Raw genomic sequence first — 72,089 nt, forward strand, 5'->3', positions numbered from 1 at the left:
GGCAATCCATAGGCCAAGCAAATTACTGGCTTCCCACTACTACCAAACTCGACGTTCCTCCATTGGCCATATCTAGAACGTCTCGATTACTGCTTCCAGGTAACATTCTTTCCTAGTGGTCCAAGAAGGTAAATAATAGAGTTACCAAGGGCAATGATTGCAGCCCTACATAAAAGGCATTGAACAGAATGGAGATGTTGCTTCCATCTACTTGACGGATCCTAGGAGTTTTTCTTATCCTTCCTCATTTTTGATGTCTTTGTAGATCTCGTTTGTCTGGTTGAAGACGTTAAACTTAGCGCTAATGGGAGGCAACCCACTTTACTAACACTTCTCCTGTTGATTTTCTTGATGGTTATTATACAGCTGGAGTATTGCTTTGTTTTTCAGGACAGGCATTCTTTCGTTGAAGTTTAGGGGAGTACAACCAGCCTCATTTTTTTTTCCTCCCGCCCGGTATTGTATCTCTATCTATACATTGGAGACAATGTATCGTTTAAGTTTGGGGGTGGGAAAAACATTTTGTTGTCCTATTACAGATATTGTGACTGCCTGATCATGTTATTTCTAAGAATTTGGTTGAACTTTAATTCTGATTTGTATTTCATTGGTGAGCTTAACATGATGAACACATGATCACTTGACTAGGGAATTAAGAAGTTTTGTTATTTTCTTTGGCAGCATGAGATATTACTTGTTTCAATTTGATTCTCACAAGTACACTAGCACGTAGTCTATGGGGTATGAAATTTGAAATCAATTATATCTGTTATCAATATCTTAGATGCAGCTAGGTAACTTATTGAAGGAATAACCTTGCCATAAAAAAAAATTAAAAAAAAAAGAAAGAAAAAAAAAAGAGAATAATATTGATCACTTTGAGCTTTTCACTGAGTAACCGGACCTCTTGCCTCATTAAGCATTGAGTGTTCGCATCAAAAAATTGAAGTTTTCTTTGATTGATAAAATGGTTAAGTTTAGCTTCGTAACCTTTTTTACTAGAGTTAGTAAGTTTTTAGGGTGTTTTACACCTATTGCCTTTCTAGTTTGGGAGTCATTGACCTAACACTCGTTACATGGGTCAATTAGAAAGCCTAAGGGAGCTAAGCATTGCACATACTGCATATATAAAAAAAAATAAAAAAAAATAATAATAATAATAAGAAAATAAGAAAATATGCCTTGGTTGTTTTATCTAATGGGGAGTCTAACAAATTTTGAGTATTGAACCATTCATGATTGAGATTAGTTTTTGAAACCCCATGACTATGTGTTAAGTTCACTTTACACTAGTTGAATCTTGTGATATCTCATAATGCCATGTTTGTAGCTTAATTTTTAATTCCCTGAAATTGTGAAGATGAAGTTTGTTTTGTTAAGCTTGCTAATGAATGAGAACCATGGTTTTTGTGCTACTTCAATCTTATGAATAACATGGCAGGAACAATGTTTGTGGGTATCATTCCTGGCAAACCCTCACGAGACTTCACTCGTCCACTAGGGAGTCTTATGGGTTTAAAAGGCTTGTTGCATACGCTAAATACAATCGTACATCCCACGAAAGAAGGATTTATCTTGTTGTTTTTAAGTTTTATTTCTTGTTTTGTATTGCTAAGGGACTAGCAATATGTAAGATTGGAGGTGTGATAAGCGCCGAATGTTACACATTCAAACCCCTTAACTTGCATATGTTAATTCCTTAGCATTGTTATTTATTTGATTTTATGTAGTTTTATTGTTTTCAGGTCTTAAATAAAGATTTAATTAATTCTATTGATTTTGGGCTCAAAGCACACTTTGAGAAGACCTAGAAGATATGTTTAAGCTTAACCAATCATAATAGAAGACTTATATGATGTGGTTAAGTTTAAACAAATCAAGGGAATGATTAAATCGGAATTTCTCTAATAAGAGTCAAAATCGGATTGGATTCAAATTTGGATTCTGCACATGTCTCAGTGTTTTGATCATAACTTTCTGGTCAGATCTAGGATTGTGATGAAATTTGTGGCATTGGAAAGCTAATAAAAAATGAAACAAATATATCTGAAAAATTGTTTTCCTAATTCGGACGTTTACTATGCCAAAATTACCTCGCAATAAAAGACCACAAATCTGGACGAATTAGGAATCCTTTTCCTACTTGGATTGAATTTTCAAACTTCTACTTGGACTAGGAGACTAAGTTTCGATTTTTCTTGAATTCCTAGGGCTTTTAGGTCTCTCCTAATCTCTATAAATAGGTCTCTAAACATTGAAGAAATACACACTGCTACCTAGAGCAAATTCAGATAAAAACTTCTTGAAGGCTTGAAAAGTTGAAGAGAAGTAATCATGGCAAGAAGCCATTGCAGCAGCGTCATGAGCGGCTAAAAACCTTTGTAGGTTATTGATGTAGCCCTATCCAAACACAATGGTTTGATTGTATTTTAATTTAGAGAACTTTAGTTTATGCATGTTGGTTGTATAATTATGAGAATTACTACAATTTGATATTGTTCTTCATCTTTTAATGCAATTGTTATTCAATTCATAATCAATATTGGTAGAATTCTTCTCTTGTCTTAGAAAGTTTTTTGCCTTTATTTGAACTCAAATCATTCTTATTTTCTGTGATTATAAGAATGATGATTAGATAATAGGTTTAATTAACATATGATTAAGAGGATTAGATAGGCCATGCCTACGGAAGACGGATCGTACTACACCTTAGTTTAGTGTAATTTAGGTAGACTATCCGTGTCAACCAAAGATGGGTTAGACTATTCCATTGATTGTATGTATCCTATTGAAGACATAGCTAATCCATACCTAGGAAAGAAGGGTTGTACCGCATCTTAGTGGTTAGATGGACGATCCGTGCCAACCGAAGATGGATTATACTTATTCTTTAATATGGTAATTTCTTTTTTATTTATAGCATGCATAGAATGAATTTCTCTAATTAAATATGATTAACCATTGATATGCGGATAGCCATGAAGTCAATACTCTATTTTTTTTCTCTCTCATATTTCAATTCTCTTTTACATTTATTTTATGCACTTTAGTTAATCACAAATTTAACAATCTTTTCTTTAGTTATTTTTAATCTTGACAAACTTAATAGCAATTCATATGCAATCCTTGAGGTTCAACACCCTCAATATAGCCCTATCCTACAAGGATTCATACTATTGCGAGTGGTAATTTTTATTATTGATATATTTTGGTAAACAAAAGACCACATCAGTACTTCCGCAACATCACATTTCTTCAATCTTTTTATGCGCATCTGCCACTTTGATAGACTGCTCCAAATCACCATTCACTGGCTCACTGCCCAAGCTGTGAAGAAACTTATAATACAATGAAAAATAAAGAAGATAGCAGAAGAAATAAAAAATATAGAGACAAATTTTACGGGTAGTTTGGTATTAGACACCTATGTCTACCACTAAGTTAGAGCCCTCTAGGGCTACATTGTACTCTTATTAATTGAATATGATTATGTACAAGCTTCTATTTATAGAGCTTAGAAATGATTTGAATTTATTCAAATCTAATCTAATCATAATCAATTCCCTTCATTTAGGGTAATCTATTCCTCTTTTAATCCTAATAAAATCCCTTCAATTAGGATAATCCATTCCTCTTTTATGATAAGGATTCTATTCTTATCAGATAATCTAACAAGCTAATGATTGTCTTTCTTCCATTCCTTTCTTTTCTTATATATTCGGCCCAAAGGCTGAGGCCCCTAACTTTAGTCACATGGATGTGGGTAGACTTTATCTAACCATGCAAGCTCATCAAACAAGCGTTTGTAACATTTTTTTTTGCTTTTTAAGTAGGGTTTGTAACACTTGATTTGCTGGAATAAGATTATCTTCATTTCAAATTAAATGGATAGTACTCAAGATTTAAAGTTTGTACATTTAACGATATATATGGAGTCAATGTTGATATGCCTTTTAAAAAAATAAATAATATTAAATTATTTATATCATAAGATGTATGAACTTTAAATCTTGACTATTGATACTATCTATTTCAAATAAAATGGAGAGGATCACATTTTTTATTTGCTTGGTACATAAAAAACCATCATGATAAATATTCATTCTAATGTTGTCCACTCAGTGTTGTCCCCCATTGATGCAGGAGAAAATCAGGCATAAGATTTGAAGATTATTTCTTGAATACGATCAGCCCCAAAATAGAAAAAATCATACAAAAATATTATTTTTAGAATAATATATTTTACTTTATGAACAAAAATTTTACCTTGTCTCTAAGTTTACGGTTATGTTTTGTATTTTTATTTCTTTCTTTTTCTCGAAGTATTTTACTTGAAAATACTCAAACTTTGCCTATATAAATGCATGTCTGTATTATTTTGTAATCAATTTTTGAAGTATCATATAATTTTTAGGGTAAATGTCTAATAAATCCCTGCATCAACGCGTGAATTGTAATAAGTTTCTCACTATTTAAAAATCAATTTTTGCACCTTAAGTTTGTCGCGGATTTGAAATCAGTCCTTCCTTGAGTTTTTCTTCCAATTTTTTGACTTCCATTAATGCCACATCAGCCTTTTCACCACATCATCTTAAAATATTATATTTTATTATATTATAGATGTAAAACTTTAAATTTATTTTTTATTTAAAAAAATTGAAAAGGAGGGCGGGGGGGGGGGGGGGGGGGGGGGGGGCTGCAACGGGGGTGGCTACGCACCACCCCTGTCCCCATCTGGGGTGGTTCTTGGGTCACCCTAAAGCAAGGGATTGGTGGCGAGCCACCCTTGGCCTATGGGGTGGCCGCGCGGCCACCCACAACTTACTCTGTGGTGGCCACCCCAGATGGGGCTGGGGGTGCCACGTGTTCATCCGCGGCCCATGGGGGAGGTGGCAAGCCACCCCAGAAGTGGCGTCGGCCACCTCTGGGGGTGGCTCGCAGACCCCCTTCCCCAAGGGGGCAGCCACCCCTCAAAACACCCCTTTTTCAATTTCTTTTTTTTATAAAAATAAAAATAAAATTTAAAGTTTTTAAATTTATAATATAATAAAAAATAATATTTTAAAATGATGTGGCGAAAAGGCTAACGTGGCACAAGAGGAAGTCAAAAAATTGGACGAAAAACTCACGGAATGACTGGTTTCAAATCTGCGACAAACTTAATGTGCAAAAATTGATTTTTAAACAGTGATGACTGATTTCAAATCGCGCGTTGACTCAGGGATTTTTTAGATATTTACCCTAAATTTTAAGTCTTTCAGAGTTATTTCTTTATTTGCTTATTTGGAGAAAGAAGGGTTTTCTCTTCCTTATTTGTTATTTTCTGTCTTCCTGAATTGCCTTTTCTATTTTTAATTGATAGTGTTTGCTGCTATCATACGTTGTCAGAACAATCTTAGTTTTGTCTCGCGTCAATTAGTATCAGAGTTTAAGTGTCTTCTTAGGGTGAATTTTCTTAAGTTTTCATGACTGGTGGTCGTGGTCGTGGTTGGTGTAGACAGGTTCCGAATGAGGAAGTCTCCTACCATGAACGCAGTTTACAAGATGTGATCATTGAAGACTTGCAGAGGCAGGTTGCGAAGTTAACCTAGCGTCTAGTGGCGCAAACCATGGAGATGTATCGCGATTTAGAATCCAATTTCGAGAACCCATATCACAATCATGTTCTGGTTCGGGAACATTGTGGTCGGGATGAAGAGTTTTTCAACATGAAGAAGACGTTGAAGATCATTCTCATGTTTTGTATATTAGAATTCTCCACCAATTTATGATACATATATCAATGATGAAGATCTTATAGAGGTAAGTTTTTTGTCATATGGTCAAGAGGTTGAACAAAAGGTAGATAATCACATGTTTAATGAAAGTCTAGAGAGTGAAATATCACAATGGAGTCTTCTAAAAGTTAATTGTGTTGATTCCCTTGGGATTGAAAATTTTCTGTCAAATTTTCCTAAAGAAAATCTTGACATTTGTTTTAGCATGTTGGAAGAAATTTTGATTTTTCGTGGTCAAGAAAGAATTGAAAATTTTTGAGAAAAATTTACGGATAGTGAATTTATGACTATCAATCAAAACCTTGTGAAGATTATTTCACCTCAAGTTGGTGCGAGTAACTTCAGATATAATATTCAAAGTCATATTGTGATGGGTTTTACGTTGTCTTTCTTCTGGCATCAAGTTGCTTTGGTGTTGAGAAGTATAGAATGGAATGAATTGATTGAACATCCAAAAGATCGAGGCAAAGATGATTCAAATTCGAGGACGATTCTTTCCAATCTGATGAGATTGATGCAAGAGAAAATCAGGCATAAGATTTGAAGATTATTTCTTGAATAAGATCAGCCTAAGAATATAAAGAATCACACAAAATATTTGAAGATTATTTTTAGAATTCTATATTTTACTTTCTGTACAAGAATTTTACTTTGTCTCCAAGTTTACGGTTATGTTTATATTTTTATTTCTTTTGTTTCCTTGAAGTATTCTGCTTGAAAATACTCAAACTTTGCCTATATAAAGGCATGTCTATATTATATTGTTACTTTTGTAATCAAGTTTTGAAGATATCATCAAAGTACACAACAACGAACTTCCCCATACAAAATGTCCTGGTCATTGCCATCATAAAAAACAGGATCTCCAATGTTGAATTATTCTACTGTTTCATCATCAAATAAGAGATTCTTACCTGTTTTGCTCACCGGCTTTCGACAATCTGTCGCTCGATGACCGAGCTCCCCACATCTAAAACAGCGGATGTTGGAGTTGGAACTTTGGCCTTGCATAGGTTGAGGATTAGGACGAGGTTCCTAAGGACGAACCCCTCATGTATTTTGATCTCCTCTTGGTGTAGATCTGGTATTACTTATATTTTGTTGCTTTTCTACAGTCAAGGCACACTGGTAGGTTTCAGAAACCGTCCAGAGGGAGTGGAGACTAAGGACGTCTTGTAGGGACTTTCCCAAACTGCCCAAGTATTGCGCCACCAACTACCCCTGGGTCTTTGACAAGTCATTTCGAGCAACCAATTGGTAGAACTCTTCGGTGTAATCATCAACAGATTTTGCACCTTGTCTCAGCATAAGTCGTTGACACAATGTTTGCGTGTATCCAAAGGGTAAAAAGTGCCCCTTCATCTTTTTTTATCCCAATCACAGATCTCTGGCTTTCCTTGTCTATCCCGTGATCACTTCAATTGCTTCCACCAAGTGGATGCACAATCCTTTAGCTTGATGGCTACAAGCTTCACCTTCATGCGATCTGGAACCTCCTTATAATCAAATATCCGCTCTTCTTCGTGTAGCCAATCAATGAAGCCTTCGGCTTGTAGAGTGCCAGCAAATTCTGAAAGCTCAACTTTGAAGCGTAAGTCTCCATATCGGTGTTCCTGACCATGCTGTTCCCGACCTAGAACAGGATTGTGATAGGGGTTCTCAATGCTAGAATCTGAATCACGATCATCCATCTCGCAATCCCTTTCCAAGTTTTGCGCTGCTAGATGCTGGGTTAAATCTGTAACTTGCCTCTGCAAGTCTTCAATTGTCACATCTTGTACATCGCGTCTATAGTAGGGGACTTCCTCATTCGAAACTTGTCCATGCCGACCACGACCACCAGCCATGAAAGCTGATGAAAAATTTACCCCAAGAAGACGTTTAAGCTCTAATACCAATTGATGCCAGGCAGAACTAAGACTGTTTTGACAGCGTATGATAGCAGTAGAAATTATGAATTGAAGATAGAAAGGGGAATCCATGAAGAGATAAAATAACAAATAGGGAAGAGATAACCCCTAATTGCCCCAAGTAAGCAAACAGAGAAATAACTTTGAAAGACTTAAAATTTAATTGATATTCTAAAGCTTGATTGAAAAATAACAAAGACTAGATGCATTTATATAGGCTAGGTACATCCTAATTTAACAAGGAAAAGGAAAGCAAATCCTAATTGGAAAAGAAATACATGATCCGAATGGAAAAGTAAAATTGAATCCTTATTTGAAAATGAAAACTAAAACACACATGCATCAAATAAATCCACCCTAAAGTCAATCTTTTCTTACATTAGTTAAAAATAATCTTCAAATATTTTGTATGATTCTTTCCATTCTTTGGCTGGTCTTATTCAAAAAATAATCTTCAAATCTTATGCCTGATTTTTTTCAAGCATCACCCATTGATTACCCATTTCATGAAAGCTGCATGAGCTGGTCATGTCTTAAAAGTCTGGGATAAATATATTTTAGCCCCCCAAACTACCGCCCTTTCTCCGGATGGCCCCCCAAACTACCAATACTTAGATTTTGGCCCCCCAAACTACAACTTTCTGATTTTTTGGCTCTATCCGTCCATTTATATCGTCAATTCTAAACAGAAATCCGAAAATACCCCTCCTACACTTTGAAATTCCCATGGTTAAAGGAGGGGTATTTTCGGGTTTTTGGCCAATTTCTGTTAGAATTGACGGCATAAATAGACGGATGTGGCCAAAAATTCAGAAAGTGGTAGTTTAGGGGGCCAGAATCTAAGCATTGGTAGTTTCGGGGGCCATCCGGAAAAAGGGTGATAGTTTGGGGAGCTAAAATATATTTAACCCTAAAAGTCTTGAACTATCAAACAACAAAGTGTTGGCGCAAAACCTGAGCACCGCTAACATCAATCCAAGTTCATGCATTAAAAAGAAACTTTTATTAATATGGATATTTTCAATTTTTTTTTTTTTTTTTTTTTAAAAAAAAAAGTTCACATACCCCTTTTCAAACTACCACCTAATTGACAATATCTCTCCCAAACTTTAGATTGGGACAATATCCCCTATCAAACCCCCAAAAAGTTGTCAATGTCCCTCTAAGACTAGCAAAAAGACTAAAATAACTCTAAAAATTCCCAAAAAGATAAAAATACTCCTATAAATTAAAGAAAAAAAAAATAGACGATGGTTGAACCATCCCCAATGCCATATCTAGGGGTTATCAAACTACCCCTATATTGAGGTTGGTTAGGCTACCTCTCATTTAGCCAAAAGGGGTGGCCGAGCCACTCCCATTTGCATAAGTGGTCTTTTTTTAATTTTGGGTTAAATATCTTCACGTCAAACCAATCAAAACATGACACGTGTAATATAACTTATTAAAAAAATAATAAAATCATAAAATTTTAAAAACTAAAATGTAAAAATAACAAAATAACAAAAAAAAAATAAAGGGTTGGCTCGACCACCTCCAAAATGACAAAATGGGGGTGGGCCTTGGGGATGGCGACACCCCCCCCCCCCCACAAACAAACCCCTACAATTTTTTGCCTTTTGGAGGTGACCGAACCACCCACATGGCCTCTATAGGTGGCTCAACCGCCCCTATAGTTCAAAATTGGATTGGCCAACCACATCCATTGGCTAAAATGGGGTTGACCGGCCACCACCATTGGCTAAAATGGGGGTGGCCGGATACCCCCATTGGTTCGAGCCACCCGTTTGGGTTTTTTTTTTTTTTTTTTTCAGTTTTTTCTTGATTTTTATATTTAAGATTTTGAAATTTTATTGTTATTATTATTTTAATAAGGTATATGACATGTGTGAAGTTTTGATTGGTTTAACGTGGAAATCCATTAGTTTTCTTGACAGTAGATTGACGGATGTACTATTTGGGTATATGTCCATAAGCAAGGTACCACATGTAATCGAAAGTGAAACCAAAGGGATAAAAAATTAAGTTGTTAAAAACCAAGGTCAAAAAGGTATTTAACTCTTTAAGTTTTAAGTTTTTTTTTTTAAAAAAAAAAATATATATATATTTTTTTAACAAAAAAAATGTTTATTAAATGTTTTTTTTTTTTTTTTTTTTTTTTTAATCATTGAGGACACATTGACAACTTTTTGGTAGTTTTATAACATTGTCCCTGTCTTTGGGGGGGGGGAGGGAGGACATTGTCAACTTGTTGGTAGTTTAAGGAGGGTACATAGACTTTTTCTTCTTCTTCTACTTTTTTTTTTGTTTTTTTCTTCAATACTTGTTAAAGGCCTGGGTTAGCTAATGTGTGAAATTTTCCGGTGGGAAATGTTCATAATGTGGTTGGACTAGCTAGGATTCTAGGTTGTGGGATTGTGTCCATGCACTTGAAGTATCTTGGTTTTCCGTTGGGGGTATCCTATAAGTCCAAGCATAAATGGGACAGTGTTACTAAGAAGATAGAATGTTGGTTGGCTTGTTGAAAAATGTTGTATTTGTCTAAGGTCGATAGGATTACCCTTATCAAGAGCACCCTATCCAACTTACCTAAGTATTTCTTGTCCCTCTTTTCCTCTTCTTACGAGTATTGCAAACCGTATTGAAAAGCTCCAACGGGATTTCTTACAGGGTGGGCTAGGTGAAGAGTTCAAATATCACCTAGTAAGTTGTCCCAAAGTGTGCACGCTTATCTCTGAGGGAGGCTTGGGGATTGAGAACTTGATAAGGTTCAATCATGTTCTCTTAGGTAAATGACTTTGATGCTATGGGCTTGAGAGAGAGAGGCTTGGTAGAGAATGGGATGGACTCAAAATATGGAAGTTCATGGGGATTGAGGTGATGTTCTAGTGAGCCTATTGGGACGTATGAAATGGGTTTATGGAAGAATATTAGGAAGAGATGAGAGAAGTTTCATAGTTACACCATATTTGAGGTGGGACATGGCTTCAAGGGTTGCAACTCACGTTAATTTTTTTTGGAGGTTCCATTCAATGGAATGTGATCTTTGTTAGAGTTGCTCAAGATTAAGTGGTGGATGCCTTTGCCTCGTCCTTCAAAATGTTGTATTTAGTCAGAATGAGGCGGGAATGAAAGACAAGTTGTGGTAGGTCCCTTCAAAAAGAGGATTGTTTGGTTTTAAAACCTTCTATAGGGCCATGAGTTGTCATGATGGCTTTTGTTTCACTTAGAAAAGCATTTGGATGACTAAGGTTCCGTTAAGGGTGGCCTTTTTTGTGTAGTCAACGGCCTTAGGAAAAATCCTTACCATGGACATCTCTAGAAGCAACACGTTATTGTGGTTAATAGATGTTGTTTGTGCAAAAAGAACAGAGAGTTGACTATCTTCTTTATTGTTACGTTGCTTCTGCCGTTTGGAATATTTTCTTCAATCAATTTGGGTTGTCTAGGGTTATGCCTAGACACATAGTCGAATTGTATGCTTATTGATGGACTGCCTACAACACTCGGAGTACTACTATGTAGAAGATGTTGCCTTCATGCTTTTTGTGGTGTTTATGGAAAGAAATGAACAATAAGGGTTTTAGAGATCACGAGAGAACTTAAGAAGAGATTAAGTCTTTATTTTTCAACACCTTGTATTTTTTTAACAGCTGTTTATGTTTCTCCCTTAGTAATCATTAATCTTTATTTTCTTGTTCTCTTGGCCCTTACTAGCTAGATAGCATATTTTGTATACTTCATGTGTACCTTGAGACGCCTTATGCTTTAATGATATCTCGATTGCTTATAAAAAAATAATAATAAAAAAAAAAATACTTGTTAAAGGCCAAGATTCCCTATTAAGCCAGTTTGATGGTATTTGCTCAATCTTTCATTTCTCATTACATTCCTTCGTAAATATCTAGAGAAAATCTTTCTTCATTCATTACTTATCACAAAAAATCAAAGCTCAAATCTGTGTTATAAACTTTTCCATCACTATGTACTTATGAGAGAGAGTATTTCATTTCAACAGGGGGTAAGAGACAGCAAAATCTATATTACCCCATTTGATACAACACCAAGCAAAACCTCAAAACCAATAGCAAAGAGAACTAATAATTTTTTGATTAAAAATGATAAGAGTAACAAGCAATGCAATTTCCTTGTATTTGATCCAAGTGAAAACCATGTCAGCGTGAGAACAATTTCATCATTCCCACATCTCAACTTTAAAAAAACTGGCATTTGGGGGATTTTCAGTGAACTCTTCTACTTTTCTGACATGTATCTCCGCTATGATCAAAGAAAGGCCTGGGATGAAAGATAAAACAAGTTGAAGAACCCTCACCCACCTTGCCCTTTTTGTCCCTTCAAAGGTAGAATAGAATTCAACCACTTCTTCCAAGGAGCATCCTGTTGTTGCTCGACCCATGAAAGGAAACAGCTATCCAGCAAGCAGAATAAGTTGACGTAAAGAAGCTGATACCTCACAGGTATATATCGGAAATTTGCAACTTGAACTATTGGCCATATGCCTCCTTCCAAAATCAAGGCCGGGAGAAAATCCCTCTTCACATCTTCCTTGATTTGAGGGACACTCTTTCCAGTTGAAAAACCCATGTAAGTGAAAAAAACAAGTAAATCCAAAGGGCCAAAGATGAACCCATCAATAGCAACTTTAGTAGCAACAAACCGAAAGGAATTGGGTTGCAATTGAAGTCGCAACCTTATAAAGCGATCCAAGCCTTCGTACCTACAAACAAATAATAAGAAATAGATAGATAAACTAGTATACAGCTTCTTCTTCTTCCTTTTTTTTTTTTCTTTCTTTCTTTCTTCTTTTTTTTTTTTTTTTTTTTTTTATACATATGTGAAAAAAATCTCAGGCACACCCCTCCCTCTTCCTCTCCCTCTCTCTCTCTTAATGGTACTAAAAGTTTTGTTTCCCTTTTCCATTTTTTCTTTTCTTCTTGTTGGGGCGGGGAGGTTTACAGCTTTAACACAATCTAATCTTCAGGACCACCAAATTCCATTGAGAAATATGCAGTAATTAAAATTAGGCAATTAGAACATGGCCTCAGATGCCTGTGGTGAGTTCGCCTCTAACTGAAAATTCCAAGCAATTAATGCTCTGATGTGGTCAACCACATGTTGAACTCACCAACAAACTTCCAACTTTAAATGTTTTTGGGTTTGCTTACATAGAAAAGGCAAAGTGAAAGAGGTAGGAATCAAAAACTTCACCAAAAGAGAGAACACAAAAACGACACACGTTTGACTGAATGAATTAAACAGAGGTTTTGAAGGGTAACTAAAATTTCACTCTAGAAACGGGCAAGGCACATGTCAAGAGAAGTATCAAAGAACATATGGTTGAAGGAGACCTTCCATTCGTGCATAGGGGTGCACTCTTCATGATGGGCCTCATGGTAGATCGAATCTTAAAGATCCCTTGCAAGTTCCAGATGGGCCAATCACAAGGTCAAGAGTGAAGAAGATCTAGGAAGCAATACAAGAATTGGTGCAATCCACTTGGGCCGAGTTTGCAAATTTATCGAGCAATACTCCAACATTCAATATGGGCTTGAAAGAAGAAGAACCAGCTTTAATCCATGTGATACAAGTGACAGATAGGGGCAGCATAGCCTAGTAGTTTAGTGCAGACTCCTTATTTCATTAAGTATAGGCGTGTGGGCCTATTTTTATGTTGCTATGGTTGTAGGCTTTTGGGCCTATTTATTTCATTAAGAGGACTTCTTTTATTAGCTATAGAAGTGTAGTTTAGGATGTTTTGGGCTTGAAGATGTCCAGCCCATGTCTTTTAATTGATGTAAGCCTTAATAGGTTTAAGGTTTCATGGAGAGGTTTTAAAAAGGCTTCTAGCCGCATTTTGCTAGAGAAGTTGAATTTGAATGAAGTTTTTTCGTCATAGAAAACTGAAAAGTTTTCTCTACTTGTTCTTGATTGAACTAAGAACTTATCAAAGGCAAACCCTTTATGGAGTTCTAACCAAGTCTAGGTTCTTGAAACAAGATTTCAACGAGTCTAGACCTTCTTGACTTGATTCTTGGCTTTCTTGGGTAGGTTTCAATTTGATTGTGGGTTCAAGGGAGTTCGATCCCACGGGTTCACATCACTTCATGTCCTTACTCTAATCCGCAGAAGCACAACAAATGGCAAAATTTGTTGAACTTACGATATATGCTTTAGGCTTGATTTTTAGCAAGTTTCTTTTAGATTTCCCCAAGGGTAAGATATTTGTCACAAGTATTTCAACAAGCACTAACATACCCATTTTATTTCAATCAACAGCAAACCCAATCTACTGCTGAAAGAGTAAAAAATGCTTACCAGAAATGGCCAACTGGCCCAACAAATCCAAACCCAAACAAACTGGTCGTAGCCACTCGTTTCCAATTGATTTTCAGTTCCTTATCTTTATCCTGATGAATAAAAGATAGATTGGTCATCCTAACAAAACAGATAAGTATTGCTTAAAAGTTTCTTGACATGCAATTAGGCCAAAGATACCAATCACATCACACGACATGAAATAGTAAAATCGCTAAGAAATGTAAAATGCCTGTGTTTACATAATATTAGTAATATATTTAAACAAACAAACAAATAAATAAGAAACTGTAATGCATAAATAAACTAAAAATGAGAAGTGCAGAAAGGGTGTGCCAATTGGCTCCACAATATTCTGCAAAATCGCTGGTATTAAACAGTAACCATGGCTGTCATTCCACAGAGAAAATAAGGGATAATACTTCGGTCATATTCTTGTCTTGAATTGTGGTAAAATGAAATCGGTGCCCTTTGTAATTTGGTGACCAATAGGCCTGTGATGGCAGTGATTAATTAGAAGCTTTGCCCATGCAAAAGGAGTATCAGACTTATTTGTACAACCAGAGAATATTTTTCTTTTATAAATAAATTGGACAAACAAGAAGTGACTGATTTATAGTTCTTTCTTTTTTTTTCCTTCTCTTTCTATTCTATGGGTAGAATCAAATTCCTGATTTTGATAAACCTGTATGCAGTCCAAAAGAAGCTGAAACGTGTTCAAACTGTGAACATATATCATGAGGATGATGTTGCCCATTCTAATTTTCATCACTTCCCATTACTTTTCATGGCAGCAGCAATTAGAACTATCCTCTCCAAACATCAATTTACAGATATAAACACTATAACCATTGTAAACGTGTCAAATGGCAGAAACACCAACCATTATAAGCACAAAGAAGCCTGGACATGACCTACATCAACCAAATTCATGATGAACATTATCCACACAAAAGAAAAAGTGGTTTAGAAAATTTGAGCTGGTCTTCAACCAAAAGAGAAAGATTAATCTAGAAGTTCGTGTTCAATGAGAGAGCCAAACCCACAGGCACCAGCGTAAAATTACATAATGATGACTACAAACTCTCAGCAATCAAGTAAAAAGCTACACAGGCACTGAAGATCCGAGTGATCTCAAGAGTCTTGAGTTTATGAACAACAAGCCAAAGTACTTTCTTCAAATTCTTGGAAGACTTCCTATCTGTAAGTTTCAAATAATCACTTCACAAAGTGGATAATCAAGCATGTGAGAAAGTACTCAAATATCTATAAGTTTCAAATAGCATGTGCTTCTCACATGCTAAGGGACACATGTCACTTTTTTAAGCTGGTTTGTCGGAAATTTCCTATAACCCAATTTGCAAGAATTTTGTGTCCATCAAGGAATACTCAAATAACATCCATCCAGTGATTATTCTAAAAACAGTCTACTCTTAAATCTCTTCAAGTGCAGTTTAATACAACAGAACCTCTATGGTCACTGCAAGTTGGTGCTCGAGTTAGGCAGCAAGCGATGCTACCTAGTTGGATGTTCAAGACTCCTCCACTAACGGATTGCTTGAGTGGAGCCTTGGCAGGCTGCAGGCCTGCACATGAGATGGACTATGCTTGCAGCTTGGCTGTGTGGGTATGATGTTGCTCTGGGCTTAAAGCTTAAAGATGGCATAGGTTTGGGCCAAGCTCCCCCTCACTAGTTCGAGCCAAGAGCAACAACAAAAATAAGTATGGGCTGATCACGCACTAGCTAGACATCATCGATCATATGGAAGGTTCAACTTGCTGGGAAGCAAGAGTTAGTGGGCTAGCAGGCAGAGCACAAGTGGCAACACCACCCCTGCCCAGCATGCTGCAAGATCATCATGGAAGCATTCAAGTTACTTGCTGCCAAGGACCAGCTGTGATCATGAGCATGCATTCCTTCTGCATAGGCTGGAGGCGCAATAGGGGTACTTGAATACAGCAGTGACTCATCAAGGTTGCTGTAAGATGCTAATGATGCCTGACTACCAGATGTCTCTTCACAACAAAACATACTATTTGCCAAGGGTCACCATCTAAAGAAAAAAGGGCATGTTATAAACGAAAATCTATCCTAGAAACTCTCTTCTATTAGATATAAAAGAAGAAGAAACATCCTATCTGCTGAAAGTTACCATCTAAAGGAAAAACGGCATCTTATGAAGTTGATTATAAAGAAATGTTAAATTTTATCTCTAGAAACTCCTTTCTAGAAGAAGAAGAAGAAGAAGATGAAGGAATACTAAACCTTAATGAAAGTTTGTGTTTTGGAACGACATTGGTGCCGAATTTCCCTCTCTCTCCTCTTCTCCGTCTTCTCCTTCCTCTTCCTCTAGACAGGTTACCACTGACAGTCCCCTAACTTGCCCTTCTTGCCCCTTTGCAACTCTAACTAAAGCACACCCTTCTCTTACACCCTTTTAAACCCAAATTCTAAAATTTTCCCTGAGCTTTACCCACCAATCAATTCATCCATTTTCAACCTTAAACTATATAATACTAGCAATCAATTCTTTTAAGGCTAAGCCTCTTTGCCCTTACACTTTAAGCCTATTCAATCCTTCATAATCTACAAAGCCTAAGTCTTTTGTTTCATAATCCCAAAAGAAAAAACCATAATCTCAAGTGAACCCTATACCATTGATTAAGCACTTGTAGAAGGTTACCTTATCTCTCTAGCATAACAAAGACTCACAAGTGTTCATTAATTAATGGCATAGAATATTCGGCACCTAAGCAAGTGCCACATATTGGAGAAGATGCACCTAAGAAGAGTACCTATGTGGAGAGTCAAAGACTTTAATTACACTGTTGGATTTGTTCACTTTTAATTATATTTGTCTAGGGAAAGAATCCGCCACCATGTAAACTTCTCTTCCAATGCCATGCCTGCACTATCTTACTACAGTGGCTTTGGCATTAAGAATTTGACTCTCATTCCAAGACACTTTATCTTGATCTAGTGAAGCACACAAGATTTTTCAGAAATCTAAAGTCAAATCCAATAACATATAGCTAAAGATAAACCTATACTGCAAGCCAAAGAAATAGAAATTATTTTACTACCATATGGTATTCATCCTAGAATCTTAATGAGAAAAATCCTCCAAAAACTTGATATCTTAAAGCCAAAATTTAGTAGGTTTGTAGGGTACATGCAAAAAGGTCAATTCATTGCCTTTTGCAATCTACAAATTTAGGCTTCCGCATTAGAACCTCACAATACACTACATCTTAAAGTGAATAAAATGAACAACGATAGAAACAACAACAAGCCCTTTCCAAAACATTGTTGCACAGATAAGAACAATAAATCCCAGAACAAATGAAATTAAGCAGATAGTAAGAAAATGAAAGATACCTAATTGCCCAAACAGGGATTACACACATAAAGATACAAATAAAAGGAAAAAAAAAAAAACGGAAATAGAGGGAGAATGGCAGAGACCCATTTGCGGAAACAGAGAAAATGAGCAAAGAAACCTTTGAATCATTTTACAGAAATGAGATAATATAGGGTTCTGTTGATGGGTCCTAACCTGAACTTGATGATGCTTCTTGGCATTATAGTTGGTGATGGTCTGGGCAGCTATATCTCCAAAACCCCATATCAGACCTGAACTGATGACCTGTGTCTTAACTGGGTGGACAGCCAAGCAATTCTGGTACCATTTCCACAACTTCAACATTTCCCAGTTGCACAGAGAGAAATTCTCGACAGAGACACAGAGAGAGAGAGAGAGAGAGTGAGAGAGAGGGGATTATGGACCGTGGAAGATCATGCCCTTTTGCAATTCGATTTTAGCATTCGGCCTGAATATTCAGATGTATCTTTTATCTAAACTTTAATTACGGTGCTCTTTTGGAGGAAGGAAAAAGAAAAAGAAAAATATGGTGCCATTTGACTTTGTAGCTTACTTAAATTACAAATAACTCTACGTGATATAAAAAATAATTGTGAAATCTTTGTGGTAAGTGAAAATTATAAATTGTTCCCCGAAGTCGTTTTATATTCATAAACTTAATAAAAACCGACCTATGTCACTCTTAATAAAAATATTTAATATATTAAAAATTAAAAACCCTAAAAATTGAAAAGGGGGATTTAGGAAGTGACAACCACCCCCTTGGGGAGGAAGGTGGCCTACGAGCTACCCACTGAGGTGGCTGGAACCACCTTTGGGGGTGGCTCACTGGCCACCTTAGAGCACGGGTTGGCGATGAGCCAGCGCCACCTCTAGAGTGGCTCACAAGACACCCCCCTCCCTAAGGGGGTGGTAGCTACCCCCAAACCCCCTTTTTTGTCAATTTTTTTAAAAAAATAAAATAAAATAAAATAAAAATTAAAGTTTTTAATTGTTAATATATTTTTTATTAAAAGTGATACGTGTCGTATTTTTATTGGACCGACATAACAAATTAACGGTTTCTATTAAGTTTGTGGATGGAAAATGGCTTCAAGGAGTAATTAGTAATTTTTACCTAACACAAGAACCTTACAATTAATTTTTATACCACATGGATTGATTTACAATTTAGGCAAATTACATAAACCAATGGTACAATTTTTTTTCAAAAATAAACCACTTTTATTTAAATTCCCGGAATTCCCTTTCCATGAGAAACGCATTTCCCAGGAAATACTTCCCATTGACCAAATAAAGAGTAAATTCACTTCCTTTTCATACCTACTACATAATCGGTAATATCCTTATGAACTATAATTTACGATAATATTTTAAAAAAATTATAAAAAATAAATAAATGTTAATATTTCCAAGATTAAGAAAAACCAAAAATAAACCTAAAAAGTTTTCGATGATATAAAAATATTCTTATAAATTCAAGAAAAAAAAATTTAAAAACTAATTTTTGTTTTTATTTTGATTTTTAAAAAAAGGGCAAATTCACTTAACTCCTTGAATTTCGATCACTTTTTGCAATATCCTCCCAAAGTAAAAAAATAAAAAAATTAAATTAAATTAAATTAAATTAAATTAAAAGAAAAGAAAAAAACTTAATTTAGTGTATCAAACTTTCAAGCTACCATCCAATTGACAATATATCTTCTCCCAAACTTTCAATTGGAACAATATCCCCCCAAACTACCAAAAAATTGTCAATGTCCCCCCTAAGGCCAGCAAAAAGACAAAAATGACCTTACAATTTTTTAAATAAGACAAAATTATATACCTATAAATTCAAAAAACAAATTCATTTTTTGAAAAATAAACAAAAATTTAATTCTTTTTTTTTTAGGGAAAAATACATGTAACCCCTTATACTATCATTATATTGTTAATGTGTCACCCAAACTACCAATTATGTCATTGTCCTCCCTAAACTACCAAACAATGTCAATGTGCCCCCACAATGACAAAAATACCCTTCATAAAATTATATAAAAACAAAACAAAAAAAAATATTTTTTTTTTTAAAAAAAATTAATTTTCTAAAAAAAATAAAGAAAAATAAAAACCAAGGTTTTTAATTTTTATTTTTTTTTTAGATTTTGTTTTATATAATTTTCAGTTTGAGCCACCCCTTGGATTTTCATTTTTCTCTTCTTTTTTTCAATCTTTCAAAAAAAAAAAAAAAAATCTTTTTTAAAAAAAGAAAAAAATTCTTGTTAGTTTTAAATTTATTTTTCTTTTTTCGAACTCATAAGGATATATTTGTCTTATTGAAACTTTTTTAGGATTACTTTTGTCTTTTTGTTGAATTTTTTTGGAGACATTGACATTTTTTGGTAGTTTAGGAGGGACATTAACACAATTGATAATGAGATAGGCACATTGACAATAAAATGATAGTTTAACAAAAATATGTATACTTTTCATTTAAAAAATAATAATAATAATTTAGAAAATAACAAAAAAAAGAAATTAAATTTTTACTTTTTTATATTTGTCCACCCTGGTCTTTATGTATTCATTTTTTATTTTAGTTTTTTAGTTTTAGTTTTTTTTTTTTAAAAAAAAAAAAACAAAATAGTATTTTCTTGTTTGTTTTATTGAGGGTATTTTCATCATTGGGGTAAACATTAACAGTTTTTATATTTGAGAGAAATATTATCAATTAAATAGTAGTTTAAGGGGTACAAACAATTTGCCTTAAAAACAAAATAAAACAAAAATAAAAAACAAAGGGTGTCCGAAGCGCTACATGGAAAAAAGATCATATATAATATTGGTACAGTTTTCGATATGGTGACGTGTCGCCTAGTGATTCGCTGTCTGGTTCTGACCTTTGACCTTGATTCCTGCAAAATAACAAACAACTCGTCGAGGGTGCCGACTACGTCCACATCGATGTCTACGTCAGTTCAAATCAATTTTCTGAGAGTGTCTATAACTTCACGAGTTCAAAGAATGTGTGTCTTCATACTGGTGCGATGGCCTTATTTATAGGCCGGTAGTTGCAGTCTTACTAGAATCCTTGAAGCCCAGTTGAATTAGGAGTTTGAGTCCTAGTCTGGTTGAATTAGGAGTTTGAGTCCTAATTTGGTTGAACCCTAACCTTATCTTCAGGGAATTCGAATGAGACTTCAGAGTTCAAGTTGAATTGCATTCGTACCTCTTTAATCTTAATTTCGTGTCATTAACTACCTTATCCCATTAATTATGGAATTGAGGCCTATCCCTGATCTTCTGGGATACTAGCCTTATCACATTCTAAGACAACTGCGGCGCACTTCGACCAATTCTCGAGGTGATAATATCCGAGACATGTTCTCTCCGACAAGACTAGGAGATCTCGGGATATTGCTGCACCATAACAGGGTTGTGGAAGATTCGAGATGTCATTATACCGAGATGATATTATCCGGGGTGTTATCACTCCGAGGCAATCTTCTAAACCGGGTTGTAACTCAAACTTCAAGTATGATCTTGTAGTTTCTGTCAAATCTCCGAGGCATAAATATCCGAGATATGTTCGCTCCGATTATACTTGGAGGTCTCGGTATATTCCTTGCCGTAACTGGGTTCTATAAGACCGAGACGTCATTATACCTAAACAACCTTTTCTACTGTTCATAACAAATCTCCGAGAAAATAACACCGAGATGTTTCAAGATCAGAATCCACGTGTTTTCGGGGTTAATTTTATCCCCATCACATAACATTTTGAGACATGCTGTTCTAAAATGTGACGTGTGAGTAAGGGTCTAGAAGTCGCTGTTTCTGTGTAGTCCCATAACATTTTGGTAGATAAGACAACAAAAGAGAAGGAAATAAACTGGAGAAAATTCTGTTCTTTGTTTTGAATGGTAGTTTTAAGAATTATTTCCCCAACCTAGTTTCAGTCAACTGGTCAAGAGGGTGGTCCCCTTTTCTTTTTTCCTTTTTATGGTGACAAAGACAATTTTTAGCAGTTTAGGAGGAACATGGTCGCAATCTAAAATTTAAAAAATACATTATCAATTAAGTGATAGTTTGAAATGAGACAAACTTTTTCCCAAAATAAATGATTTAGTTTAAATTTGCATGGTAGAGTGTCAATTTTTTTTTTTTTTTTTTTTTTTTTTTTGCTTTTAATAAAATTAAATTTAGTTGTATTTTTTTGCACTAATTTCAATTTAATGCTTGGAATTTCTAATTTGGACTTTGAGTTCTCCTTAGGTTTCAAATAAATCTTTCCATTTACCATCAAATTTAATGATTTTCTATCTGCCACGAGTCACATTTGACACATCATGCATACGCTATCAGTGCCATGTAGATATGAAAGTATGCGTACATATCCGTGTACCAGTGTTGTATTACAAGTCCCTCGGGACAGCACCAATCCTGTCGAGAATGGGTTAATATCCTGAGTAGACCATATGAGACGAAATATAAAATATATGTATACAAAATATATTTTTGCATGATTTCTCCTGTATTAAACTCTAGGTGTTGTCACTGGAACTATGTCTCCGTAAATATTTCAAAACAAACCCCGACCTTTTAATGAGATCATAATAACTGAAGCAATACTGGTCATTTTTGCAAATATTCATGTTTATGTTCCTGCAGTTCAAAGTCGGTTCTTAAGGCTAATTTCATATCCAATCTTGTAATTACTAAGTTATAGACTTACTCAATGCTCTTTATGTCTAGAAACCCTCTAAATGTCGATATTATTAGGATGATCTTGGTTAGAGTTGGGAAGTTTGCAAGGATGAAAATGCCAAGTGAACGATCCCTTAGTATTAGGTTTTTTTAGGTTAAAATCAGTTTTTGGATAACTCTCGATATATATTTGATGATAGCATTATTTAAGGTTTAATCACTTTTAGATTCTCAAATTTCATATTCTTCCATTTTCTACTTTCCTTTCACTCTAATTAGTTTATGGAGTGTGGTCCCACTAGGCAATTACCAGTTAATTGTTTTAGAAGTACTGAGAGTAACTCTCCAAGTTAAGTAGAACTCATTACCTAATTTTGAGGGCATTACAGTGTGGTATCAGAGCATTCGATCCTACCAACCATAGTTGTTGATCTGAGAATAGGACATGATTCTTTTAGGTTTAATAAAAAGATCGGAGAATAGGACAGATTCATTATTCTTTTCACTATTGATAGAGGTGAAGGCTAAAGTAATAGCCTATGATTGTTTCATAACAATAGACTAGTTGAATCTTTCGCCTCAGCTTATGATCTCTACCTTACAGACACATGATTCGACTGTACGAGCAGATGCGTGATTGGTGCAAGAACAAGTTAATTTGTCGCGATTGGCCAAAAGAGTATGGACCATACACCTCGAATTACTTACCTTTTTCCATGAAAGGAGAATATGATGCACCACCCATCGACCCAGAAATCAAGAAAGGTAATGGTGATGGAAATGCTAAGACAGAATGCCCTAACGACAACCCTGCTCCAGCAAAGTGGAAACGACGTAGCATATTTACAGTAAAAGACTTTCCCCCAATTCTAGGCAAAAGCAACCCTTGCCCTAGTTTGAAGAAGAAACGTGAGGAAACCGAAATATAGTTACCAAAGTCAGGAGCTCTCAAGAAAGGAACGCGCCGTTAAAGGTCAGCTTTTATGCTAAGCATCAAGAAGGATTTTATCACCCTTGTTAAGGAGGAAGAAGACCTGTCTAAAGAATCAGCTTACGATGATTCCGATAAGGACCACAATTGCTGAGATCTACGTGATATTAATAGAGTAGCTAGATCACACACATGCAATGATAGCCAGATCTTGTGGGTAGTTGGTTAGATGTGTCATTTTGAAAAGAGCAATCAATTTTGTTTTTGCATTTTTGAATTTAAAGGTATTTCCCAAAATGAAGTTCCCAAAGTTTAAAGCATGTTTCTTCTTCACGAACGTTCTCCGCAATTCTTGAACGTTCGCCATTACCCAAAATGCGCTAAGTTTGAATTTCAAACAACATAAACCCATTTTCTCTCAAGATTTTCTCCAAGAACTTTCTCCCTTTATGATTTTCGGCCGAATCTCTTCCCAAATCTTCAAGTTTTCAAAGGTTCTAGCTTCTTACAAGGATTTAACGAAGGTAAACTCACTTTTAACCGATTATTTCAAGGAAAATTTGATTGAAAGTTTTGAAACTTTTTTGCATCTCGATTTAGTTTCTTGCTTAGATTTTAGTGTATAGATGGACTAGGATTGTTGATTGGATAGTTTTGTAAATGGGTGGACTAGAATCAACACATTTAGCCTTTGAAATCGAACCCTATGGATTTGGGTATAGTTTAAAAATCCGAAAATTCCATTTGTTCTAGACAATATTCAGATGCGCATGCAATAAGTAGTACCCCCATTGTAGCGTTAAAATTGAACTCGTGCTTCAACCACTCTATTTTGAGATTTTTTTAAAATTACCAAAATGCCCCTACCAATCCAAATTTTACAATTATACACCTTATGTGTGTAGTTGCCTATTGAAAATTTTTCACGAACCTTGAAGAGTTCAGTGAAATGCCCTGACCACTATATTGACCTAATTCATTTAATACCTAGGGAAAAGCCCACAAGGGCAATTCCGTCATTTTACCACCAATGAAATTTCATCTCAAGATATTTTCACACCCAAATTCTAAGCGGGCAAACCAAAAACGAACCCTCTTGTGTTGATTAAGGGTAGGACACTTAAGAGTAGAGTTTGATTTTTGTTTATTCTGTAACAGGCAGTTATAACGAGCGTTAGGAAGAGGCAGCACACATCAGTCAAGGACTCTACCTCCCAGAGCACTCAGGACTCTCAGGCTCGTTATGACTTGCATGCTACAAAGTCTGAGTCCGGCTCGACTCCACCTATGTGACTTCACTAGCACCGGTGACTTCACCAACACTAGCGCCTACGCCAGTCGAGCAGCCTCAGCCAGAGCCGTTGTTTGACCGCACCAAGTTCTGCACCCCACGAGCATCCCACGTTTTCTTCAAGCTGTACTTGGGGAGGAACGTGATTCTGGAGAGGAGCATGAGGTTTGATGACCTCATGGAGTCCAGTTCACAAGTGGTAGATGTCTTCACCACCCAGAAATGGGTGGAGATGCTCTCCACAGCAAAGGAGGTGTCCCCCACACTCGTTCATGAGTTCTACGCGAACATGCACGATTACAAGGATGGCACCTTCCAGTCTATGATTCGAGGAAAGCAGATCCTAGTATCTCCCGCCCTGATCCACGAGCTCACCAGCACTCCTCTGGTCAATGATTCGCCCTATCCTTCGATTCCTGAGTGAGCCTTGTCCCACATAGTGGCAGCATGCATCTACCCCATCTCCAACACTAACCCAATCACACGTGAGAGGGCGTATTTTCTACATGCACTGCTACAGGACACCATATCGACTTTGCCACCCACGTCCCACGCCATCAGGACGATGTGGAATGTCCATAGGATTGGGGCCAGCACAACCTTGCCATTTGGAGGGCTGATTATGAAGATAGTAGGGACAGTAGGGGTACAGGCCTCGTATGGGGGAGATACTCAGAAGCCCCAATAGCTCTTCAACAAGCACTTCATAGGCATGAGCAAGGGTCACGTGACCAAGACGGCAGCACAGCAGCAAGGGGAGGAGGACCCAGCAGCTGCAGTACAGCAGCCATCTAATGGGGCGACGGAACCCCAACCACCGCCTCAGGACCAGGTCATGCCTCCTTGGGCAGCCCAGCTTTTCAGTGAGATGCGTTCACTGCCGGCAGTCATGGATGACCACATTGCCATCTTCAAGGAGGAGCGAGGTAGATGGGATGCTAACCAGTCGATGTTGGCACACCTCACCACGATGATCAACCTCATCCAGGAAGGGATGGCAATCAGGGAAAAGACCTTGGATGAGATTCTTCTAGAGCTTTGGTTTTGTTATTTTACTTGTTTTATTTGGTTTTCTATGGCATTTGTCTTTTAAACTTGGTTAATTTATTTTTGAACGTGTTTTATTCAGTGATATGAATAATTTGAGATAATTTGTGTTTGCATGCATATTTATTTGAACCTTAAATGCTCATGTCCTTATGAAATTTCGAGCATGGAATTTTTATAAGAAGGGGAGAATGTGATGCTCTATACAAAAATCAATATTTTTATAAAAGATTAATCCAGACGCACGACCATCAAATTTTTTTTTTACAAAATAAATAGAATGCTTTTAATCCATTTATCTTCTTCAATGAACGTTATCCATTTTTCCTAGAATGTTCGTTGTACCTTTGACAAACTTTTGTCACCCTTCCACGAATGATTGTGAGAAATCCTAGCTGACGTGGGCAGCCAATCCTTATTCTTTCACGAAAGACCGTTGACATATTGTATAGTGTGGCAAAAAGTACATCCCACGCCTTTAGCGTATGTGTCAGACTGTACCACAAACGATTGCGACGATACGCCAAACAATCGTCTAATCCTAAATTTTATACGAACATTCGTCACTTACTTGAGGAATGTTTGCCAAATGACCAAATCAGTTGATCCTTATCCTCTGCATTCCTTGCTTGTAAATAGCCCTTACCCTACACCTCTCAGCATCATTTCTACTGAAATACATCTATTCTATCATATTTCTTGGTTAGAGGAAAGTTCTAGAATGAAAAAGAGTTTTGTTGAAAATCCACCTTCATTGAAGTAACCCTTGTTACCTAACTTTTCTTTCACAATTATTAATGTTCTATCCTTGTTAGTTATTTATTCGTTTTACACTTTACTTTAAATGCAAGATTTATGAATTAATTTCTCTTTTCAAAAGAAAATGAACTTTTCAAAATATAAGCTTTCAACCACTCTGGATTTCATAAATGGTCACAGTGACATGTTTTATTATACGCTGGTTATGCTATTAGGAGCTTTGTTTAAGAGTTAGCATGTTAGGTTTAGATTATCTTTAGATTTGCATGCATTCTGGTAATGTCGAACGTTCCCCAAGCCTTGCATGAACCTTCGTCATTCATGAGACGATTGATCGTCCTTGTTGCCGAACGATCGCGGTATGCAAGAAATGATGAAAATAGGCTCTAGCCATAGATTAAGGAGTGTTATTAATCTTGGGTTATGTTTCACAGTAGCAGGAATCCAATATGCTCGAGTTTATAGATGAACAAATGAGGTAAGTAAATACTTACAAAACTGAGTTCATAATGGATGTGATATGTCAGCTGATTGAGCATGAATTACTTTTCTTAAACGATATGTTATAAGCGTGTTAAATTTTTGTAAGTATTTTATAACTATTCTAAAGCAAGTATTACTATTTTAATGATAAATGAACTATATGTATTATAAGACATGGTACACTGGTACGTGCAGTAGAACGACCACAGGCTTACTATTATATGGATTGTTCTTTATGGTCAAAAATTTATAATGTGTTATGATGGGCCTTGGATCCAATGGTTGTTTTGTGACCGGCGCACCATGTGACGTCTCACATCGCCTGGGGATGGGAATGTGCTTATATGTATATTCGCACTCTTCTTGACAAAACACGTTTTAAAGTTGTGATGGCCATGAACCTATCAGAACTTCTCAGTTAAGCATATTTAAGCGAGAGTAGTACCAGGATGGGTGACCTCCTGAGAAGTTTGGTCCAAGGGAAGCCAAAAGCAAACAATATTGTGTCGTCGGAGGTTGGTCGTTACAAAGTGGTATCAGAGCCATTGCCCAGCTTGAGATGGGGGAAGCATGCACAAGCCCATGAGGGTCGCCAGAGGGGATGCTAGGTCCCAAGAGGAGGTGATTGTGACGTCCCACATAGCCTAGGGATAGGGATGTGTTTATATGTATATTCGCACCCTTCTTGACATAACGCGTTTTAAAGTCGTGATGGCCATAAACCTATCAGAACTCTGCAACTAAGCATGCTTACGCAAGAGTAGTACCAGGATGGGTGACCTCATGGAAGTCTGGTTTGAGTGAGCCAAAAGCGGACAATATAGTATCGTCGGGGGTGAGTTGTTACACACTATGCTTGAATAGGGGTTACGGTTACGACTTAGATTGTAGCATGGGCCACCCTAGGTCAGACTCATTCGGATGCTAGTATATGACAATATGCATGCATATCCAGACACCAGTGTTGTATTACAGGTCCCTCGGGACAGCGATAACCCTGTCGAGAAAGGGGTTAATATTCTAGGTAGACCATATGAGACGAACTATGACATATATGTATACAAAATATATTTTTGCATGATTTCACCTACATTAAACTCTAAGTATTGTCAATGTAACTATGTTCCGTAAATATTTCAAAACAAACCCTGCCTTTTTAATGAGAACATAGCAACAGAGGCAATACTTGTCATTTTGCAAAATATTGATGTTTATTTTCCCTCAATTCAAAGTCGATTCTTAAGGCTAATTTCATATCCGGTCTTGTAATGATTTATTTATTAAGTCATAGACTTACTCAGTGCTCTCCTACGTCTCGAAACCTTCTAAATGTCAATATTATCAGGATGACCCTTGTTAGAGTTAGGAAGTTTGCAAGGATGAATAAGCAATCAGTTTTTGGATAACTCTCTATCTATATTTGATAATAGCATTATTTAAGGTTTAATCACTTTTAGAGTCTTAGATTACATATTCTTCCGTTTTTCGCTTTTCTTTCACTCTCATTAGTTTATGGAAGATGGTTTCACTAGGCAATTACCAGTTAATTATTTTAGAGGTACTGTCAATAACTCTCCAAGTTAAGTAAAACCCATTACCTAATTTTGGGGGCGTTACACCTGATTCTCTTGTTACATCATATATTATATCTATATTGCATTTATGACCATTTGTGAAATGAAGAATTATAACTGTATATTTCTGCATGTGATTTATATCTTAAACATCTGAGTTCACTTCTTGATAACATGTGCATCATGTGTATTATTGTTCACTAAGTCGTGGACTTACGCTTGTATATTTTCCACCTATAAAACATGCATTGTTATTACTCATTTTCACAAAATAGACTTCACGGTAATTGAAAATATATTTCATGTGAGTTATAAACATGCATATTTTGATATACAAAATAATCATGCTATGCCAAAAAAGTAATAACAAGTATCCATGTGAGTTTTCACTCACTTGAGTCCCAAGTTTCCATTGGGTAATCCTCCGGATATTCACCAACCTCCAAATCTGTAGGAATATCTGTCATTAGCCTCTAATCCTGAGCTAAATAGACTTACAACTGAAAATAGGTTTTTCACCCGAGGGTCGAATGTCCGTACAGGGGGGTCGAACTTTTGTCCAGTGCAGGGTCAAATGTTCGTTTCTGGGGAAAAATCTCATTTCCAAACCCAAAAGCCACCAAACTACTTCTAAGCAATATAATCTCTAACAAAGTCCTAAACTTCAAGAACATCTTCATGCAGCATTGGTACATTAAACTATCGACACAACACTAAACTGGTGCTAAACAATTAATAAGGTCAAGACTAAGCAAAGAGGTATAACTATCTAGAGATAAAGGCCTAAATAGTAAGCAAATAACATGATATTTCTATAAAAAACAAACAAGGTCAAGAAGATTACCTTCTTGGTCTTAAAAAAGATCATTACTCATCTAAAACTGTAACGACTCACCCCAAACAACACAATATTGTCTGTTTTTGGCTCCCCCGAACCAGACTTCCCAGGAGGTCACCCATCCTGGTACTGCTCTCACAGAAGCACGCTTATCTGCGGAGTTCTGATAGGTTCATGGCCATCACGGCTTTAAAACGCGTTGTGTCAAGAATGATGCGTTTATACATATAAGCACATTTCATTCCCAGGCGATGTGGGATGTCACAATCACCCCCTCTTGGGACCCAGCGTCCTCGCTGGCGACCCTCATTGGCTTGTGCACACTCCCCCCATCTCAGGTTGGGCAATGGCTCTGATACCATTTGTAACGACTCACCCCAAACGACACAATATTGTCCGCTTTTGGCTCCCCTGAACCAAACTTCCCAGAAGGTCACCCATCCTGGTACTGCTTTCGCAGAAGCACACTTAACCGCGGAGTTCTGATAGGTTCATGGTCATCACGGCTTTAAAACGCGTTGTGTCAAAAATGATGCGTTTATACATATAAGCACATTTCATTCCCAAGCGATGTGGGATGTCACAAAAACACTTCCCACACACATACAATGGATATTCTGAGCAAAAAGGCATGTAAGTGGGTTGAAAGAGCGTAGGGGTGGGTATTTATAGAGATAGATCGTCTAAAGATAAGAATAAGTTGGTTATAACACTCTTCAACCGATCATTGAACGCTCGGTGTATTTTATTACCAGCGGTCTTGGATCGTATCGAAAGTTTGATCGTCCCTTTCGACACAAAGCTGATGCTTGAATAGTAAATTTTGTCAGGTCTTTGAACATTCGTTGATTGAATATCCAAAATTTTGGTATATCACGGTATCAAACATTCGATAACCCTATTCGAACTTTCGGTTAAGGACAGAAAATGAGAATTTAACTCTTATCCAACCATAAACCCTTATAGACACTGATTAAGGCTTACTTAACCCTAATTAATGTTCGTGGTATTACACTTAGACACCCAAAACCCATATTGAAAACCCAAAAACATGCTTCCAAAGCAATTAGGATCGATCCTAAAGGTTCTAGGATCAATTCTAGATGTTTGGGATCGATCCTAGGGGACCAGGAATTAATCCTACAGGGTTGGGATCGATCTTGAAGGGCTAGAATCAATCTTGTAAAGGCTGGGATTGATCTTGCCCTTGCTAGGATTGATCTTGCCAATGAAGGGATCGATTATGTTGCTTTCTAGCACCAATTTCGAGCCTTTTCGAGCCCATAAACCCACATCCAAATAATCTCGAACGTCTTTAGGGTGCCTACAACACCTGGAAACATCCAAGAATAATTTTGAGGTGTCAAGGTTATGCTCTTGATATGACAATCATCAAGAGTTTTTCCTTGATTACCTTAACACATCAAAATTGTCATGAAATAAATTGATGTGTGTGATTGTATTCATTTAATACAGTAATTGAGTATATAAAACTTTAAGAACGTCAACCAAAATCATTATCATTGTTTTGAAATCATTGATCGATGAGAAACATGGAATATCAATTTTCTTTATTAAAACCATTGTATAAATCACATATTTATTTAAGAATAACACATCCTGCCATGATCAAACAACATGGATACGACAGAGATAAAACAAGGAGCCAAAGGATTAAAGGTTGTTGAAGGAAACATTGAGATTAAAGGCTTTACCATGTGAAAACGGATAGAAAAAAAAATCGAATTTGACTTAGGAACTAACAAGAAATGTCAATTTCAAGCTTCTTCCACGCCTCACCTTCTTCCCCACGCTTTAGGAGACTAGGTTTTCTGGCAAATAGGTATCCGTAGGCATAAGGATGATTAAATAGGTTTAAGTGTCGAGTTTCTAGGGTCTTGGACGCTCAAAATCGGATTTCAATCACATGAGGATCGATCCTACTAAGGGGAGGACTGATCCTCTCCTTTTTCTTTTTTCTTTTTCTTAGAAAACACCAATTTTTTTTTCTTTTTTTTTCTCAGAAAACACCAAATCATTGTCAAACTTACTTTTTTCAAAATTATGTGTATTTTTTAAAAGGAGTTATATTTTTAAAAATGAATTTTATTTTTTTGGGTATTACAATATTATTGCAAAAGTTTTGAAATATCAGTGGGGTAAGTGAAGTTTCAAAAATAAAAATAAAAAGCCTACAATGAGTTACAAAATAGGAAAAACTATATTTACCCCTCAAACTACCACTCTATTTGCATGTCCCCCAATGTTTCAATTTTTGCAATGTCACCCCCTAATCTACAATTAGGGTTTGGGGCTACAATATCTCTCTTCCGTTAGGATTTTTCGTTAAATTCTAATGAAGGGGTATAATGGTCATTTCATGCGACTCTCAATGAACAATTAAGACTATAATTGTGTTTTTATAAATTTCGCAGGGTGTAACAAACATTTTACATCATGTATGGGTCATGTAATTGCGCTTGACATTTGACTTTACAAAATTTCCTAACGGAGGGGGGCAATGCAACCCCAATGGACAGGCAATGGTAGCTTAGGGCGACATTGCAAAATTGAAAGATTTAGGAGACATTACAAATTTGGTGGTAAATTAAAGGGGGAAATGTAGTTTTCCTAAAAAAAAGAATGTCATGCATTGAAGCCCAAACACAAAAAGAGGTCCTCTACGTGTAAATACCTGAACACATTGTTACGGCGTTTCTCAAACAAAACAAAAAAAATCCTAGTCGCGTCTCTCACCTTCAACCCCAATACAATTGCTTTACTAGCCTTACGTGTAGAGATTTGGACACAGTTGTCGTGACATCTCTCAAACACAATAAAAGAAAAATTAATAAAATAAAAAACCTAGTCTTGCTATCTCCTTCAAAACCAACACAATTGTTGCAGCATCTACAGTTCAACACCAACATAGCACCTACATCTGCACATCCACACCAACACAATTGTTGTAGTGCATGCACTTCAAAATCAATAGTTGTTGCGTCTACACTTCAACTGTAACGTCCCAAATCATTTAATAAGTCGTAAGCGGAAAATATTTCATTTTCCACATAATGCCACTAATACAATACATTACATCAAAAATTTTGCTGCAGAATAATTCTTCTTTTTCTTTTTGACAATACAATTTATATGAGCTTAAAGGACATATATCACTAATTAGGTATTCTATCCTTCCTAGAGCCCTAGCGCCGCCTACGCTTCCCTCCTCCCCAGTTGTTTTGTTCTCAAGATTTGGCTTTAAGTAAATGTTCTCCCAACCTTTAGGGTTGTGGGAGTTTTCGTTCCTCCCGGGCTAGATCCGGTGGAGGTTGTGTGTCTTCAAGCCTTAGGCTTGTGGAGTTATTTTTTGTGTTTTTCTTGGTGTTCTCTGGCAGGAAGGCAGCATGAGTCGTCCCTTAGGAGTTTCGGTGCCCGGAGATCTCTGGTCGTTTCTTAAATGCATCTTTAAAGCCAGATATGTGATGATCATCTGGTCCTCCCGCTTCAAACCATGGCCTCATCGGAGTTTTGGTGCCCGGCGTGTGGCTAGCACGCGCCAATGAGTTTTATCTCCTTGGCTGGCGCGTGAGGGCCATGCCCTATCTTCCAGGTCGTGGTGGCTAGAGTCCAGTGGTCCTTGGAGGTCGCCTGATGCAAAGGGGTCTCTGGGGCTGGTGCGTGTTCTACACGTGCCGTCTCCAGCGACGGGATCTACCTTCTGACGGTGGCTTTGTGTGTGGTTTCCTGTTATGTTGCTTTCTTTTTGTTGTTTAGCTTTTAGAAAGTCTGTCAGTGATTTTTCCTTTATTACTAGACTGTTTATGGCTTGTTAGCTCGGATCAGCCCTCTTTTCTTTGTTAGAGGAGCGTTATTGTCAGAGTGGCTCCAATGTCTATCCCTATAATATTTGTGATTTGTTGGCAGCACCCAAGTCAGTTTTATGGCTTAGTGTGTAGGGTGTCGTTGTGCCTATATTCACTGCATTTGCCTTCGGGCCTTTCAAATTAATATATGTAGCTCCGGTTACCTTATTCAAAAAAAAAATACAATCTATATGAATAGTCATACAAGAGCTACTATGTGAACTATAAGTGAAATAATAATCAACATTGTGTTGTTACAACCTTAAATACACACATATCATTGTTAGCCAAAAGTGCCATAGGCAACATGTCAAATATATACAACTAAATAGACTAAGTAAGAGTTAGTCTGTGACAAAATCGAGGCTACTACCAACTTGGTCCATAGTAACCAAGGCAGGTGTATGGATCCTCGTCTAGTGCCTTATCACCTGCATCAACTTTGAAATTGTAGAATTACCACAATTTCATAGGCGGATGCATCCCTAACTTGTGTCTATAATAACAGCTTATATAAAGTTTCCCAAATAAGAGTTTTACCATTGAAAATCACAACTAATAATATAAGCATTGTAGATAAGTTTATATGAATATATACAAAATCATCTTATATATATTTTCTTTGGCATTTTCTTTATAATTTATAACTCCACATCCCACAACATGGAGCAATAAAAATGTTCATAAGGCAAGTAAAACAAAACTAAATATAAAGTGCATTAAGTCTGTTGTTCCACTTGTATATTTGTTCTTATAATTCTTGGGACTTGAACCCTCTGTTATGGGAATTGAAACATCTGTTCTGAGGACTTGAACCCTCTTTTATGACATGATGAAGGCTAGAATAAAACCTGATGCACATGCCTACATTATTGCTAAAGGATATGCACGTGCACAAGAACCAAAGAAAGCTGAAGAATTGTTGGCAAGAATGACACAATCAGGAGTTCATCCAAACGTTGTGATTTTCACAACTGTCATCAGTGGATGGTGCAACGCCGGCAGAATGGAGCGCGCTATCAAGGTTTTTGACAAGATGTGTGAATACAAGGTTTCTGTTACGTGCTTACGTAACGTAGGATGAGGACCAACAAGAACGATAGATATGGTAGGATTTTCAAGGAATCCTACACCTCCTATTATAGGATTTTCGAGGAATCCTAGAGCTCCTTGGTTGAGCAATTAGAGGTGCTCGGAACTCACAAACATAAAGTTTGAATAATTTCTTTGTTAATTTTATTCTATAGCAATGCAACTTATTTAAAGAAAATGAATACAATAGACTTCTACTTAGAATAGGACACTAAGACTCGACTAACAAAGAGATAGAGATAACAAGCTAGAGATAACCTAATAACCTACTAACAAGCCAAATAGAATTGAATTACTAACAAAGATAGAGATAAACTAACAACAACCTACATAGATAATACTTCCTAACAGACCCAATACCTAATAACTACTGAATTGCTCCTAAACTCTACGTGCACATAACACTCCCTCCCCCTTAATATTGTCCTTGTCCTCAAGGACAAAAGATGATTTGGCCTTTTCATTCGCTTCCTAGGCGGGCGTTCACTTAGTGAATTCAATCTCTCCTCCACGAACGACTTCTATGTAAACGACATTACATGGTGATAGCTGGGTGAACGGATTTGTAGCCAAAGTTGCTTCACGATCGGTGTGGCTCCATGATGATGTAATCTTCATTTCCATGAATAATTGACCACCCAAGGTGGCGATAGGAGCAATTCGATTTTGAGTGTTTGTCGTGCTGATGGGTTGATCTTTGATGGTGGAAATTCTGGTGATGTGATGGGATCGGTTTTGGGTGATGGTTGTGTTATTGAGTTTTCCGAACTAACGGGTTTTGTAGTCGTTGGATCATGCGGGTGCAAGTTGATCTGTGGTGGTTACAAGGAATACGGTGCTAGTTGTTTTTACTCACGCTGGAATTCATATTTATACTCCGCAAAACAACTCTCAACTCTAGCAAACGCCTCATCCAATTTTTTTTGAAATTTTTGCAAGATATCGTGAACACGTTGATGTAGACAATGATCATCCATAACTTGAAGCTGTGGGTTATGGAAAGTTGGCTCTGATACCACTTTGTTATGTGCTTACATAACGTAGGATGAAGACCAACAAGAACGATAGATATGGTAGGATTTTCGAGGAATCCTAGACCTCCTATTGTAGGATTTTTGAGAAATCCTAGACCTCCTTGGTTGAGCAATTAGAGGTGCTCGGAACTCACAAACATAAAGTTTGAATAATTTCTTTTTTCATTTTTATTCCATAGCAATGCAACTTATTTAAAGAAAATGAATACAAGAGACTTCTACTTAGAATAGGACGCTAAGACTCGACTAACAAAGAAATAGAGATAACAAGCTAAAGAAAACCTAATAACCTACTAACAAGCCAAATAGAATTGAATTACTAACAAAGATATAGATAAACTAACAACAACCTATATAGATAATACTTCCTAACAGACCTAATGCCTAACAAAGACTACACACGTAACAGTTTCTCCCAATTTGAAGACATTTGAGACCCTAATTTGGGGATATGGAGAAGCAAAGTAGCCATGGAAAGTGGAAGAAATGCTCCCAATTATGGAAGAATTTAACATTCAGCCCGAGAAATCCACCATCATGCTTGTTGTAGAAGCTTAGCATGCCACCGGATTAACAAAATAGGCAAATAGGATGCTGAATAGTTTGAAAGGTAATGGAATGACACAACAGATAAGGACAGAAAAAGAGATACCGGTGGAGAGCTTAGGGAAAATTGAGCAAAAGCAGCCTATTGGTGCCTCTTTTTCCAATTTGTTACCGATACCAGCAGTTGTTACAGGCGTTCAAAAAGGATTAGCCACAACAGCTAAGAGAAGCCGAATGGTTTTAAGAGATGTTGATTCTTCCTTGGACAGCTCTTACCTTCCCACAAAATCAATGTATCTTTCTCATGCTTGTAAATTTTGGGAGAGATCACCAATCATATACCGGAAGCAGTCACAAAGGCAGCGAGGAGTGTATGCTCAGCTTGCACTCTCATCTACAGTTGTATTCTTGAACCGAAGGATTATTGAAAAGGTAAATGTATAATAACTCCCTGAGTCGGAGCGTGATTTGAAAATGGTCCATCACTTTTTAATTTTCAACATTGACTTCTTAACTTTTTCACGATTTTGAATTGGGTCCTTCCATCACTTTTCAATCTAATTTCGCAAATTCCTTTAGTGCTACATCAGCCTTTTTTCCATGTTAGCTTAAATATTATTTTTTAAAATAATTTTATTTAAAAAGAAAAGGAGGTTGGGGGTGGCGGAGGGGATGGCATGCAAGCCACCCCCAAAGGTGGCCGGCGCCACCTCTGGGTGGCTCGATGCTAGCGATTTCCAAGATGAACTCAAGCAAACCCTGTTTGGAATCGTGCGAGATTCTCTTAACTGTAGCTTGGGTCTTCGAATTTTGAAAAGTCCCTTTGTAAACTCGACCGAATCCTCCATGCCTGAGTAGCTCTTTGTCTTTGAAACCATTGGTTGCTTTCTTCAATTCCGGGTAAGAGTACCAATGTGGGCCTAGTTCAAGCTCCCAATCTTCGATTATGTCAGCGTTTTTTATCTTTCTGAAGAGGTAAAAGGCAACAGAGATTGCAGCTAGTGCAAGAATAATAGCTGCAACAGAAACTCCTACTGTAAGAGCTGAGTGGTTCTTCTTGGGTCCTGGTAGAGAAGGCAGAGAAGGGAGATCAAAGGCTGGAGCTTGCCCGTTAATCTTGAAGCTCCAGCCCAAGAGGTGGTGTGAGCTAGTGAGCAAACCCGTTGACCTCTGGCCTACGAGAAAAGAAAAATGGACATTAACGTCTGTGAAATCCCTTTTGTTACGTGTTTACGTAATGTAGGATGAGGATCAACAAAAAAAGAAAGATACGTTAGAATTTTCGAGGAATTCTAGACCTCCTATTGTAGGATTTTCGAAGAATCCTAGACCTCCTTGGTTGAGCAATTAGAGGTGCTCGGAACTCACAAACACAATGTTTGATAATTTACTTGATTCCTTTCTTATTCAATAACAAAGCAGTATTTAAAAGAACGGAATACAATAGAAAATAAAGTTCCACATGATATAGAACTTCTCTTTGACTCCTAACTCAACAACCTAACCTACTGTCAACAAGACTCCTAAAAGATAAAGATAAAAGAGATAAACATGAGACCTCTAACCAAATACAAATACTAAAGACTCGTCTATAACTAAAGCAACAATTGAAATAATACTAATAATAATAAAATACTAACAGATAATTCTAACGGACCCAATGCCTAACAAAGACTACGACTACACATGTAACACCTTTATAATCCAACCCCTTCCACCTTCAATTTCCACCTTTCTCTCTTTGTAACAGCTCTTGTGGGCAGATCTTCCATGAAGCTATAAGAACCTATTTCTTTGTTTTCATAATTCCCTGATGATGGAGTTTGAGAGACATTTCTTCCTTCTCTTTGTTCTCTATTCTAGTTTCCTATGCTCTTCCTAGGCCTAATAAATTCTACGTCAGTAAAGATGGGTGGGTCTTGAATTCCTCCGAGAGCTACAACCACTAGGCTGTGAGAAACAGGTTCCAAGTCAACGATGCTCTTGGTAATTAATTAATTTTTTTTACATTTTTAAAATTTTTCATTTTGACTTGGGATTATTGGTTGATTTATCTTGTACGTGGGTGTTTGTGTTTATTTATTCTGTATTTTTCAAGTATAAGAAAGGGTCGGATTCTGTGTTGGTGGTGAACCAAGACGATTACAACACTTGCAACAAAAAGAACCCGATCAAGAAGTTGGAGGACGGTGATTCTGAGTTCAATTTTGATAAATGCGGACCCTTCTTTTTCATCACTAGGAAGGATCAAAACTGTGAGAAGGGGCAGAAACTGACTGTTGTTGTTTTGGCTGTGAGGCATTACCGCCAAAACCCTCCTCTTTCATCCATGGCCTCCGAGCTTTGTGAAAGCCTTGTCCATTTTTCTTGGAGGATACGATTGTGAAAGCAAATTAGCCATGGCCTCCAAGCTTTGGATACTCTAAGACTAAAGCAAAAGCAAAGGAGGTGGAGAAAGAGAAAGCTTTACCATCGATGGAGTTCTTGAACTGAAAAGGAGAGGCATAGAAAGCATGGCCCATTAATCGACTAGTCTCGTTGGTTAACTCAAGAATCCCGATTTCTTGGATATTAGCATTGCCGTTTAAGGTTATGTTGGTGGCAGCAGCTTTGAATCCAGGAAAGAAGAGCTGGTTAAGCTGGGATGAAACTGGGATTATTAGGAAGATAAGAGCAGAGAAAATCCAAAGAAATTTGGCCATGATCGTAGAAACAATGGGACCAATCTGAAGTTCACCTCCTCCATCTTCACATTTTCCTACAGCAGATTGAGCACTCATGCATCTTCGGTTTGTTCCCTAAACTCATGCATTTTCCTGCAGCAGCTTGATATGCACTAAGCTCTGTCTTTTCTTCTGTAGAATCTGCCTTGGACATTTTTGATAACTCTTCTTGCTTCTTATCCTTTAGTTTCTGCAACTCTGCGTGCAAATCCTGGATTGAAGTCTGGAACTTTTTTATCTGATGAATTGAAGTGCTAAACCTCAGCCAGAACTCCAGATTTTCTTTCATACATGTTATCAAATACTAGAAGAGCCGCATCAAAACCTGAGCATGATTAATAAATCTTTTATCACTGCCACCCATCTCCGTCCCTGAACTCGTTTTCCCATTTTGTGAATCAATTATTGTTCGTCTACGTCCATCCTCATCAAAAGCAGATTTATTTGATGGATCTTAAGACACACTAAGTTCCTCAATTTCTCAGTATAAAACCAAGAACTTGGGAAACTAAGAAAGTAAGTTCCTTAATTTCTCAGTATAAAACCAAGAAACTAAGTTCCTCAATTTCACCTAGTTCCTCCGACGGCCCTAGAGGGTGGCTTGCGAACCACCCCAAAGATGATCGGCGCCACCTTTGGGGGTGGCTCGCAGGCCATCCCCCCCCCCCCCCCCCCCCCCCCTTTTCTTTTCTTTTTTTTAACTTTTTTCTTTCTTTAATTTATCTTTTTAAATAAAATTATTAAAAAAATAATATTTTAAGGTGACGTGGTAAAAAGGCTAAGATGGCACTAACAGAATTTGCAAAATTGGACAGAAAAGTGACGGAATGACCCAATTCAAAATCGTGAAAAAGTTAAGGAGTCAATGTTGAAAATTAAAAAGTAAGGGACCATTTTCAAATCGTGCTCCGACTCAGGGAGTTATTATACATTTACCCTTATTGAAATTACAATATTTGATGTAATCCCATCCATATAGTCATCCCTCAAGAAATTCACCTAATATATTTGTAGATAGCTGCTTCATTTCGATGACTCCTCTTTTTTTTTTAGGTCAATGATTACCATATACTTGCTATTTTACATGGGAAGACAAGCTGCTTATATTGTCATTGAACTAACTTATGCTCTCTCTGTAATGTCTAAGACATTAATTAAGTGCTAAAAATGTTAATTAGACTAATTAAATAAGAAATTAGGGAGAAACACACTTAGAAAACACTTGGGACGAATTTCTGTGAAGTGTGTCCGAACAGGTTGATCAGAAAGTCAGTAGTGACTTTCTGTGAATCGTGTCCTGACAGGACTTCCAGTAAGTCCCGATCGTCACGAGTGTCCGAAGGGACAAAGGCTGTGTCCAGACGGGCCTTACAGTGAGTCCCAGGCTGCGAATCATCAGACGCGTGTCCCACATGGCACTTTTGTGTCTGGACAGACGTGTATTGAAATTTGCCGAGAGAGTTTCTCAGCTCATTTCTCTCCGGTTTTCTCTCTCTCTCGCTCTCTCACGCCATTCTCACTCTCTCTCTTAGGGTTTTCCATAAAACCCTAGATCCCGGTAGATTCAAGCCTCCAATCTCAAATCTGACTCCCAATACGTGATCCTCAAAGCAAGATCTACTTTTTTACCGGGTTGGTTTGAGGTAAATCCAAAAACCCATGTCTCTCTAGATTTTGGGTTGATTCTTGAGAGTTTGAGTTTGACTTTCCATTTTCCTTTAGATTTTTTGCACTTTGGAGTACTCTAAACGATCTCCAAGCTTCGGGTTACATTTTGGTGAATTTAAGGTAAAAACCTTCAAAACCCTAGTTTTGTTTAAAGTAGTTTAAGTTGTGATTTTAAGTGTCTAACCCTAAGATAATCTTATGGGTTAGTATTATTTGTGTTGGATTGTCAAACGGAACCCTAGAGATTTTATGGGTTTTCCATGGGTATAGCACTCAAGCAGTTCAAGAGCTAGTTGGGAAATTAGAGTTAGAAATACTAATGTGTCATGAAATGTGGTGATGCAGCAGCACATTGTGAAGCTTTGGTTGAGGATTCATCTATAAGCCATCAACCGAGCAGACGAATTGAGCATTTTACTTACTGAGAACTTTATGAAGTTTTATGCGAGAAATGTTATGATTTGTTAAATCTCGAGCCAATGTTATTTTAGAAGACTATATATGCTTGTGGATGTTTTCAATATGTTTAATTATGATGAGAAATTTTTTGAAGTCGAATTATGTGGTTTGAGATGAGATTTGAGAATGATTTATACAGTGATGTTTTGAGATATGTTTTCATGAGTTTTATGAGAAGTTAAGTTTTCATGATATGCTTGAAAGAATATGTGAAGAATATGATGCTAAATGATGCTTGAGTATGTGAAAGCATGGACACAGTGATTATATGGCACGAAAGCACAAGCATGTACATGGAAAGAAACGCTAAACGAAAGACCACTGGGCTGCGTACCCTTTGTCACCATGAAACGAAAGACCCTTGGGCTACGTACCCATGGGCACTATGAAACGAAAAACCACTAGGCTGCATACCCTTTGTGATGGCCCCATGGTAGGCCGAATCTTAAAGATCCCTTACAAGTTCCAGATGGGCCAATCACAAAGTCAAGGGAGAAGAAGATCAAGGAGGCAATGCAAGGATTGGTACAATCCACTTGGGCCGAGTTTGCAAATTTATCGAGCAAGACTCCAACATTCAAGATGTGCTTGAAAGAAGAAGAACCAACTTTAATTCATGTGATACAAGCAACAGATGGGGGCGGCATAGCCTAGTGGTTTCTTGCAAACTCTTTATTTCACTAAGTATAAGCATGTGGGCCTATTTTTATGTTTCTATGGTTGTAGGCCTTTAGGCCTATTTGTTTTATTAAGTGGACTTCTTTTATTAGCTATAGAAGTGTAGTTTAGGATTTTTTGGGCTTGAAGATGTTCAGCCCATGTCTTTTAATTGATGTAGGCCTTAGTAGGGTTAGGGTTTCATGGAGAGGTTTTAAAAGACTTGTAGCCGCATATGCTAGACAAGTTGATTGTGAATGAAGTTTTGTTCTTCATAGAAAAAAATTTCAGTTTTCTCTACTTGTTCTTGATTGAACTAAGAACTTATCAAAGGCAAACCCTTTGTGGCGTTCTAACCAAATTTAGGTTCTTGGAACAAGATTTCAATAGGTCTAGATTCTTTGGACTTGATGCTTGGCTTTCTTGGGTAGATTTCAATTTGTTTGTGGGTTCAAAGGGGATTTCATCCTGCGGGTTCACATCACTTTGGCACCAAGATGACGAAAACATATAATGAGCATACATGGCATAATGATAATGTGTAACATGTTTTAAGATGTTTTCATGACTAGACGTATTAATATGCCTATGAGTCTTAATGGGAGAGAACATATTTATATTTCTATTCGACTAGTTTGCATGTGTTTTAAATGATGTTAGGTTTGGATGTGCCAGTATACTTATATTCTCTGAAGTTGTAAAATATCTGTATACTTTTATGGCTAGGATTGATGTCAAAGAGTTGCATGCTTAGAGATGCTCGTATGCTTGTGTTTCCCCGAAGTTGTGGAATGCTTGTATACGAGTATAGTTGAGTCACTTGATATATATGTGTATGTGTGTATAATGTAGTAATATTCCACTAGATTATGTGTACCTGTGTTTACCCTTACAGCAACAAAACATTTTCAAAATAGAAGCATCAGGTTAATAGTAGCTGTTATTATAAACATATGGTAGAATAGAAATGGTTGGCTCATTGTGAAAATCAGTATGTATTATAGTTCTGAGTTGGTGAACTCATACTTTCACCTATGCGGACGTGGCTAACACCACGACCGTGTAGATGCTAATGCTTTGGCTACAAGTACCACAGATGTCGATGAGGACCCTGTGGCGCGATACTTAGGATACTATGATTGAAGCTCTTCGCATTAATTGTAAATGTGTCAGGCTTTGATAGTCCATTTTTGTAGACATTTTATTTATGGCTTGTGTCATTGTGACACGTATTTTGAACAACCATTCTTTTGTGTAACTAATATTTTAATTAAACTTTAAACAAATAGACAATGTGTTGGCTCTGTTGATATAATCTAGACTTGCCCGTGACGATGGCAGCAGTGCTACTCTTTTCTGTTTGATTTTCTGTTAGGGAATAAACCAGTCTTTTATGATTGGTCTTTTATTATTTACGTGAACTTTAGTATGAGGTTTTATTCTAATAATGGGCTTTAGCCCGTTAGTTTGCACTCTAGGTTTAGGCTTACTTTGGAGTATTGACTTCATGTGGGAGCAGATGTTTGACAAGCCGGAAGTATTGGCTGGTCGTGGGAAGGCTGTGAAAGGTAAAGGTGAGGCCAAGAAGCCTACTGATGGTTCCGAGACCTACCAAGCTAGGACAGAGCAATCCCTCAATCCCATACCACACCATTCAGCCTGACATAACCCCCATACACATGTGTGGGATTATCACCCTCCACCACGAGTTGCACATGCACCTTTCCTCGGGCATCATCCAACCCATGATTATCATAGCGACGATATTACCAAGCGAGTCCAAGTTGATGTGTCGGATTTCCATGGCAAGTTAGACCCCTATGCATTCCAAGATTGTCTCACTGCCTTGGAAGATTACTTTGACGGGTTTGGTCTCTCCCCAAATCGCAAGGTACGTTTCGTGAAGATGAAACTCAAAGGGCAAGCCCATGTATGGTGGCATAGCATGGAGGAGTATTTGCATCGCCTTCGGTTACCACCCATAACCAATTGGGAAGAGATGAAGCTCAAGCTACAGGAAAAGTATCTACCTTTGGACTATGAAGACTCGATCTTTGCTGAGTTGCTGGCGCACAAACAAGGGAATACAACAGTGAATGAATACACCCATCGCTTTCACGAGTTGAGTGTCCGTAGCCGTCTTACCGAAATAGAGTGCCAATCTCTTACCCATTACAAAGCTGGCCTGCGGGAAGACATTAACAGAAAATTGATTCCTGTTCGAGTCACAAGCCTTGATGAAGTGTATCAATTGGCATTACGGCCGGAATAGCAAGCCAAACTCATGAGTGCACAACACTCATCGTCTAGTTGGAATTATGTCTCTGTTCGTGGGAACTTCTCTGCACCCAAGAGGCCACCTCAAGGAGAGAGAGCTTCCTATAAGGCTCTTATATCGGCCAAGCGCGTCCCTACTGATCGAGGGGAATGGCGTGGTCGACCCATGGGCAAAGGTAGGAAAGATAAGAGGAGTGGGGAATGTTACAATTGTGGTGGTCGTGGTCTCTATGTTTTATGTGTCCCACTCATGAGCCACGCCCGAATCTATATTGCAAGGAACATCCTCCAGAAGAAGAAGCTGAATCACAGTCCTTTGGACCCAATGCTGCCACCGAAACAGAAGTTGCTGAAGAAACCTTAGAGTTTTCTGATTTACCATTATGTGTTATAAGAAAAATCCTCACAGGCAAGCGAATGGAAGAAGATGAAGGTGATGATTGGTTAAGGACGAATATTTTTCATACTCGAGTTGGGCACAATGGCAAAGCTTTGAATATGATCATCGACAATGGAAGTGGTATGACTGTCATCCGAAGCCTTACCGTGTCAGTTGGGTGGACGACACTTCTATCCCTGTGAAGCAGTGGTGCTTGGTGAATTTCTCGCTTGGGAATACCTACAAAGAGGCCGTGTGGTGTGATATTATTCCCATGCACGCATGCCATATTCTTCTCGGTCGCCCGTGGCTTTTTGATCGCAAGGTGCAATATGATGGCTATGGGAATACATACTCCTTTTTTTTATCAAGGGAAGAAGCTAGTATTGAAACCTATGAAGGTGCAAGAGTTTAAGTAACCAACAGGGGAAAAGAACACTGTCGAAGGTAGAGTGTTGACCCTCCGCAAATTCACAACAGCTTGTATGGAACAAGGACTGTTTAGTGCCTTAGTAGCACGATCAGGTGCTCCAGCCCCTACATGACACTCATACCCCACTAAAATTGAGGCCCTTTTGTAGGAATTTCAGGATGTAAATAATTGTAACACTCAAAATTACTCGAATAAACAATGATTGTAAATCACAAGATTCTAAGTGCGCATGAACGTCTATCTATTTTATTCTTATTCTAACTCATGATATTCAAATTAACATCTAGCATATACATATATATATACAAGCAAAAATACTTTTGTGTCCCTATAGCTCTGTGCGCCTAGGTCCTATACTAAGGTTAAACCTAAGGTCCTCAGAGCAAACTGCTCTGATACCAAAATGTAACACCCCGCTTTTGCAAAAAGCGTAGGTGAAAATTTTCGAATTTTCACAAGACATTACTAACTTATCAGAGGTAATTATTGGCAACGGAATAAATATAATATAAATTGGAAATAGGTTGACACTTCAGAGCTACTACTGAGAATACCTCAAATATATATAAAATAAGTCAGTCAGCATAATTATACAGACAGCAATACTAGTCATGCCACTCAGGGCTAAATAATTATACAAGCCAAAGTATATATATATAACTGGGGAATTATAAATATTGTTTTAAGATAGGCTAATGGACTATAACAGGGTAGTCCCAAAACTTAGGCTTTCCAGCCTTACAAAACTGAACCAGGGACCATCTACGTGTCGGGATAGTCCTGATAATCCTCTTCTTCTTCATAGCCTGAACCATTACAAGTACCATACAAGGAGAAGAAAACAACATAAAGACTAAAGTAAGTCCACTGTTTCCAATAATAATATGAGAGCTGATTTATTTAGTAAATGCAACATAATGCAATGGCCAAATAATCACATGTATATACAAAATATAATCCATGATCGCGAGTTATAGACATAAAGTGAACATAAATGTAATCATAAAGCAATGACAGTCTTAAATATAGAGTTTTGGGCATTTCCTTTTTTTCCACTACTCTGTTGGCCTTGGCACGGTTAGCGTGTTATTTGAAACCTTGGTTTCCTCACTTAACTTTTAATTGTAATCTTTGGGAGCCTTGGCTCCTGGAAACCTTGGTTTCCCTGGTGACCTTGGTACACCAGTTTTGTATTTATTAATCTTTTCAGGTATCTCCTCATTCACTGAGAACCTTGGAACTCATGTGAAGCCTCGCATACCCACCGTGGATCTTGATCCAACAGCTTGTTATTAGACAAGTTATTAGAAATAATAAAATATGCAAAATCACATGCACAACCAAGTGAATAAAACAGTAAACATAATATTATAGGAAAATCAACCAGCTTCGTCCTCAGTAAGTATAGAGATACTTACTAGTTTCTGCTCCAAAAGTCTTTCTCTTTAACTGCATAATTCCAATCATATAGTAATACTAGATTAGTGAAATGATGCTACAAATATGTTTACTATATTTATCCTTAAAGTACCATTTTAACCGTTGTCCTAATACTTCCGTTTTTGGTTCTCTTAATCAAGGTATTGAATGCCATCTTAGGTTATTGAATAATGAAACTAGAACATCCCTTTTTACTAGCCATTAACTCCACTAGTATGTTGATGTATATATATATATATATACAACTCTCTCTCATACCTTGATGTAGTTAAAATAATACTTTCCACACACACAAGCATTAACCATATACCATTTACACTTACCTACTAGTTCATACTTTAATGTTCTGATTCATGCAGGGAATTCCAACACACACACACACACACACATATATATACACACACCTTCCTTTTCATAAATCAGTACACCCATACTTCAACAGCTCACTTCCACAAAAGTATTAAAGCAAAGCTATTATCTTGCTTGTTTAAAGCTTCATGAGTGTAATTCTTTCAAGAGGAGAAATTACCCATGATTCTTAGGATCACATACTGAATTTTAGAGAGTAGAAAGGGAGATTTACTTACCAAGATTCGCACCCAACAGATTGGATGAAAGAAGGAGGTCCAACTTCAAAGCAAGGTGCTTGAAATGAGTTGGGAGCTGCTGGCTTTTGAGCTAGAATTTGAGAGAGGTTTCTGATGTTGGTTATTGGTGTTTTGTTGAGAAACAAGAGGGGATTCAGGGCTTTATTTCTATCACTAGGTGCTGGCTTCCACAGAAGAATGAGAGAGATTTTTCCATGGGAGATTCAATACCAAAACAGTGAAGGGGAGGGGAGCTTACGTGAGTGGCATGGGGGGAGTTTAGGCTGATTTTTAGTATCCCATGCAAGCTATATATAATAGTCACGAAGGGCTGAGATCAATCCAGCACAAATCCTTCCAAGGGTCGGATCTTTGGCAGCAAGAGAGAGAAATATCCATGCAAGATCATCTAATATCCAAGATTAGATTTTCTTCCATATCTTGAGTCATGATTAGATTGTACCACCATATCTAGTTCAATTTCAACCAAACTAAGCTAACTTAGGCTAACTAAATAAGTTTCAATCATCTGGAACCGTCCATGAGCAATGGGTTTAAAATCAAAGGTAAAAATCACTTTTCTGCTGTTCACCCGTAAGCTGCGTCGCACTGGATAAAATCGCTCGATCGAAACTAAGTCGATCGATCGACATCGACCCATAATCGCTCGATCGACCAGAAAGTCGCTCGATCGACTTCGCTTTACTGATCCAACTTTCTACATGCATAGCTACATAATTCTATTAGACTAAGAGCATTTCTTAAATCTTATATTTATGCACATAATTTGATAACTTAAGTGAGGTGTCCTTCTCGGGTATTACACTGTCATTAGGAGCTCCTCTTCCCCTTCCGTTGAAGAGACAGTCTTTTGGAAGCGGTTTTGGATCTCTTGGGAGAAGAATTACTCCTGTGAGTCAGAGCAGCTTCAGCATTATTACGTGTAGCAAGTGTGGGAAGACACACCCAGGCAAGTGTCATTGGGGAACAACTAGAGCATGCTTCCAGTGTGGCCAAGTGGGCCATTATGCCAAGGATTGTCGCCAAGACAACCTACTCAAGCAAAGGTGTGCTCACTCACACCGGGCAATGTCGAAGTTGATGTTGTAGCGCCCCAGATTTTAAACCCTAGAATTAAGCGTCTTAAATTAGAATTTAAGACTAAATATAATAACTCCGAAAGTTATGAATATTTATGAAAATAAATATTCATTAGTTTTATGAACTCCAATTTATTAAAAGAATGAAATTATTATTAGACTCTAATAATGTTGCTGATTGATTAAATAGTCAGGCACAAATATTCAATAATTAAATCAATGTACTATTATTAGTATAATAATATCATTATCTCAATTGGTATTATAATAATGCTATTATTATAATATTTATTGGTATTGTGTAATTTTTATTGTCTATAATATTATTATCAGTGAAATAATAGTATTAATAAAATAATATTAATTATATAACGAACTAGACTCAAAATGGGTTTAAAATTATAACCTTAATGAGTCTGATTAAATGATAATGACCTTATAAGAAAAACACCTGCAAAAAAAATCTACAGATTAAAAACTTAAATCATAAGTTTATTAAAAAAATAATAATAATAATTCTCGCTCTCCCTTTCTATAAAATGCACCCTCCTCTCCCTTTATAAACTCGCACCTCTTAGTGAAATTCACTGAGCTTCTTCTTTCTTCTCATTTCTTACTTCTTTCCTTTCTTTTCTCTTTTGTTTCCTTTCTTCTTCTCTTCTCGTTCATTCTAGTAACTAAGAGAGTGAGATGAGAGGTGAAACTGTTATGGGCTTGAAAATCTGAGAAATAAATTATAATTGACATAATGATAAATGACAATGAAAAATAATAATTTGACACTTCAAGGGGTCAATCCCTCATCTCACTCTAACACACGATTATGAGATGAGTCATTTCACTCAAACACATGGTAAGAGATGAACCTTGGATAATTTTCTGGTTACCTTCATTGATAATCAAAGTTGAATTTAAATACAAGAGACAAGCTAAATTAACTAATTAACTACCGACTAAACACATTACATAATAACTACCTACTACCACATAACTAACCCACTAACATTACACTACCTACGTAGACAACATATGCATAATAAGTACTACATTACACTATTGTCTGTCTTGCACTAGCCTAGCCACTGCCACGTCTTCCACACACATCTTCTGCACAAAGCTCATAACGATCATGCCCATAACATACTCCCATTCTTCAGAAGACCTTGCCCACAAGGTCAGAAAAATAAAATTTGCAACACACTTCTTGTGTAAAAAATTCCACACTCGTACCATTGCATCATCACTTCCGCAGAAAAGTGATGATTTAGTCAGATCAAGATGAAACATAATACAAGAAACAACCCCTGCGTGGCCCTTGAAGAATTGAGCACAAAAGCCACCATCAGTGTTCCAAATAAGAACTTTCCTATCAGTTCCTACAATTGCAAGCAATCCTCCAGACAAGTGGCAAGCCATACCCTTCACTGAACGTTCATGGCCCTTTTTATCCTCTTCAGAAATTGGGCACACTCGCACAAAGCTGGCAGTCCATTGAATTCTGCAAAACCCATCATTCATCATCAGTTGTTCCTCTGCTAGATGGAGACCTTCCGTGGACACTTGGTTGATAACTTCATTCTCGAGCTTCTGAATGAAAGGCGGTTAATCAGGAACCGAATTCCCAGTCCCCATAATTTCAGAGGGATCAAAACATATATACTGCAACTTGTCATCATCTGCATTAAAGAATGTTAGATTTTCATCAAGCATGTCAAACCCTGCAGGATCTGCCTCCAAGGGGTTTGAAAGATCATTAGATTCAAGGTATAATCCATCGCCCAATGGATGATAATCAGTGACCCTTGTGACTATGGGCTTCAACCAATGTAAGCCTCATCCGTGGTCTATCTCTTCTTCACCTAGTTTACGACTCTTCTTCCTTTCCTGGTAGACAATACTAAGAATTCTTGGATGCTCAACTTGATCCCTGTTGGAGAAATAATTAGCACCAAAGACACGTGGGCCTAAGGTAGTATCAGGGGCCGAGCCCATCGGATCGGCCCGGCCAGATCAGACCTAAGTACAAGACCATTCGTTATCCCCAAAACTACGGATATTCCGAGTATATCAAGATAAGACTTTTATCCCATCAAATACGGGATAAGGTACCTAATAGTATGACGTCAGACGAAGAGGTAATGTCCTACCCAACTTGGACTCTACTACCCAATTTGAATTCTTTGAAGATAAGATTAAAGACTATGTGATTTAGGACTTAGACTTCTAATCAGATTATGCTCCAATTATTCTAGCAGTTTTATAATTGTGAACTATGAGTCTATAAATAAGACTACTACGTCAGGTATTTTTTTTTTTTTTGGGACAGGCAGATTCTCTAAGCTCTGAGATTATTGATACTCTCCAGAAAATAAATAGTTTGAACTGACTTAGGCATCGGAGTGGGGGTACGGTCGGCACCCCACGAGCCGACGAGCCATTTATTATTTTGCAGATTACGAGAAGAGCGAATATCAAGGAAGGCAACGAATCACAAGGCAACACGTCACCGTACCGGAAACTGTACCAACAGTTTGGCACCGTCTATGGGAAAGACGAATCGTTTCTTACAAAAAAATAAATCCACAACGGTGACTACATGATCAAATCAAGTTTGAAATCTCAGATCGGAATCTAATCACACCAAATCGATGCTAGCAGTATACAGATGTGGTATCATCTAGATCTATGCTCAGAGGTAACAATTTTACACGGGTGTGCTGGTACAAATTCATAGTGGGTCCAATTTTGTTCCTAAAAAGAAAAAGAAGCATCGTTGCTTCTTCCCCCAAAGAAGAAAAAAAAATAAGGCTTCAGGTCGATAGGCTTAGGCTTGGGGGATTGGGCCTAGTCCAACTCTTTCCAATGGGTTGGCCCAAACAAACAAAAAATACAAAAAAGAAGGAGAAGCCAACCCGGTCCGGTTCCTGGCTTCTTCTTCGGCTCTCCACCGAAATCCAGAAAACCAGATGGAGATCCTCTCTTCGCCGGAGATGCTGAGTCAGGTGAAGAAGGATTCGCCACCGCAAAGGTACAGCTCTGGACCCTCCCCACTGACCTCGAGACCATCGAAAGCCCCGGTGACGTGAACCACAGGACGACAAAAATTCGGACCTCCGAGACTCATGGCATCTACTGGTCTCCATCAAGCCCACGGACTCCCGGAGGTCCCGGGAATGTCCGAGTTCAGCCCATGAACTCCCCGGCACCTCGGGTCTTCGCCCAGTAAGATGTTGGAGCCCATGAAATCCCGGGCACTTTGGGTACCTGCAGGTTCACCGAGACACACAGGAAGCCCGACGAAATAGTGACTGGCCGTGAGGATCCCCTGCTCGTCGTGGGTCATGATGGGCTGGAAGTCACAGATGGCGATTGTAAGGGAGATTCTGTAAACAAGAAAGCCCGAGACTTCATGTGAGATACTTCTCCGGCCTGAGCCAAAAGTCTGAGACCCCAAGCATCAAGTCATGACTCGCCGAATGTTGCTGGAACATGGAGCCACCTCGATGATCAGGCAAGCTCTTCCCAGCCTTTATCTACCGTTGCTGTGTCGGCATGCCCACCACTAGTCGGCAGCAACCCAGGTTATGAAAGTGTCATTCCAGACGTTGAACCAGTCCGACAGGCTAGTCCAGCGCCCAAAACTCATCTCGGCGTTCCAAAAAACGCTCAGAACAGAGAACGGGACACAGTCACAGGATCCCCGAGCTCTGGTTTTCGCGGCTCAGAAATTGTGAACCTCTGGGACTCACCCAGAAGGTTCTAGACCTCCGAGGCCGACATAAACCCCCGAGTTAGTGCTCTCCTTTATCAAAAAAATAGAACAATTGAAATACAAGGTTCGGTCTGCAAAATACTTGATGTCCCTCGTAAGCCCTACCTGGGTATTGCTTTTGGCCTCTTGATCCGCACAAAATCGAATTCCTTCTCTTTGGATGTACAAGATCAAGGTTGGCCATTGCTGGTTACGCGGATGTACAATTTTTCTGAACACCGAGGCAAAACAAAGAAAAAGGAGACGAGAAGAAATAAGAGAGAAGAGGAGACTGACAGAGAAAAGAAGACAGAGGCCAGAGGGTAGCGTGTTGAAGAAAAAAGGAAGAGAAAATAAGAGACAGAAAAGGTGACATAGAGGACAGCGACGATGGAATTTTTTACGGAAACTCCATTGACTGGAGAGGATGCAGACTTGGAGCAGTGTGTGGAGAAACAGAGGGATTCTTGAAACGGCAAAGAGCTGTTGGCAAGGCATGTGATTCTTGATCTCTAATTTTTTTTGTTGTTTTGGAAGTAAGGAAGCTGGGTGGACTTGACGAGGTAGAAAGAAAAGCTTAAAGGCTTGACGGAAGGTCTAGAAAAAAAAAAAAAAAAAAAAAAAAAAAAAAAAAAAAAAAAAAAAAAAAAAAAAAACAATGGGCATGAGATCAAAACCCTCGTCAACGGGAAGTCTTCAACGCGGCACTGAGCCCAGGGGTCCGAGTTCGACAAAACCCGGAATGTCTCCTCCTCGGGTCATCCTTTGGATCGGGTCATTGTCTCGGAGATCCAGTCTCCCCAGCCGCCCAGATGGTCGTCGAAAGCATGGTTTTTTCGTTTCAGTCCGAGCTCCAGATTAATTCTGATCCCGATCAATCCACGGCTTTAGAAGAAATCAGGGAGACCCAGAACCTCTAACAGAGGACGATTTCCATAAATCCTCGTGTGTGACGGGTTGGACTGAGCACAGAGCATGAGCATGAGAAACCCGGACGGTGGCCAGTAGACCCGAACCTGTACCATCTTCTCACCTGGCTCGCATCCATGGAACCGAGCTCTGGTTGTGACCCGCCAAAGCCTGAACCAGATTTGGAACCGGGCACCATGGACAACATCCGACCCGACCCGTCCGACTTAGTTCTTGGCAGGAAGGCCGAGAATCGCGATTGCTTGCAAGCAGGGAAGCCGAGATGGAGTGATTACACGAGTAGTGTGTTGTCCCGTAATTGTTCCTACTAGAAAAATCGATGTGCTTAGAGTCGATGTGTAGGAGGAATTGTATAAAGAGAATTTCTTGAAAAATCAATTGAAGGACAGACTTTGGAGAGATTCTCCATTAATTTAGTAGCTGGCAAAACCGAGAGGCTCTCTACCGAAGCCCAAAACAAGGTCCTCAAAATTTTGGCTTTTAAAAAAAAAAAAAAGGCCCAAAAAGAAGAAAGAGACAAGACACGTGGGAGATATCAATGGAAGGCAGTAGTGCTTTGTGCTCTTGTGAGCATATCTAAATCCGAAGGGCTCCAGGATCTGTACATAGGATTCAGTCCTAGTTGCGTGAAGTGGGCCTCTGCTAGTGGGATATCTTTCATATGTTATAATATTGATTAGCAAATAAGAAGAGCACAATGTTTTGGTCCAGGACATAAAACGAAGAAAGTAAACTCTGAGGTGTTTAATCTCGAGGTAGCCACTCTCCGAAAAGAATACTTCAAGGCATAATAACCCTCCAACAAAAGTTAGATCCGAGGTGTTTTACCGAGGAGAAAAGTTAGACCCAAGGGTTTCATACTGAGAAGAAAGTATACTCCGAGAAATTTGATCCGAATGCGTTCTACCAAGGAGAAAAGCTAGACGCGAGGGTGTTCTACCGAGGCGAAAAGTAGGTACTGAGATGGCATATACCGAGAGTATTATTCCGAGGGTACTATCTCGAGGACCCTATGCCCGAGCTTCTAGTTCCAAATGGCACACTCCAAGGACCCCTCCAAATTTGCCATCCTCCAAAGTGCATAGTCACATGCCGAGGGACCAATCCAAACCGAGGGTCCAGTTTGAGGAACTCTCCCAAAGAGCCCCATATCGAGGGGCGTGCAAGATAAGGAATTACAAGAAATACAGTTCATCAAATTCACCAGATAAGTTCATACTCTTCTTTTACAAACATGATTCATGTTAAAGTAAGGATAAATGTTGGTTTTTATTTTAGCAACCAGAAAAAAAAAAAAATATATATATATATATATATACATGCATGCACTTGTACGCTTTGCCAAAAAATATATATATTTTGATAAAATAGAACTCTTGTGATGTTGCAATAATTCATGTTTGATGATTCTTGATGGAAAGCTCATAAAGTTTTTATTGGGAGTTAACCCACAGAAATTGTCTCTTTATCACGGATCTTTTGTCGAAAATTTGGATTGTTGTATTAAGCAAAATAGACTATGTGTCAAGACCTCACTCCTGTCGTGAGTGCAAGGATCATAAAATCATCCCGACAGATGACAAAAGAATATAATGCCACTGTGCATTCTGCTATTTGATTTTAGTATATGCAGTACTTTGTTAACCCTTTTCGCAGAAAAGATATGGGGAGACAACCCCTACAACAAATCATACAAGGAAAGTCTCTCGGTTAGTCCAACACCAAGAGCTAGGGAGGCAACCCTGCAGAGAAAACAAGGAAAGTCTCTCAGTTAGTCCAACAACGAGAGCAAGGAAGAACAGACAGTCCCCAGGTATTGATTGATCTCTGCTAAGAATAAAGCAGCAGTCCGGAACAGAGTAAAAGCACTTCTTCATCAAACTTCTCCAAAGATGATCAAGCTACATCAACATCCACCCGACTCCCCCCCTCAAACGACTCGAAAGAGTTATGGTGGGGATGCTCAGGGAAGAATCCGCCCGAATCCTTTCCTCGGACAACCCAAAAGGGTCATGGAAAGGATGCAAAGGGAAGAAACTCATCGATTGGGGGTTTCCGAAGGGATGAGGATTAGAATCCACCCGATTCCTTTCCTCGGACAACCCGAAAGGGTCATGGAAAGGATACAAAGGGAAGAAACCTCCCGGTTGGGGGTTTCCGAAAGGATAAGGTTAAGGATATCCCGATAAGAATCCACCCGAATCCTTTCCTCGGACAACCCGAAAGGGTCATGGAAAGGATTCAATGGGAAGAAACCCCTCGGTTGGGGGTTTCCGAAGGGATAAGGTTAAGAATTGGCCCGAGTCCTTTCCTCGGACGACCCGAAAGGGTTACGGAAAGGATACCAAGCCAAGATTGGAGGTTTCCAAAGGGATAAGGCTAAGGATATCCAGAAAAGAATCCACCCGAATCCTTTCCTCGAACAACCCGAAAGGGTCATGGAAAGGATACAAAGGGAAGAAACCTCCTAGTTGGGGGTTTCCGAAGGGATAAGGTTAAGGATATCCCGATAAGAATCCGCCCGAATCCTTTCCTCGGACAACCCGAAAGGGTCATGGAAAGGATTCAATGGGAAGAAACCCCTCGGTTGGGGGTTTCCGAAGGGATAAGGTTAAGAATTGGCCCGACTCCTTTCCTCGGACGACTTGAAAGGGTTATGGAAAGGATACCAAGGCGAGATTGGAGGTTTCCGAAGGATAAGGATAATCTAAGGCTTCATCATCACAAGATATGTCTCCTCAAAGACCGAGATAAAGGGGAAATTCACCAAAGTTGATTCAAGCTCTCGGGCAGAAATCTCACAAGAAGAGGCTCAAACTTAAAAGGGATACCCAAGGCAACTTGACTATCTGCCTCGAACGACTTAGCCCGCGGTCGCGGACTAAAGTTATGGGGGGTAGCTTAGGGAAGATAAAGTTACTGCAAAGGAAGGTAAAGCTCAGCGACCTGACTACCCACCTCGAACGACTTAGCCTGCGGTCGCAACTAAAGTTATGGGGGTAGCTTCAGAATGATAAAGCTTCAGGAAAGATCTAGGAAGATAAAGATTCAGGAAGATAAAGCTTCAGGATGACAAAGCTTCGGAAAGGTAAACAGGAAGAAAAAGCTTCAGGATGACAAAGCTTCAGAAAGGCGAAGCTTTAGGTTGACAAAGCTTCAGGAAGATAAAGCTTCGGAAAGGTAAACAGGAAGAAAAAGCTTCAGGATGACAAAGCTTCAGAAAGGCGAAGCTTCAGGTTGACAAAGCTTCAGGAAGATAAAGCTTCAAAAAGGTAAACATGAAGGTAAAGCTTCAGAATGATAAAGCTTCAGGAAAGATCCAGGAAGATAAAGATTCAGGAAGATAAAGCTTCAGGATGACAAAGCTTCAGGAAGATAAAGCTTCAGAAAGGTAAACAGGAAGAAAAGGCTTCAGGATGACAAAGCTTCAGAAAGGTAAAGCTTCAGAATGATTCAAGAAGGTAAAGCTTCAGGAAGAAAAAGCTTCAGGATGACAAAGCTTCAGGAAGATAAAGCTTCAAAGAGGTAAACGGGAAGGTAAAGCTTCAGGAATGTAAAGTTTCAAGATGATAAAGATTCAAGAAGGAAAAGATTTAGGAAGATAAAGCTTCAAGATGATAAAGATTCAGGAAGACAAAGATTCAGGAAGATAAAGTTTCAAGAAGACAGAGCTTCAGGAAGATAAAAGCTTCAGGATGATAAAGATTCAGGAAGATAAAGCTTCAGGAAGATAAAGCTTCAGGATGACAAAGCTTCAGGAAGATAAAGCTTCAGAATGATAAAGCTTCAGGAAAGATCCAGAAAGGTAAACAGGAAGGTAAAGATTCAGGATGATAAAGCTTCAAGAAGATAAAGCTTCAGGATGACAAAGCTTTAGGATGATAAAGCTTCAGGAAGATAAAGCTTCAGAAAGGTAAAGATTCAGGATGATAAAGTTTCAAGAAGATAAAGCTTCAGGGAGATAAAAGCTTCAAGGAGATAAAGCTTCAGAACGACAAAGCTTTAGGATGACAAAGCTTCAGAATGATAAAGCTTCAAGAAGATAAAGCTTCAGGAAGGTAAAGCTTCAGGAAGGTATGAGGATAAAACCTCTTTAAAAATTCATCAAAAAAGATACATTTGAAAAGGAAAGTTCAAGTATTTACAGGCTGAAGCCCCGAGACTCACTCCGAACTCCGAGATCTCTTTTACAACATCGTCCAAGATACCAAGAGGACCTGACTATCCGCCTCAAACGACTTAGCCTGCGATCGCGGACTAAAGTTATGGGGGGTAGCTCAACAAAGTTAAAGCTTCTGCAAAGGGAAAATCACCAAAGCTGCACCAAGCTCTTGGATTAAGTTCTCTTAGGAGCAGCTCGGACAAAGATACGGGGAGACAACCCCTACAACAAACCTTACGGGGAGACAACCCCTATAACAAACCATATAGGGATACCACCTCTACAAAAAATAACCAAGTAAGTTCATCGATTCTAAAAAGATTTTTCCCTCCTAGTCACGGAGGTCAAAACAAAAGATTTTTCCCTCCTAGTCCCGGAGGTCGAAACAAAAAGATTTTTGAAACAAAAGATTTTTCCCTCATAGTCACGAAGGCCAAAACCAAAAATCTTTTCCTCCTATTCTCGGAGGTTGAACAAAATATTTTTCCTATCCTCCTCGGAGTTAACTTACGCAAACCGATTGTTTGTTCAAGTTATTAGAGAATAAGTCAGAATTGATTTGTTATGGAAAGTTTTTCCATAACAAAGAATTCAAACATTACAAAGTTCAAAAATAAAGATAAAACCAAGTGAGACCAAGCTAGATGGTGTTCAGATCAGAAGATTCGGTACGCCTAGCCGTTGTAAGTCTCGGACAACCAAAGCCTTAGCGCCAATCTAAGCCTCCGAAGCCGCCAAGAGAGATTTTTGTGGAAGCGGTTTGTGAAACACTACCGATGAAGAAGCTTCAGGTATGTTAAGCCCTTTTCTTCAACAGTTTACCCTTTTTTGTCAGACAGAACCTTGATCTCAGGAAAGTTGTACGCAAAGTGTTCTCTCAGAGTGGCATTTCACCACGATCTTGGTGAAATCAACTACATCAGTCCGATCCATCTCCTACCGAGAGTAGGAGATCATTTTCACAACTTTGGCCCGACCAACAATATTATATAGAGGCACTTATGAAGAAGATATCTATGGGAAGTTGCTATTAGTACTCTGACAGATCACAAGTGTCCAAGAATTGAATTGGCATCCATCAGGTCAGACGCCACTCCAATCCAGAGATTCAAGGCATTATTCGTCATAATTACTTTGAAAGAGGCGGCAATTGTCAGATACGGATTATGGAATATCCAAATTCAGAAATTGAGGTACTTAATTCTCTTACATTCTAAATTCAAATAAGAGAATTAGGGGGGTAACTGTTGGAGAAATAATTAGCACCAAAGACACGTGGGCCTAAGGTAGTATCGGGGGCCGAGCCCATCAAGTCGGCCCGGCTAGATCAGACCTAAGTACAAGACCATTCGTTATCCCCAAAACTACGGATATTCCGAATATATCAAGATAAGACTTTTATCCCATCAAATACGGGATAAGGTACCTAATAGTATGACGTCAGACGAAGAGGTAATGTCCTACCCAGCTTGGACTCTACTACCCAATTTGAATTCTATGAAGATAAGATTAATGACTGTGTGATCTGGGTCTCAAACTCCTAATCAGATTATGCTCCAAGTATTCTAGCAGTTTCATAATTGTGAACTATGAGCCTATAAATAAGACTACTACGTCAGGTATTTTTTTTTTGGGGACAGGCAGATTCTCTAAGCTCTGAGATTATTGATACTCTCCAGAAAATAAATAGTTTGAACTGACTTAGGCATCGGAGTGGGGGTATGGTCGGCACCCCCACGAGCCGACGAACCGTTTATTATTTTGCAGATTACGAGAAGAGCGAATATCAAGGAAGGCAATGAATCACAAGGCAACACGTCACCGTACCGGAAACTGTACCAACAATCCCTTAGCTTATTTAGCCAAACAGAATCTGACTCTGTTTGTTGATATATTTTCTGCTCGTCGACAACTGGGTTTTACTCTCTGGATTCCTCTGGTGCTTTGATATCTTCCTTCACGCATGTATTTTCTTCAAGCTGTCACTCTCCAATTTGCAGGCTTTTTGGCTAGACACTTCAACAATTTCTTTGAGAAGAACATCTGAATGTACATCGGTTGCAGAAGCTGCTTCTAACTTTGGGACTTCGTCATGTTGAGGTTGTTGTTCTTCTTCTTCTTCTTTAAGCGCATCTTCCACTTCGGTGAGCACAATCTCCATTCGACTGTAACGATTGGCTATTCGCTCCGTACTCTCCTTCATTCGCTCTGTACTCTCCTTTAATTGGGCAACATTAACCGCAACATTATCCGTAAACATCTTCAAATCTTTTTGAAGTTGGAGCACTAGTTTCCTGATTTCTTCATAATTTCGACTGTTTGTGGTTGTAGAAACATTGTTCATGGTCGCAGGAACGCGGCTCTGAGCCTTTGATACCACTTGTTATTGGCCTAAAAATCTGAGAAATAAATTATAATTGACATAATGATAAATGACAATGAAAAATAATAATTTGACTCTTCAATGGGTCAATCCCTCCTCTCACTCTAACACACGATTAAGAGATGAGTCATTTCACTCAAACACACGGTAAAAGATGAACCTTGGATAATTTTCTGGTTACCTTCATTGATAATCAAAACTGAATTTAAATACAATAGACAAACTAAATTAACTAATTAACTACTGACTAAACCCATTAGATAATAACTATCTACTACCACATAACTGACCCACCACCACTAACATTACACTACCTACGTAGACAACATCAGCATAATAACTACTACATTACACTATTGTGTGTCTTGCACTAGCATAGCCACTGCCACGTCTTCCCACACGTCTTCTGCACGAAGCTCATAACAATCATGCCCATAACAGAAACCGAGAGTGAAGAGAGAAGAACTGAGAGAGAGAGAGACCCGATCCTTGTCCTTCCTTCCTCCTTCTCTTCTTTGTCTAAGTCACAGAGAGAGGAACCATGAGATGAGAGAGATCGAGTGAGAGGGAGATTCGGAGATCAGAGGGAGAGATGAAACCAAGGGAGAGAACCGTGAGTCCAAGAGAGAGACCGAACCCGAGAGACCCAATCCTTTGCTGGATCGGGACTGTGTAGCCGTTGGCCGGAGCAGACGACACTAACGGAACTAGGAAGGGCCGATCGTGATCCGGGGGACCTGACGAACCCGGAAGACCCGTGTGTCAGTGATGGACCCAAAGACAACAGGATGCCCGATTTCCGGCCGATCACCAGTGGGTCGACGCTGGCGAAGCTAATGGTGTGATTTCCGATGGTTTGGAGTGCGAATTGCACAATCCTTGTGAGGATCGGTGCTATCACTGATTCGATGATCTGTCACCGGTATATCCCTGAGGCTTGTCGGTGGAAGCCTTGGGAGAGTTTTGGGAGAAAGATTGAAAGGTGGAAGCTTGGAACTGAAGTGAGAAGGCGTGGATCAGACTTAGAGAATAAAGAGATACGTGGCAGCATGTGGGTGGAGCCTTGGGAGAGTTGGGAGCCAGCTGGGTTCAACCCCTTGAAGGCTAAACGGTTGCGTTTTGGAGCACTGCTGTAGTGCGTTTTATATGTTTTGCTTAGTCGTTTTGTCTTCTTTCAATCTAGTCGTTTTATAGGCTTTTATATGCGTTTTGTAATACCTGGTTCTGGGCAGTATATAAGTCCAACAGGTAATAGACAGAAGACAGCTTTTGAGTATTATGAATTGATTAGTCTATGGAGGTACTGGCATCCTCGAAATTGCCGAATTATCAGTAATATACAGTAATATTCCATCCTTTAGAATGTTACAATTCATCTTCCCTACTAAATATCTCTCCATTCCCTCCCTAAAATCCTAAACACTTAAAAACCTGTTACAAATTGGTATCAGCAGCCTTCGATCCCTTGCGCATGAAAACTCGTTCTCGGGCAATGGCTGAAGAAAATTTGTCGCGCCTACAGGATGAACCTGTGTCCAGATCTGAGTTAACGGGTATGGTCCAGACCTTGCAAGCTCAGTTGGATCAGCAAACCGCCAATTTGCATGCTCAGATGGAGCAGCAGACGGTCAACTTTCAATCTTAGATGTCTCACCTTGAGGATATGATGGCTAGACACTTTGGCTCGGGTGGAAACTCTAAATCTCCGGTCCATCATTATAACCTCCGGCAACCGCCCTTCAATGGCGGTGACAATTTTTTTCCAGGGAGCACTAGCCAAGGGGACGAAATTTTAAAACCGAAGCAAGTTCGCTTGGATTTCCCGCGCTTTGATGGTGAGGATGCAGAAACCTGGTGTTGTCGTGCTGAGCAGTTTTTTGAATACTATGGCACTCCGGATGAACACCGCCTACCCCTTTCTTCCTTCCATATGGATGGTCGTGCCCTTGTTTGGTTTCAGGAGTTGCGTGCTAGCAATTCCATTCGATCTTGGCAGGATTTTGTCCGTTCCTTGCAGATCCGTTTTGGCCAAGGTTCTTACAATGACCCTATGGAGACCCTATCAAAATTGAAGCAAGAGGGCACACTTGAGGAATACAAGAATCAGTTTGACATACTGGCTCTTAAGGTGCAACACTTACCAAATTTTCACAAACTCAGTTGTTTTTTAGGAGGCCTTAAAGATGAACTCCGAGTGCCCGTGAGAATGTTTAATCCTAGCACGCTGGTTAACGCATATTCCTTGGCACGGATGCAAGAGGAATGCTTGATGAATTCGAGAAGGTATCCTCGCTCTTCTTCTTATTCGGGTCAGTTCCAGCAACGCACTCACGGCCTTAGTGTCCAAGTGCCGGCTGGTTTCTCTAAGGGTAATCCTTACCCAACTCCTACTCGGGCCATGGCTCCTGGCCTGTTTAACCCCAATTTGAACCCGCCACCAGGGGGCGGTCTGCCTGGTCGGGAGGGACCTAAACCGAGCCAAGCACTGGTTCCGGTTCAGAAAATCTCTCCGGCGCAAATGGAAGATTGGAGGCGTAAAGGCCTCTGTTATTCATGCGACTCTAAATGGACACGGGGGCATGTGTGTGCTGTTCCGAAACTGTTTCTCATTGAGGTTTTGGATGAGCAAACCCCTGATCCGGAGAAGGCTTGCGGACCTGTTGAGGAGGACCCGGGTGAATTTTTTCTAGATGAATTTCTGGAGATTTCTTTGAATGCCATTACTGGCACTCCTCATCCGAAGACGATGCGTTTGATTGGGTTGTTACGGTTGCAGCCAGTGGTTATTTTGATTGATTCCGGTAGTACGCATAATTTTGTTGACACAAAATTAGCGGCTACACTTGGCATTCGACCCTTAGTGCAGGATGCTATTCGGGTGAAGGTTGCTAATGGGGAAGAAATTACTAGCCCCGGGTGTTGTAAGGAAGTAGAGGTGCGAATTCAAGGGTCCAGTTTCCGTACTGACCTATTTATTCTTCCTCTAGCTGGGTGTGATGCTGTTTTGGGAATTCATTGGCTCCGCACCTTGGGCCCAATTCTTTGGGATTTTTCAGCACTTCAAATGGAATTCCAACATGAGGGTGCTACTTGCGTTCTCAAGGGCTTGAAGCAAGGACCCCATTTAAGTGTGGAGGGTAGTGATTCGTTTAGACTACCTAAACAAGAGCAGAAGGGTGTTGTTTTACAGCTCATCAGTTGTCCTAACCACTGTTTTTCACTCCAAGGGCAGCATTTATCACTGAGCCAACAGGAAGTTCCCCCTCCTGTGGCCGAAGTTCTCAAGGGTTTTGTGGATGTTTTCAGGGAACCTACGGGCTTGCCACCTAAACGGGTGCAGGATCACTCTATTACCCTCCAGCCAGGGGCCCAGCCGGTCTCGGTTCGGCCCTACCGCTATCCTTTTTATCAAAAGGAGGAAATCGAGAAGATTGTGAAGGAATTGCTGCACACGGGTGTTATAAGGCACAGCCGCAGCCCTTTTTCTTCCCCAGTCCTGCTGGTTCGGAAAGCTGATGGCACTTGGCGGATGTGCATGGACTATAGGGCATTGAATAAGGTAACTATTAAAGATAAGTTTCCTATTCCTGTGGTTGATGAACTGCTAGATGAGTTATGGGGCTCTAAAATTTTTTCTAAACTAGACTTAAGGTCGGGCTACCATCAAATACGGGTGGTTGATGAAGATATACCCAAAACAGCCTTCCGAACTCATGAGGGCCACTACGAGTTCTTGGTTATGCCTTTTGGGCTAACCAATGCCCCCTCTACTTTTCAAAGTCTAATGAATCATGTTTTTCAACCATACTTGCGCAAATTCATCTTAGTCTTCTTTGATGATATTTTGGTTTACAGTCAAGACATGGAAACACATCTTACTCACTTATCTTTGACTCTTGAGACCCTACGGCAGAATTCCTTGTTTGCCAAGTTGTCTAAATGTAAATTCGGTTGTTTGGAGGTAGAATATTTGGGGCACATCGTCTCAGCTCAAGGGGTTTGTGCTGACCCGAGTAAGATTCAAGCAATGGTCGACTGGCCGTTTCCTACGACCCTAAAGGCTTTGAGGGGTTTCTTGGGGTTAACCGGTTATTACCGGAAATTTATCAAGGGTTATGGCTCCATCGCGGCCCCTTTAACTCAGATGCTCAAAAAGAACTCCTTTGGCTGGACAGCTTCAGCTCAGAATGCTTTTGAAGCCTTAAAGCTGGCTGTGACTCATGCGCCTGTTCTAGCCCTTCCAAATTTCGCCCAGCCCTTCATCATTGAGTGTGACGCTAGTGGGGTGGGGGTTGGGGCAGTCCTTATGCAAAACCACCGTCCCATTGCCTTCCTAAGTCAAGCTCTCAAAGGAAAAGCCCTTCATATGTCGACCTATGAGAAGGAGCTTTTTGCTCTTGTAACAGCAGTTCACAAGTGGAGGCCCTACCTCCTCGGGAAATCTTTCCTGGTCCGAACTGACCAACAGAGCTTGAAATTTCTGCTGGAACAGAAAGTGGGCACTCCATTCCAGCAGCGTTGGCTCACTAAGCTTCTTGGCTATGATTTCGTGGTCGAATACAAGAAAGGAGCGGATAATAAAGTGGCGGATGCTCTCTCTAGAAGGGATGCGGCTGCTACAGAATTCTCCTTGTCCATCCTATCTATTCCTGTCCTCAGTTGGATTGATGACCTCAAAGCTCAATATTTAGTGGACCCTAAATTGCAACTATTGTTGACTCAATGGCATAACAATGAGCTGAATCCCCGCCGGTACTCCCTCAGAGATGGTATTCTTCTATATAAAGACAGAATTATCCTAGGCGACTCCCAACAGCTTAAAGCTCAAGTGCTGCTCTATGTGCATGGGGACCCTATGGCTGGCCACTCGGGTTATGAGAAAACTCTACATCGTGCAAAGAGGGACTTCTATTGGCAAGGAATGAGAAAAGACATAAAGAAATTCATTCGGGAGTGTGACATATGCCAACAAAACAAGTATGATAATCTATACCCGGCAGGGCTGCTACAGCCACTCCCTATTCCCTCTAGGGTTTGGACAGATATTTCCATGGATTTTATGGAAGGGTTGCCTCTATCTCAGGGTCATTCGGTTATTTTTGTGGTGGTGGACCGCTTATCAAAATATGCACACTTCATTTCCTTATCTCACCCCTATTCTGCGGCCAAGATAGCTCAGCTCTTCATTTTTCATGTCCTTAAACTACATGGAATGCCCAATTCCATTGTTTCGGATCGGGACACTACATTCACTAGTACTTTCTGGAGGGAATTGTTCCGCCTACAGGGCACTTCTCTTAAGCTCAGCACAAGCTATCATCCTCAGTCTGATGGTCAGACCGAGATAGTCAACAAGGCAGTGGAGAACTACCTCCGCTGTTTTACTCAAGACAGCCCTAAAAATTGGTCATCTTGGTTACCCTGGGCTGAGTTTTGTTATAATACGTCTTGGCACTTTTCCACCAAGTTGACCCCTTTTGAGGTGGTCTATGGTGTCCCCCCACCTAGACTATTGAGCTACATTCCGAGCACAACCCGGGTACAAGCAGTGGATGACGTGCTCCGTAACAGGGAGCAAATCCTTGCTATTCTCCATCATAATTTACAACAGGCTCAACAGCGTATGAAAAAATATGCTGACATCAAACGGACTGAGAGAAATTTTGAGGTAGGTCAGAAAGTTTACCTACGCTTACAGCCCTATCAGCAAATGACTGTTGCACATCGCCGATCTCTCAAACTCGCACCTCGTTTCTATGGACCTTTCTCCATTGTTCGTAAGGTGGGGGAGGTAGCCTATGAACTCGATCTGCCTAAGGAGTCCCGAGTCCACCCCGTTTTCCACGTTTCACAGTTGAAGTTGAAATTGGGATCCACTGTTTTTCCTGTGCCTAAGCTGCCTCCAGTGGACTCTCATGGGGTATTTCGGCCAAAGCCTGCAGAGGTGCTGGACCGCCGTTCCCGTCCGCATAACCACCGGGCTCTTGTGGAATTACTCATCCGCTGGGAAGGTCAGTCCGCCGATGATGCAACCTGGGAGGAATTTCACGAGCTTCGGAACGCCTACCCACACCTTGTGGGCAAGGTGTTTTGAAAGGGAAGGGTATTGTCACCGGTATATCCCTGAGGCTTGTCGGTGGAAGCCTTGGGAGAGTTTTGGGAGAAAGATTGAAAGGTGGAAGCTTGGAACTGAAGTGAGAAGGCGTGGATCAGACTTAGAGAATAAAGAGATACGTGGCAGCATGTGGGTGGAGCCTTGGGAGAGTTGGGAGCCAGCTGGGTTCAACCCCTTGAAGGCTAAACAGTTGCGTTTTGGAGCACTGCTGTAGTGCGTTTTATATGTTTTGCTTAGTCGTTTTGTCTTCTTTCAATCTAGTTGTTTTATAGGCTTTTATATGCGTTTTGTAATACCTGGTTCTGGGCAGTATATAAGTCCAACAGGTAATAGACAGAAGACAGCTTTTGAGTATTATGAATTGATTAGTCTATGGAGGTACTGGCATCCTCGACATTGCCGAATTATCAGTAATATACAGTAATATTCCATCCTTTAGAATTTTACAATTCATCTTCCCTACTAAATATCTCTCCATTCCCTCCCTAAAATCCTAAACACTTAAAAACCTGTTACATGATCTTCCCGGTAGATTTTTTGTTATCAAACAGAAAATGCTCTAGGTAAATAATTTTTGTAATTTAGTTTGATTTATTAATTAGTTTCATGATTCACAACTAATTGAGTGCCCTTATCATATCCTCTAACAACAATGCTGTTTTATTTTAGCTTCTTCCATTCCTATCGAAACCTATTCATTTTTTCTAATAGAATAATTATTTCGCGTACCAAACATAACCTTAAGAAGTAGTAACTTAGATTAGGCTTATTGCATTTTGCTTCACAATTAGTTCTTAGATCTAAAAAGGGTACATCTAGGTCTAGGGAGAATGGAGACGGAGGGACAAAGACTCAAAGACGATTACAAAGGATGGCGGTGTGAGTGACGATGAGATGGGAAGAGTTGAAGAAGCTTCCAAAGAGAGTGGGATTGAGCAGGGGTGGGCACGGGACGGGGTGAATTTCCGCTTTTTTTCCCCCCACCCCGCAACCTTGCGGGTTGAGAAATTCTCACCCGTGAACCGCATAAAACAGGGTGAATTCGTGCGGGGTGGGGTAATGCGGGGCAAGGGGTACGGGTTGGGCAGGGCGGGAGAGAACTAGCCAAAGCATCATCACCACTACCATAGTTGCTGAGGACCGTACACGCCTTCTGTATCCGATTCATGAGGCCTATCAAGCTCTCCAGTCTCCATGGTCGCCATTTTGCAAACCCCAGAGGAGGAGTGAGTGAGAAAGACGTGCGTGATTTATCAAACTAAACGCACCGTATGGACGTGCGTGATTTATCAAACCAAACGCACCGTTTGGACTAGTGACTAACAGCTATAAAACATTAGCTACCCATTCAATCTTCATCTGCCACGTGGACCTCAAGATACCACCCACTACCCTTGCTTTCGCCACGTGTCTTCTAGATGCTTCCAGCCTTCCACCATTTACCCTTTAAAGCTTCGTCTCTTCTTTTCCTTTCAGGTTTCAGCATCTTCTTTTCACAAATCGCAACCCTACCTATACATATCTTGGCCGTCGTCAAGCCGTCTCAACATATCTCAGCCACCGTCCCCCTCCAGTCCTGCTCAGAATCAGACATAACCTTCTGAAATACACATGACAGGGACTAACGAGTAACGAAGAACGAAGATGAAGAAAGGGTGACTCATTTCATTTGAAGTGAGGTGTGACTCGTGAGGGGCAGGGGGTTAGGGTTTTTTATTTTTAGGTCTTTTAGGTTTATGCGGAGTGGGACAAGTATCCAAGGTTTTGAAATTTGTACTCCCGCAACCTGCCCCGCCCCGCACGGTTTTTCAAAATATCAAACCGTGTTTCCAAATTTTCAACCAAAAATCGGTGGGGGCAAGGCGGGGCAATGCGGTACAATTCCTGCGGTTTATGCCCACCCTAGGATTGAGTGTGAGAGATGATGGGAGGGTCAAGGATTGTTTGAGAAAGAAAAAAACAAAGCAATGAATATATACATGTTGTAAAACGACGTCGTTTTTTGTTGGTACAAAATGATACCATTTAAATAAATAATTTTAAATTTTTTTTTTCGTTGTCAAGTTAGGTCGAGTCTGAAAAATCTGACATTTTATAATCCCTTCCCCGTTCCGATCTGATAATCATTACTCTAATTTTTCTTCCACCTACCATCAATGGCAAGGTAATCGCAATTGGTAAATAGACGATAGGCAAGCAAACTTGCATTCCCGTAAGTCAAATTTTTGTTCGAGATATGATTCATTGTCAATTTTTTACACAATTATTCTATGTGGCAAGGAATTATAAGCTCTTTGAAAAAAAAAAAAAAAAAAAAAAAAAAAAATCGCAACTATCTTATGATTCTCTGCCACATAAGATATTTGTATTTTTAGTCGTGTGAAAAGTTAACAAGGAATCATATATCTTTTTGTCCATACAGTTATAGCAATAAGAAGTATGAGTAAGTGTGAAACATTTTTTTTTTTTTTGGATAAGAGTATTCTATAGATCCAAGTTATACGTCCTCACTCTTTCCTTTTTCTTTTCTTTTCTGTTTTTTTTATACCCAAAAAAAAAATATAAATAAATAAAAAATTATTAGCTGAATCTGTTCTGGTTACTTTGGTTTTCTTGGGCCTAAAACGCAATAAGCCCCCTTAGCCAATAGCCAATAACTTGTCGAAGATAAACAATTCATTTTCGAAAGCATCATGCAAAGTTTTCAATTTTTTGGATTCGTCTCATCTATCAGAATTTGAGATAATTCGAGCAGATAATTATGAGAAATCACTTATAAGACCTACCTGACCGGATAAGTGGTTCGGCAACCCAATTTTTATCTGGTCATATGAGTCCTATAAGTGATCTCTCACAATCACTTATCCAAATTCTTTCAAATTCGGACAAACAATTTGAAAAGATTTAATCCGAAAAATGAAGCGCCATATTTGTTTTTACAAAACTTTCGTTTCAATTATGTAAACAGAACAAGGCAAACAGACTGATATACGTCTTCTACTTGATGCCGTTTGAGTAAGGGAGAATGTCTCTTTTGCTTGACAACGCGAGAATGAGGAGAACTATTCAGCTTCAAAGAAAAACACAAGAAAACGTTTGACATATTGATCCGTCAACGGTATTGAAGACAAGCAAAAATGGAGTCTCTGTTTCTGGCTACAGAGGTCGTCCTGTTTGCAAGTCAGGAACAGGTTCAAAATGAAAAATAACTAGCAATTATGTTGATAAAATCTAACTGGAGAGGTATGTTAGGCTTGTTAGCAAGGTGAAATCTTTCGACAACCTTTCATTAAGTCTACCGAGTAAAACAGAACAATTTACTTATTTTTGCATCAATATTACAAAGTTATATATATTTTGAACCAACCTAGCGTGTTTATCTTTTTTATTTTTCAGTTCTGTTTACATAACTGAAACGACAGAGTTTTATAAAAATAAATCTGAGCCCTTCATTTTTCTACAAAAGATGTGCTGCCACATCCTCCTCAATTTAAATGCAAGATGTTGTCTTATCCTTTTTATTTCTATACGCATTTTTTAATCAAGTGAAGCAGCACGTAAATTTTGGAAGAAAAAACAGGGTTAAATCTGGAACATTTTATACAAGACAAAAAAAAAAAATAGAACAGTGAAAATATAATCATGTAATTAGCTCCTTGAATTAAACAAGATGAACCATACAAAATAGAATTGCTTAAATTGTTTATTGAGTTCTGTCCTTTTTCCTATGTAAAGTCGATATTTCTCCACCTGGAGATTGAGAAGGAACTCTGCTAAGAAGCCATACAAGGACTACACCAACAAGAGCACCAGAGAGATGTGCAATGTGATTCACACCTTGCAGCGCAGAGCCACCACAGACCGTTGAAGCTTGGGCTGCTTCCATAACCTATTTTGCCCAAGAAAAGCATATGAAGGTATCTCCAGAAAAATTTGAAGAAGTAAAAAGAAAGAGAAAGTATGCGTATATGAGATAGCTAGTCAATTTAAACATATAATACATTTTACTTATCACATGTCTTCCATACTTTCCTGCCATAATAACCCCTTCCCCCCCACTCCCCCCCCCCCTCCTTTCTTTTTTTCTCTTTACCACACATACACACGCAGTATTAACACAACTCCAATAACAACTACAACTCAAGACTCCAAATCCGCTTATGAGTCTTGTGCGGCACTACATAATCCAAAGACTATTGAGTAGAGTTCTAATCCTATCCGGAGTCCTAATCTGACGATAGAGTTCTAATCTGACGAGAGAGTTCTAAGATAAATTGTATTCTAGTTATTTGAGAGCTAAAGAAGTCCTAGATCAATTATGTATAGGAGTCCTTGTTTATGTTCATCTCTTGTAATACTCCTATATATATTCAATGAAAGCTCATCTATAGAGTATGGTTGTACAGCCTAATACATTAGTTCTATTACGCAGCATACAAACACACTTAATTTTTCGGTACGCATTATGCATAGATTCTCATTCTGGATGAAACTTTTCATGAACAAAATATTATATGCATGGTCATGGAAGAGGAGTTCTCTACATGCTTGAAGGATTAATGCCTTCTTCTTAGTTCTCTAGAACAGTTGATGAATAGTCGGACATGACTGTAAAATGATCATACTGGTGTCATTTCCGTCTCTCCAACTTTCAGTAAGAGAGTCAGAGCATCTTTTTTCCAATAAATTTAACCCCTCTCACCTATATAAGAGAACATGCGCTCACCTTTTCTATAACAAATTGACCCAATATAAGCACTTCAAGGATCTTCCTCCAGTCCCAGGACATCTACATCAAGGAAAATGAAGTTGAAGACTTTTTGTGGATTAATTTTAGAATATGGTTTACAAGTCATACATTTTGGGATACCTTTACTAGGACACTGATTGTAAATAACCCAAAAACAGCACCAGAGGCCCCAACAGATACTGCATTCCTTGGTAGAACCAGCCATGAAACAAGGTTTGCTCCAACACCAGTAAGAATATAAGAAAGCCACAATGCAAAATTTCCTTCCTCTTCTTCAACAAGCTTTCCTGTTGGAGGAAAAGCATCATTGTCAACTTTTGATTTATTCATTCTACACAGCATCCTAGTGTTAGCAAGCCAAGTGAGAGACCCTCACCAAAAATGTACAAGAAGAAAAGGTTGCTCGAAAGGTGGTTCCTGCAAATGATACATGAAAATACTGTAAAATCCTAAAGTTGAAGGGAAGGATAATACACAAAATCAGTCTTTAATGCAACCTTTAAAAACATAAGGATCTCACCAATTGGCATGACAAAATGTTGCCGTCACGAACTGATACCAAGCAGGCCAATTGTGGTACAAGTATAGACTTTTAATGCTACGAACCTAGCAGAAAAAGATTAAAAAAAATAGAGAAAAAATGTGGGACCGTCTGTATTATCTTATACAGGAAAACAAGTGATGCATAATATAACTAGAACAGATATAAATGTTTCCCTTGAGGAGATTAATATACCCACATAGTATCATAACATCCTATGAGAGTCCCCAAATTTAGGGTTTTGGTACCCTCGCCTTTTGGTTCAAGACTTGGAGTAATTTCTTGGGCCTTCTCTTTAGAAGATGAAGATGGTTCCATGGAGGTCGGACAACCCCTCCTACCTTTTCTACCTTCTTTTGTCCACTAAAATTTTCATCTACTTACAAATAAATCAAAAACAAGAAGGCATAAGAAAATCACTACCTGAAAAAAGTGATCCGCCACAAATATTCCAATATTGAGGAGTATAATCCAGAATATCCCGTTTACGCGTCTCTCAGGCTTTCGTCTCTCTTCTGGCATCCCGAGTTCCAGCTGTGATATCATATCTAACAAACATAATTATATCGTTGCTTAAAGAATTCCTTTTTCCTACATATGAGACTCAATGAACTCAAAACCCAGCAGGAAGGCAATGAGAAAAACAACACTCCCCAATACCATTAAAGTGAAGCAAATACTCCCCATTAGCATATTCATATATATATATATATATATATATATATATATATATATATATATATATATATATATATATATATATATATATATATATATATATATCACATGGGCTTTGGTGGCTAGCATTTAGAAATCACTTGTCTAGCTTTATAGTTTCCATCTTTTGGAAGCCATAAAATCAAAGCAGTTTATACTCTCAAAAGGCAAGAAATACACATCCAATATGCCAAGGCAATTACTTTTGAAAGCAAAATTATGTGGGACTAACTCTTCCTACTTTTGAAGTACTTCAAATTTCACAGACCAGCCGTTTGTAAAAACTCCTAGTACAATTACACCACCATTTACCCCCCAAAACAAAAGTAAACTAAACAACACAAATAAATATATTTGATTCCAGCAGAATTTACCTGATCCGTTCATCTTGCATACTATGCGAGCTCGAGCGGCAGAGGAGTGAGGGTGTAAGTGAAGAATTTGATTGGGTTTGGTGAGTGTTTGAGAAGAAGAGGGCGGACGAGGAGGAAAGGTGGGAGATTTGATTGGACGGGTAATAGAAGCCAAGGGCATGAATTTGCATGAATAAGAAGGTCGGAGTTGCTGAAACTGAAACTGCCCCATTCTTCTGGAGAAAACTCACAAGTCAGAAGCTTGGCATGTAAAACAGTGTCCTTAGTAACATAACATGTATGCCCGCCTCAAAGGCTCAAACTTTTCTCCACCCCTCACTGCTCATCTGTCATTAGTTAATTAATTATTCTTAAAATTTTATTATTATAGTTATTTAAATAAATTAATTTAAATTCTAAATAATTCAATGTTAAATTTATTATACAGGCGCACACATATATTTATATATACATACAAACACAAGTATATTTATATCAAAACTTATAATAACAATAATTCAAGTTATATTTATTACATTAAAAGGATAATTCCTCTTTACTTATGATGTACTAATTACAAAATTGAAATAATAAGGAAAACTCTTCTTAACCTCTTGAATAGTAGCCGCTTTTGCCATTACTCTCATAAACTTTAAAACTCTCATTTTAGTGTATTCATTTTTCAATTTCTTTTTTTTTTTTCAATTTCACCACTCTGTTAAGATTTTTCATTAGATCCTGTCAAAATTTTTAAAATATCATTGTTATACATATACATTTCAAAGATTCAAGCATAAGTATTTTTGCAAATTACATTAAACCATAACCAATGCTTAAATCATTGCAATGTTTTTTCTTTTTCCTTAAAAAAATAAAATTATGGATATTTTGAGAATTTTGACACCTCTCTGATAGGATTTAATGGAAAATCCTAATAGATGAGTGAAATTAAAAATTTAAAAAAAAAAAAATTGAAGATGGATACACTAAATTGAGAGTTTTTTAAGTTTATGGTGTAATTGCAAATGTAATGGAAGATTTGGGGATAAATAAAGTTTCTTCAAAATAATAAAAATAAAATTACATGAGTTTTTACGAACTTAAATAA

At 38.6% G+C, this 72,089-nt stretch overlaps 3 protein-coding genes and 1 pseudogene across 3 annotated transcripts in view; 2 read left to right on the forward strand and 2 right to left on the reverse strand.

Moving 5' to 3' along the window:
- LOC133871523 (uncharacterized) overlaps positions 1–116 on the forward strand; it is a 1,218-nt gene extending 1,102 nt beyond the window's left edge. Inside the window, exon 2 of the mRNA XM_062308960.1 lies at positions 1–116. This exon is cut by the window's left edge and continues 586 nt beyond it. Coding sequence (XP_062164944.1) covers positions 1–116 — 116 coding nt within the window.
- An 11,656-nt stretch (positions 117–11,772) lies between these two features.
- LOC133870120 (uncharacterized) lies at positions 11,773–17,900 on the reverse strand. The gene is made up of 3 exons (XM_062307175.1): positions 17,581–17,900; positions 14,024–14,115; positions 11,773–12,425 (listed from the first exon to the last, which is right to left on the reverse strand). The coding sequence occupies exons 1-3, from the start codon at positions 17,728–17,730 to the stop codon at positions 12,017–12,019; spliced, it is 651 nt and encodes a 216-aa protein (XP_062163159.1). The 5' UTR covers positions 17,731–17,900; the 3' UTR covers positions 11,773–12,016.
- Positions 17,901–25,029: 7,129 nt separating this feature from the next.
- LOC133871524 (uncharacterized) lies at positions 25,030–37,942 on the forward strand (annotated as a pseudogene).
- Positions 37,943–68,199: 30,257 nt separating this feature from the next.
- LOC133871230 (rhomboid-like protein 11, chloroplastic) lies at positions 68,200–71,318 on the reverse strand. The gene is made up of 7 exons (XM_062308629.1): positions 71,003–71,318; positions 70,335–70,459; positions 69,891–69,976; positions 69,747–69,787; positions 69,491–69,657; positions 69,347–69,409; positions 68,200–68,509 (listed from the first exon to the last, which is right to left on the reverse strand). The coding sequence occupies exons 1-7, from the start codon at positions 71,211–71,213 to the stop codon at positions 68,324–68,326; spliced, it is 879 nt and encodes a 292-aa protein (XP_062164613.1). The 5' UTR covers positions 71,214–71,318; the 3' UTR covers positions 68,200–68,323.
- Between the last annotated feature and the right edge of the window lie 771 nt (positions 71,319–72,089).

This window comes from Alnus glutinosa, chromosome 6 (assembly GCF_958979055.1).
Source record: "Alnus glutinosa chromosome 6, dhAlnGlut1.1, whole genome shotgun sequence".
Lineage (NCBI taxonomy): Eukaryota > Viridiplantae > Streptophyta > Magnoliopsida > Fagales > Betulaceae > Alnus > Alnus glutinosa.

Excerpts from the sequence above, each read along its gene's own strand:
- LOC133871230 (XM_062308629.1), bottom strand. The coding sequence starts at position 71,213 with ATGGGGCAGTTTCAGTTTCAGCAACTCCGACCTTCTTATTCATGCAAA. Across the intron at positions 70,460-71,002 it reads ATGCAAGATGAACGGATCAG|ATATGATATCACAGCTGGAA; the intron begins GTAAATTCTGCT and ends TATGTTTGTTAG. Across the intron at positions 68,510-69,346 it reads GTCAATTTGTTATAGAAAAG|GTTATGGAAGCAGCCCAAGC; the intron begins GTGAGCGCATGT and ends TGGGCAAAATAG.
- LOC133870120 (XM_062307175.1), bottom strand. The coding sequence starts at position 17,730 with ATGTTGAAGTTGTGGAAATGGTACCAGAATTGCTTGGCTGTCCACCCA. Across the intron at positions 14,116-17,580 it reads AGAAGCATCATCAAGTTCAG|GATAAAGATAAGGAACTGAA; the intron begins GTTAGGACCCAT and ends TTTATTCATCAG. Across the intron at positions 12,426-14,023 it reads GGGCCAGTTGGCCATTTCTG|GTACGAAGGCTTGGATCGCT; the intron begins GTAAGCATTTTT and ends ATTTGTTTGTAG.